Source organism: Alnus glutinosa, chromosome 12 (genome assembly GCF_958979055.1).
Source record: "Alnus glutinosa chromosome 12, dhAlnGlut1.1, whole genome shotgun sequence".
NCBI lineage: Eukaryota > Viridiplantae > Streptophyta > Magnoliopsida > Fagales > Betulaceae > Alnus > Alnus glutinosa.
The window spans coordinates 12,377,758-12,449,846 of record NC_084897.1 but is presented as its reverse complement, the minus strand read 5'-3'; the positions used below and the strand labels follow the sequence as shown (position 1 = coordinate 12,449,846).

Below are 72,089 nucleotides of genomic sequence, written 5' to 3'. Positions count from 1 at the left end.
ATTCTGTACAAAACACTAGCCTAGAGCCCCCTATTTATAGGCTTAAAGAGACCTCAAAAACTGTTGAGATTCAGACTCTGGCTGGCGAGCGTCCGGACGGTTTTCTGTGATATCCTTTCAGAAACAACGTAATTCTATCTTTATCAGGTGATAAGTCTTGAATTATTCGATTCAAAACCCCTTAATTTGCATTTGTTAGACCTAGTTCGTATTGTATATATAACGTTTTGTTGTAGTTTTGTTTTATGTCTTATTTGCAGGTCTTAGTTGAAATCTAATTCAAAACTCTTGAATTAGACCTGAAAATACATCAAGGGTATTTTAGTCATTTCGAGAATGCGAGATTGTTCCTATTAGTTGAAGAATTGGCTAAGGCAATTCGATCGATCGACTTTATAATCAATCGATCTAAGTTCATCAGTCGAATAAAAATCGATCGTGCCAGATGCGATCGATCGAACCAGGACAAGCCCGACTGCGATCGAGCGAAATGTGATCGATCGACTTTATAATCGATCGATCGAATATTCCGTCTTCCAGAAATTCAGATATTTCCAGATCTTTTGAAATCTTTATGTAATTCAAATCATAAGTTGGATTTTGTGGACAGAAATGTTCGCTGACCAGCTCTGTTTGTGCGGCTAGAATTAACTCTTGATGGTCTTTTGTAAATCCAATTCTCTATATATATGAGATTAGGGATTTAGGTTTAGACATGCATCTTTAGGGGTTTTCGGATTTTCTCAGGTGTATCAACTTAATTTCTTGTATTTCTAGTTTACTTTGATGCTACTCTCTGGACCGAAATCCAGAGAGCTTGTTTCCTTTTTTGTTTTTCCTTTAAATTTCATGTTCTAGCTTAGGTTTATTTTCTTTCCTTGTAATCCAAATTTCTTAAGTTTTAATCTACTGTTTTAGTTCATTTTCTTCTTGTTTCTTTACTGTTTTTCATAGATTTCATGCTTAGATTAGATTCCATTATGCATAGCTAAATTAGTTCTTAGGGTTTGATCAAAATCCTTTCCAAAAACCATGAAGTGTTCTTGAGGTTCTTAGGATTTTCTTGAGATGTTTGATGATTGTTAAGGGCTAGAGGATCTCAAAACCCATGCTAAAAGGTTTTGTTTTCAAGATTCCAATCTAATTATTCATGAAAAATAGTTAAACTTGTCTATGAGTTTTCTTAGATTTCTTGAGTAAAACCAACGTTCTTGGAAACAAGAACGATGTCTTTTGCAATGGTTCTCATTTGACATGATTTATGTTTACCTATTAGAGTCACCTTATAGGGTATACTAGGGAATACCGGTCGTTTCACACCTTTGGTAGTTTAAACCGTTTTTCAATTATAGTGTAACTTTTACGTGATGCGATCGGTGTGAAACTAGATACCTTATCATTGTGGCCTAATTAGGGTTTTCATATATTGTGTATGCTTATTAGGATGTGTTGTAGAGTAGTAAGCTAGAGAGCATTAATCACTCCACACCTTTGGTAGAGTAAACGTTTTTCAATTGTAGTTTAAATCTTTACGTGGAGTTGTTTAATGTAAAACTAGGTGCTTTATGATTACGTCTTAACTAAAGTATTTTCATGTCAAGGTCATCGTAATGGTTGATGCCCATTATGCATTCATATCATGCATGTTAGGAAGATCCATATAGACTTTAAGCATTTTAATGGTTGAGGATTGGATAAGATCAACACCCTAAGTTTCCTTTAAGTTTGTTTTCAATTTCCGCTTTTCTTTACTTTACTTGTTGTAGCTTCAATTCTACAACCTTTACTTTTGTTTTCTTTTTCAAAGTTAAGTTAAATACACTCTTTAGATATCCCGTTACACAAAACAATCCCCAATCTCTATGGTTCGATAACCCTTACTATAGTATAATTGATTCGTACTATTGCGAAGTGGTTCAAACTTATAAATTTAAAATTCACGTAGTCGAGTGAGCTACCATCAGGTTTACGTTCGAACGGCTTGACCGAGTGTCCAGACGGTCTTCGCTAAAATCCTTTCCGCTTTCGAACAGAACTCTAGAATATTCTGAAATACTGGATATCGTCCGGACGGCTTGCAGAGACTTCCCAATAATGTCGACTTCTGAAATCCAACTCCTTGTTGAATACTGATTGACCTAGCGTTTGGATGGTGTTGCTCTGACGTCCGGACATCTTCATTGTTATCTGCTGAACACTGAGGAGCGTCCCACCGCCTTCAAAGGCCCGTCCGGACGGTTACACAGGAACCGGTTGTTTTTGTCTTGGATTTTGCAAGGACTCTTCATGGACATCTTTAAGAAGCTTGTGATCAGTTATTGTCTTTGATTTAATCATTTTCTGAATACATGAACATTCTGAATTGAAAACCGACCATCCTGTTAACACGCAACCATTACATAAAGTGTTTTTGTTTTATCCAGAATGTAGCCAATATAAAATACTAACAAACTCCCCATTTAGCCATTCTCGGACAAAAACACTTGACCGGTTTGGAAACACATTCCCGATCTAAAAACCAAAAAATACTCCCCCTTTTTGTCACACAATGACAAAGGGTAAATAGAGTATTAATTAAAACCATAAGTGTTTAAACAAATTGTCAACACAATTTTAAAAATTGTTTACATACAAGCAAACAACAAAAAGAACAATAAAAAGAAAAAAAATCAGTCCTCATCATCAGCCTGGGGGTGATGGTACTGCAGGCACTCTCGGATGTCAATCTGACATTGTTCCACACGCTCTCCAATAAGATTAACTTCATGCTGGAGAGCTCCCATGGATGACATCAGCTGAGAAAATGCAGCCTCTATATCGAAAGAAGGGGGCACAGCCTGGGATGATGATGATGCAGCTGCTGGTGGTGGAATTGGTGGAGGCTAAAGAACACCGCCTTGAGCCTCATGCCACAACTGGAATCCGTGAGAGGGGACCTGGAATCCGTGAGCGGGGCTCCGAGTATGAAATATCTGGCATGACCTGAAGGTAGATTTGAGTGATCAGACACCTAAAAGACAGACTCGTGTTCTTCTCATCTCGAACCTCGAGCATAGTGTGCAAGATGTGCTTGCATAGGCAAAAAGGAGTCTGCATCACGATGGCATATAGAAGGGTGGCCTTCCTGAGAGTAAGCTCACTCCGTCGAGCTCAAGGCCAAAGGTTTGTGACAACAACCTCTGCTAAGAATCAGTGCATAGGAGCAAAGGCACCGATGTTGATCTGGGAGTGTGACTTGTCCTCTCGCTGTGGTCTCATCCCAAAGAAGTCATGTAAAAACTCAATACTGGGAGCCTCATCAGGAAAAGGAACTCCAGAGACTGGTAGAACAAGGACCCCAATCACAGAACTGATAAGCTGGGGGTCAATCAGAATTGTCTAGCCTCTGACCATAGTCTACAGGATTAGTCCTTTGTCATCATCCTAAATAATGATCATATGGCCATAAAATTCCCGCACCAGTCTGGGAAAGGCTTGGCAGGCACAATTATATAGGTACTCCCAGTTGTTCTCCAGTAACATCTGAGAGATGGGAAGCAGAACTGGGTCTCTCAGATCTGCGCGGAGAAGATTCCACTCAGATAGGACCTGTCGTGATTGCATACGATGCAACCGGTCAGCAACTGATTCTTCAATTCTTTGTCTAACTCGGGGAGGTGAGTCGTCTGAAGACATAATTTCTAGACTGGGGTGGAGATAAATTGAAAGGATGACACGTGCACTTGAGAATTTCACATAAAAAGCACAAGACGACAAAAACGAACCAAAAGAGGCGAAAAAGTGGGTTGCGGCGCGGGAAGAAAGTGATTTAACCCTACAGGATTCACCGTCCGAACGTAACTTAAGTGACGTCAGGACATAGTACCACGTAGAGATCTCAAAAACACGCTCGTCCGGACAAGAAGAATTAACATCCTGACGAATCAAGCGTATCGTCCAGACAACCAGAATAACTGTCCGGACATACAAGAACACTGTTCGGACGCTTCACACAAAAGAATCTGAAAAAGAGAGGAAAAAGAGCAGAAAAATATTTCCTAAATAATTTCCAGAGCACACATGTATATAACACTGATATCTTAGTTCAATTAGCATTTAAAAAAATCCCAAGATATAATTGAGAGTTATGTTTTAATCACCACAAGAATTTCCCTACAGAAGGACATTTTTCAATAGAAAACTTAACTCATGCAATGCGTGTGTGTGAAGGCTTTCTCAATAAGGTATGAAGTATACTGATCTGACTTAAATCACCCGAATTTTTCAAAGAAGAGAGAAAATCAATGATAGATCAGTCAAAAGTCAAACCTTATAATGCTAAGGCCTAGTTACCTTCATCTGATACACTCCCCTAAGCTGCAATACTTTTCTTTTACTATGTCCTTTAGTGACCGTCTATTTCCACAATTATGTGGTCACTGACTGTTTCTTTAGGGACAAGATCAAGAACAGATTTAGCATACGCAGTGTATCTTTTTATCTATCCATTTTTATTTAGTTTTGAATGCCTTTTATCACTTGGTGCTGCAACCTAGAGAGAATGCCAGAATTTATGGGTTCTAGGTTCAACTAGCGAGTTGGTCAATTTGACCATCTTGGCAAAAAAAAAAATCTCTCTTATAAAAAAAATCCAGAAGCTAAAAAGTCAAAGGAGAGACAACCATACCTTAGGGGAGCCTTGGATAGTGCACATTTTTCATCGCAAGAGAAAAGTAACTATCTAGTATGGATGCCACTGGGAAACTTCGCAAATATCAAGGAAAAAAACTCTCAGTTATATAAAGGCAAATGAATAAATGCATCTGACACTGAGACATCAATTAAACACACATAAAATATCTGGAAACTTATATAATGGACAACAAAGCTCTGCATCCTTTATTCCATCCCCTTTTTTCTTTTTCTTTTTTTTAAAAAAACATGATTCACAATTAAAAAGGATAGAAATGATCAATTATGTAAGGTAGAAACAAGCCTGACCTCTGGGAGAGAGGTTTGATAGTACTGAGATAGAAAAGCAGCCGCTTGACTTGCTTTTACTATCATCCTTATTTCATACCTGCAGAATTTCCTCAAGACACCTCAAGAGAGAATATAGGGATAGAAAAGATGGTTCCAAACTAACATGCAAAGTTTTTGTAAGATGATAAAAATAAATTATTCAAGTGTACCTGTCATGCTCTAGGATTTAGGAACCAAAATCCTAGGCATGTGTGACCTTACCTACTGAGTAGATTTGCTCCCCCTCTGGGAGTGGGTGTCCTTGTCGTTGTCCTGTCCTTCTTTCTTAAGCTGTAGTGTCAGAAATCTGACCAGATCTTGCATGAAAGAACTGGCGGAAGATGTTCTTTCACAGGAGATTTCTCTTCCTGCAGTCTTCTTGGGGACCCAACTCTTTTTCGCTTGAGTAGGCTTCTGCAGCTACTGAAGCTTTGGAACATGATTTCTAGGCAGAGATCTATGATGCTTGGGAGGCTTAGGTGGAGGACACCTTGGTCTGATATGACTGCTAACTCCACATTAGTGACACATGGGAGTTTTAGGAGCCAGCCATTTTTTCTTCTGCTGAACTTGCCAATGTGGGCAATTTGGTCTGATGTGCCCTAGCTCGCCACAGTGATGGCATGTGGGAGGCTTTCTCCTGATAGGGAGCTTAACCAAAGGCTGAGGGTTGAAAGGAACTTCTCCTTCCATAACCGTTTTTCCCTTATCCATTCTTGGAGGTGGAGATTCGGGAATAACTGGCCTCACGAAAATGGTCTTGGAGGTGGACGGAGTATTAGAAATAGAAGTAGGAACATACCCGAGTCTGGTCTTTGTCAGTTGGGCACTTCTGAATGGAGAGCATGTGAGTGAGCTTATCGTCTAAAACTCTCTCTAGCTGTAACTGTGTCTCCAGTGGCCTATCTTCTAAATCATTGATCTTTATGAGCATAGAGGTCTTCTTTGTCCTGAGGCTATTAAGCTCTAGTACTTGTTGTTTGTATTTCTCCCTCAGCTTTAGAAATTCAACATATTGAAGTTTATAGGCTGACTGCATATCTTCTTCTTCACTATTCTCAGAGTAGTAGGACTGAGAATCCTCCTTATCTTCAAGTGGGGCTACGAAAGCCAGGAATTTTTCTTCCTTAGGAGTTTCTTCTTCCTTCTCAGAATCATTGCTGAGGATTGCATTAAAGGCTTTCCCTTTTTGTGTTTTCAGATTTGCACATTCAGTCCTGATGTGCCCAAAGCCTGAACATTCGAAGCACTGGGGACCCCTCGGATCTTTCTTCTCTGCTTCTTTTATATCTGTTGTGTGGGGAGCCTTTCTTAGTCTGTCATAGAACTTCTTCTTGAGTTTATTATTCTTCATAAAATGCTCGAAGTTCTTAGCTAACATTGCCACTGCATCTTCATCAATATCGGAGTCTTCGTCAGATGAGACTCTTGATTTCTTTTTAGATGCCTTAGATGCCTTGAGGGCAATTGTCTTTACCTTTCTGATTGGAGGTAAGGAGTATTCATATGTCTGAAAAGATCCTACCAGCTCTTCAATCTTCATCTCCTCCAAATCTTTGCTTTCTTCTATTGTTGTCACCTTAATCCTGAAACGTTCAGGCAAAGATCTTAGTATCTTTCGGATGAGTTTTACATCCGAGATTTGCTTCCCAAGACTCACCATCGAGTTTCTTAGGTCGCTAATCTTAGTGTAGAACTCTCCGAATGTCTCTTCTTCTAGCATCTTAATTTCTTTAAATTTAGAAATCAACATTTAAAGTTTGGCAGATTTTACTAGTTTTGTGCCTTCATATGTTGTTTCTAGAATTTGTCATGCATGTTTAGGGATTTTACAATTTGAAATTCTTGCGAATTCAGATGGTGAAAGTGCTTGACATAGTGCATGGAGGGCTTTATCATTGGAAAGCCTTGCACTTGTTTGAATAACAGTAATTTCGTCTGTTTCTTCTGGTTTAATCCAACCAGTTTCAACAATTTTCCAGACGTCAATAGATTTTAAAAAGAAGCGCATTCGTGCTTTCCAATAGCCATAGTTCGTCCCATCAAAGGGTGGAACAGAGTTAAGATTTTGAGACATAATAAAAAAACAGAAGTCAAAAGGATACACTCAAGAAATAAATCTAAAACAGAGTGTACCAAGCTCTGATACCAATTGAAAATAATTATTGACTTCTAATTTAACCAAGTGTGTGTGTTTGTGTGCAAACAAATATCTTAAATGCGGAATTTAAATAAGACAAGATATTTGTTACGAAGTGGAAACTCTGTGAAGAGAAAAACCACTCCGAGGCAGCCAAACCCAGGAAATCCACTATCCAAAAACAAAGCTAGTTACAAGACACTCGTACTTACATACCCTTATGCAGTAGTCATACCTCTAACTCTGACATATAACCCAACATGAACGTTTCCCAACCAGATCTTCCACCTGAAAGGGTTTTTGATGAATTCCTTTACTTTAGGGCTGACCCCCAAGATAGACTTCACACGAACAACTAAGCACACACCGGCAACGGTTTGAGAGCTAGCAGATCTTCGATTCTCCCTAAACACCCTCTCAAAGCACTATGGAATTCATTGTCGAATTCTGTACAAAACACTAGCCGAGAGCCCCCTATTTATAGGCTTAAAGAGACCTCAAAAACTGCTGAGATTCGGACTCTGGTTGGCGAGCGTCCGAACGGAAGTTAGCCATGTCCGAACGGTTTTTTACGATATCCTTTCAGAAACAGCGTAATTCTATGTTTATCAGGTTTACGTCCGGACGGCTTGACCGAGCGTCCGGACTGTCTTCGCTAAAATCCTTTCCACGTTCGAACGAAACTTTGGAATATTTTGAAATACTTGACATCGTCCAGACATGTTGCCACGTCGTCCGAACGGCTTGCAGAGAGTTCACAACAATGTCGACTTCTGAAATCCAACTCCTTGTTGAATACTGATTGACCTAGCGTCTGGACAGTGTTGCTCTGACTTCCGGAAGGCTTCATCGTCATCTGCTGGACACTGAGGAGCGTCCGGACGCCTTCAAAGGCCCGTTCGGACGGTTGCACAGGAACCGAATGTTTTTGTCTTGGATTTTGCAAGGACTCTTCATGGATATCTTTAAGAAGCTTGTGATCAGTTATTATCTTTGATTTGATCATTGTCTGAATACATGAAGATTCTGAATTGAAAACCGACCATCCTGTTAAAACGCAATCATTACATAAAGTGTTTTTGTTTTATCCAAAATGTAGCCAATATAAAATACTAACAGATTGCATTGCATTGTTTTCTCCTTGACATTTTTTTGTTTGCCTTGCAATCTAGGAACCATTATTGTTTTATTCCCATTGTTTTCTCATGTTGTCTTAAGAAACTTCTGCAGGTACTATTTGGGGATGACAGAAAAAGCATATCGGTGGCTGCTTTTCTGTCTTGGTAATTCTGAACCTCTCTCCTTGAGGACATGTTTGATCTTACCACACATGCTAGGTTTAGTTTCTGTTTCTTTACTGTCAAAGCATGTTTTTATTGTTTTTACAAACAAAAAAAAAAAATTAGGGGAGAAGATGCAGAATTTTTTTTTTTTTTTTTCTTTTGATAGCTTTACAGATATTGTATGTATTTTTGCCTAATATCTCAGTTCATTATTCATTGAGTGACTATGCTTATTTATGATTGAGAGTTTATGACTGATATCTACTAAGTTTTCCTGTGCATCTTAATGCTAGATAGTTACTTTTCTCATGCGATGAAAAATTGTACACTATCCAAAGCTCCCTTGAAGTACTTTTTTTTTTTCTCTGATTTTTAGTTTCTAGAAATTCTGATGAGAGTGATTTTTTTTTTTGCTAAGATGGTCAAATTGACTAATTCGCTAGTTGAACCTAGAACCCATAAATTCTTGCATTCTCTCTAGGTTGCAGCACCAAGTGATAAAAAACATTCATTCTCAATACATATGGATAATTAAAAAGATCCACTACTTATTGTGTTATAAATCTGTTCTTAAACTTGTCCCTATTGAAACAGTTAATGATCAAATCATTGCAGAAATAGACGGTCACTAAAGGACTAAGTAAAAGAAAAGTGATGCATCTTAGGGGGAGTGTATCAGATGAGAGTGGCTAGGTCCTAGTAAAATAAGGTTTGACTTTTAACTGATTTATCTTTGATTTTCTCTCTTGCTTAGAAAATTCAGTTGCTTTAAGTCATATCAGGGAACATCATACCGTATTAAGAAAGCTTTCACACACACACGCATTGCATGAGTTGAGTAATCTATTTAAAATTTCTATCTGCAGGGAAATTTGTGAGTATTGAATACTTAACTCTCAATTATATCTTTGCATATTTTTGAAATGCTATTTGACTGGACGGTACCCTACAGGTTAAGACTCGCATTCTTTTCTCCTAGCCGCTGCACATCCTCTTGTTTTCACTTTTTTCTCTTTTTTTTTTTTTTTTTTTGAGTTTTTGTGCTTTTTTCTCGTGCTTTCTCATGAGTTCTCGTCCTCTTTTGTCATTTTCTCTCCATTCCAGGCATTTTGCTCTATCTTTTGTATTCTTTTCAGTTTATTTTAACTGTTAGAATATTAGGATTATTTTGGAATATTTTTGTTGAGATAAATAATGCATGAAATTGTCTTTATTTTATGCTGCTGAGATTGGGTTATATGTTCTATCAGTTATTTAAACTGTTTTGGGCTATTTGATGTTCTTGTGTAATTTTTGGAAAGACCATTTTTCTGCCGTTATAATGCCGACTTTTTTTTAAAACTAATAAAGTTTTAACTTTTGTTGCATTTTTGGGCATATATTTCTTTGTATTTCTTTTTAGAAATATGTCTTCAGGCAGCTCTCAGCGCAGGGTCATGCAAAGGACAAATGAGGGCATAGCAGCCACCAGGGCTAGGGTGGAAACCAGACCCGTGATCATTGAGAGAAACGTCCTCAGAGCCGACGTTATGGTTCCTCCTTTTGACTTCATTGATCAGTTGATCTGGGAGAACCATTGGGATTATTTGTTCCACTGCTCCAGTATTGTCTATCCCAGACTGGTCCGGGATTTCTATGGATATTTAGAGGTCATTCAGGATGAGCAGAGTTGCCTCACTTTGCAAACCACAGTCAGGGGAGTGACTTTCAGAGTTGATGCTGCACTTATTGGGACTATTATCAGGACTGATCCAATTCCATTTGAGGGCAGTCCTTTCCCAAATTCCGTGGTTTCCCCTACAATGGAGGAGCTGCTTATGTTTTTTGATCCTCAACATCGAGCTCAAGACAGAGTCTTTCACTCCATCAAGATTGGCTTATTTTCCTCATTGCATCGTCTTCTTGCAAAAATTGTGCAGCACAATTTATGGCCCATGGCTCGATGGAGTGAGCTAGTCTACAAAAGAGCAAGATTTCTATATGCTTTGATCCAGCGGATTCCCTTTTGTCTCTGCAAGCACATTGTGCTTACTATGCTTGAGATGTGTGATGAGCATCAAACAGGTCTCCCCTTTGCATGCCTTGTCACGAGGATTTGCATGTAGGTTGTACCTGACATTTCAGCTACGGAGCCAAAGGAGAAGACCAAGGATACTCTTGGGAAGCATACAGTGATAAAATCTAATGCTCAGCTGCCCATTGAGGATCAATAGGAAGTAGCTTCTCCTCTAGCTCAGGATGATCCTGTTGTAGCTTCATCTTCCCAAACTGCTCCACCACCTCCAGCCACTAATGCTATACTCTCTCGTATTCTTGATACTATGCTTTCCATTCAGCGGGAGGTCACTACTATGAGTATTCGTGTTGAGCAGAATCATATCAACATCAGACGCTGCCTCAAGAAATTGGATCCTGAGGATGATGATAAGGATGACTGAGTGATTTGCTCACTTTTTTTTTTTTTTTTTTTTGGTTGGTTCTTATTTTGAGACAATTTACTTTTATTTTTGGTTTGTAAAATGTTAGTAATTTTCCTACTATGGGATTTTATATACTCTATTTACCTTTGTCCTGTTGAAACATTCAGGGGGAATATTTCTTTAAATGTGGTTTTTCTACTCTCTTTACCCTTTGTCCTTTTGAGACAAAAACGGGGAGTATTTTTTCTTTTGGACCGGGAATGTATTTCAAACTAGTCAAGTGATTTTTGTCCCAGAATGACCAAATGGGGAGTTTGTTAGTTTTGTTAGCTGCATCCTGTTGACAAAATCATTATTATGTAAAGTTGCTATTTTAATAGGGATGCCGTATATTTCAGAATCTTCAAAGTAGTTCAGAAAAGCTATTTCAAGTGTTCAAGGAAGATTTTGTGCAGATTCCAACTCAGAAAAAGTAGGATCCCATGTTTCCGTTTGGACGGCCCAATCATGCGTCCAGGTGCCCATCAGTGTCGAGAAGCTTTGAACAGTTCAAGGTTGCATCCGTCCGGACGTCATGGCAACACGTTTGGACTCTCTTCAGAGTTCGAGAAGATTCCAACTCTCCTTTCCAGACACGGATTGGGAAGACAGCTTGCACCCGTCCAGACGCCAAGGCAACACCGTCCGGACATTGAGATCCTTCATAAGGAAATTGCGTGCATACATTATGCATCCGTCCAGATGACAGGGCAACACCATCTGGACATGGTCCTTGTTATGATAATTACGTGCATACAGAGTGCAACCGTCCAGACTCTAGGGCAACACCGTCCGGACGTGGCCTTAATATGGAAACATGTGAAGCACATTATGGAAAGCTAGTTGCATAGAAGACCGTCCGGACACTCAATGCTTCGGTCCAGACGCCGCCTAGAGAATTTAGGTCTTGTTAACCTATCAATAAAGGCCTCTAGGCATGTATTTCTACACAGAATTCGGTATTGAATTCTTTATAGCTTCGAGAGGGTGTTTAGGGAGATATTGTGAAGATCTGCTAGCTCTCAAGCTGTTGCCAATGTGCTATTGATGTGCTCGTGTGAAGTCTATCTTAGGGAGGAGCCCTAAGGTAAAGGAATCCATTGAAGACCCCTTCAAGTATGTGACTTGGTTGGGAGGCGTTCACGTTGGGTTACGTGTCGGAGTGGAAGATACGATTACTGCATATGGGTATGTGAGTATTACTGTCTTTGTACTAGCTTTGTCTTCTGAATAGTGGATTTCTTGGGTTTAGCTGGCCCAGAGTAGTTTTTCTTTTAATTGAGTTTCCACTTCGTTAACAAAATATCTGTCTCATTTAAATTCTGCACTTTTGATATTTTGTTACACGTGACACACACACATATGGTTAAATTAGAAGTCTATTTATTTTTCAGTTATCACCATGATCGTGTAGATGTTGATGCTTTGGCTACAGGTACCACATACGTCAATGAGAACCATGTGACGTTGTATTTGGAATATTACGACTGAAGCTTTTCGCGACGGTTATATGTGTCGGACTTGAGGATAGTCCATATTTTGTATATGGCTTGTGTCGCATGTGACACCTATTTTGTATAGCTATTCTTTGATGTATTTAATATTTTAACTAAGCTTTAAACAGATAGACAAATGTGTGGCTCTGATGTTATAATTACTCTTTTTAGTTAATGAATTGAGTTTTCATTGCATAGTCAATTATCTTTGATGTGTCAAGTACATATTATGGGATATGTACGTTAAGTTCTCTTAATGACTAATTGTCATGCCACTGTGGTGATTCCATTTTGTATGAAAAAAAGGGGTTGTCACAGCTATGCGCATATACATACATTCTACAACTTCGGGGAAATACAAGCATACTGATATGTCTAAGCATGCAAACAAATGACTTCAAAACTTGGATATACTCGTACACAAATATTCCACAACTTCGGGGAATACAAGCACACTAGCATATCTATGCATAAAACCATACATCACCATATAAATATCACAACACTCAGCCATACACATACAAGTATACAACTTCGGGGAACACAAGCATATGAGTACATCTATGCAATAAACACATATAAATCATCATATGCAATCCAACCGTATCGACATACATATGTTTTGTCTTATTCAAACTCATATGCATTTTGATACGTCTAACATGAAATACCACATAAATCATTATCATCATTTCCTCATAAACTTATGTCATGCATGGCGTCATACTAGGAGGCAACTTCGGCTCCTATTATTTACTATAGAGGCAACTTCGGCTCCTATACTTTCATTATGACAACTTCGGCTTCTTATACTTTTCGTTATACTTGTTCATGATCATGCATCATTCAACATCTCTCCTTCATAGCTCATTCAGGCAATCCTTTTCACTTCATAAAACTTCACAACACATGTATCAATTTCTTAATTTAATAAAACCATCATCAAATTATATATCAGCATAATTTAAAGTATCGAAAGAATTCATAAAGTATATTATCACAAAATATCATCGGCTCGAATTAAACCACTATAGCATATCAACATAAAACCATCAAAATTTCTTATATTTTCTCAGTGAGTTAAATACTAACTAGGCTACTTGATTGTTGGCTTATGAAGGAATCTCCAACCTAAGCCATGCAATGTACCACTGCATATTAATTGCAATGACACACTAAAACTAACCCACAACATTTCTAATCATGAAATCCCACTTAGGTTCTTGATTTGCCTCAAGAGCCACAACCCATGGAAATCCATAAAATTTATATGGTTCCATTTGACATCCCAATAACTACTAATACCAACCCACAAGAAAATCTTAAGGTTAGGTACCAAAATCACCAATTTACCACATTTAAACAAAAAATCTAGGTTTTGGGTCTTACCTTGATTTCCAACCAAAGTGAACCCTTTGCTTGAATGTTGTTTAGAACTCTTGTATACACCAAATACCTAAAGAAATTTGAGAGATTAAGCTCAAACTTTAAGGGTTTTACCAACATGCAAGAAAAGTTAGGGTTTGTGGATTTACTTTAAATCAATCGATGGAAACAATGATGCTGTGACAAGAAACATGTTTCTGGTGTCGAATTTGAGTTTGGCAGATTCAAAATACTAGATTCTCAGGTTTGTGTTCAAACCTTAGGAGAGAGAAGAAAGAAAAACAGTTTGAAAGGGGAGAAAAGTGAGCTGAAAACGTGTTCAAGCAATTTAAATCCCGACCTAATCTGACAGGTTAATGAGTCGTCCGGACACGCCAGATTGAAACGAGCATTATGGCTCTCGAGTTGCATCGTCCAGACACGTTGAAGTCCCATCTGGATGCGCATGAAGAAGCAAACTTTCTATCTAAACTGTCAGGACACACGTTGAACCTGAGACTCTCTGCCCAGTCTGTCTGCAAGCCATTTGGACACGGAAGCAAATAAGACCCTACTGCATGACCCTTTCGGACGTGAAATTGCCTTGTCTGAACACCAAACCCAGAATTTTAGACTCAAGCAATTTTCTAAGTGTTTTTTGCATTCTTTACCTAACTACTCACTTAATTAGTCTAAATTTTGTTTTAAACAATTAATTAAAAATCTTGGATGTTACACAAATAGGTAGGGTTGCTGACCCTCCAAGTATAGTGTGGGATGGGTGATCTACGAGGGCCCAAAATAGGTTGGGTCATCGACCATCCTAGGTAAAGTATAGGATAGTTGATCGACCGAGGCCCAAATAGGTTGGGTCATCAACCCTTCAAATAGTATAGGATGAGTGAATGACTAGAGCCCAAAGAGGCTGAGTTCTCAACCCTCCCAAGTAAAGCATAAGTTTGGCTGTGAGCCTTCAGCAGTAGAATGTTGGCTCTCCTTTGGCCAACTTGTTGACAAAAATATTTTGGCTTCTTCTTGTTGACAATTCGGGCCAGAATTGTAACACCATTCATGTTGGCCCTCTTGACTTGATAGGCTTTTTGATGCAGACAGAGTCGTGTCCTACATCACCAGTAGTATTTCAGTTCAACAGTCAACAAGGAGTCTTGTTTAAGCAAGAATCCGAATTCAATAAGAAGACACGTGTTAGTTAAAATTCGAATTAGTATGATGTCGTACGAAGACTGTTGGGTATAGGATTCTTGTGTTTTAATTTTACGATTAATTTTTAGCTTTGTTGTGGGTCTGTTTGGTAACCAATCCATCCCATTTCAATTTCCATTTCACTTCTCCCAAAAAAATCAAATCAAAAACATTCCAACTTTTTTACACTTTTTACATCACATCAATAATTTTTTATTACTATTCAAATAAAAAAACTCACTACAAAACAAAACTTTTTCACTTTTCTATAAAACATTCTCAAATTCTATATCACATCAATCATTTATTACTACTATTCAAATAAAACATCCCATTTTCCACAACTTACCAAACAGGTCCTGTGTTTACGAGTACTTTGTTATTGTCCTATGTCTAGTATGTTTTGTATAATAAGTTGGCCTAATAAGGTGATGTACATTGTAGTTATGAATAAAAAGTATTCAAGTTTTATGCTAATTATCTTGAGATTTCTCTTCCCTTCGATGGTAACTGTCAGCCCTATGGCGTCAATCCAATTATGTTGCAAATATTTTGATGATAACAAATTATATCTTGTTGCTCTAATGTATTTACTTCAAGTATGATAGTTGTAAGAAATATTTGAGCACACATTCTCAAAGGACTAAAAAGAATCGAAGGCATTTGGAATTCAAAGCAAGAAGCTCTTAAGCACCGAAGAACTCAAGATTGATGAATCTTTATTTTATTAGGGTATTTTTGTAAAGCTCCTATATGATTGAACTCCTGAGGCTCCTTATTCTAGAATGACCTTAGGACCCTTCATACATTGCATACATGAGTTTTTAAAATACGAAAATGCATTGGACTTAGGTTTCTTTGAAAAATTGGCTAACAATAATTCTTATATTTGAAAATCTGATTTCAACTTTGAAAAATTAGCTAGCAATAATTCTTGTCTTTGAAAATCTAATTTCAAATTTGAAAAATTAGCTAGCAACAATTTCTGACTTTGAAAATCTGGTTGCAAATTTGAAAAATTAGCTAACAACAATTTTTGACTTTGAAAATGTGATTACAAATTTGAAAAATTAGCTAGCAACAATTTCTGACTTTGAAAATGTGATTGCAAATTTGAAAAATTAGCTAGCAAAATTCAAATTCCCTCCAACGGTTATATTTTTGCTAGAGCTATAAATACATGACCTTAGTTCTCATTTTTTACATATCAATCAAGTGAGAAGCAAACAAGCTTAGAACTCAAAGCATTCTTTCTTTTCATATATTCAAGTTCAATTCATACAAGAGTTCTAGTAAGAGATATTATTGTAAAAACTTTATTTTTATATCATTTTCAAAATGAAGAATTGTCATTGTGAGAGAAATCTCAAATCATATCCACAATCAATTGTGTCAAGAGGGTTTGTGTGACACTTGTGAAGTGTGAAGGAGATTTTCCACTTTGTGAAGAAGAGTAGTGTACTCTTGGTGTATAAAGGTTTGAACTCCACCTGCAAGGAGTTTGTGATGGGCCCCATGGTAGGCCGAATCTTAAAGATCCCTTACAAGTTCCAGATGGGCCAATCACAAAGTCAAGGGCGAAGAAGATCAAGGAGGCAATGCAAGGATTGGTGCAATCCACTTGGCCCGAGTTTGCAAATTTATCGAGCAAGACTCCAACATTCAAGATGGGCTTGAAAGAAGAAGAACCAACTTTAATTCATGTGATACAAGCAACAGATAGGGGCGGCATAGCCTAGTGGTTTCTTGCAAACTCTTTATTTCACTAAGTATAGGCATGTGAGCCTATTTTTATGTTTCTATGGTTGTAGGACTTTAGGCCTATTTGTTTTATTAAGTGGACTTCTTTTATTAACTATAGAAGTGTAGTTTAGGATATTTTGGGCTTGAAGATGTTCAGCCCATGTCTTTTAATTGATGTAGGCCTTAGTAGGATTAGGGTTTCATGGAGAGGTTTTAAAAAGACTTGTAGCCGCATATGCTAGACAAGTTGATTGTGAATGAAGTTTTGTTCTTCATAGAAAACTTTTTAGTTTTCTCTACTTGTTCTTGATTGAACTAAGAACTTATCAAAGGCAAACCCTTTGTGGCGTTCTCACCAAATTTAGGTTCTTGAAACAAGATTTCAACGGGTCTAGATTCTTTGGACTTGATTCTTGGCTTTCTTGGGTAGATTTCAATTTGTTTGTGAGTTCAAAAGGGGATTTCATCCTGCGGGTTCACATCAGTTTGGTTTAGTGGATTGAAATCTCAAGTGGTGTGCTTGGGGAGTGTACGTAGGTCAGGTAGACCAAACCACGATAAATCACCGAGTTTGAATCTCTCTCTCTCTCTCTCTCTCTCCCTATCTCTTTATTATTGTTCTCATATTTATATTCTTTGTATTATACTGCATCTTATATTGTTCTAAATTCTTAATTTAGTATAACTTTTTTTTTAAAAGAAAAGTTTGCCATCAACCCTATTCACCCCCCTCTAGGGTTGATTATTTGGGCAACAGTAACTCTACCAAACTTTATTGTTGGCCTGTGAGATTTATTGGAAATAATTTGATGGTGCAAACATTTTTTGTTGAAATAAAATAATATTAATAAGAAAATTAACAATTAAATAAATAAAATACAAGAGATGAAAAGTTGAGTATGGAAATATCTCACAATGCTTTAGAATCATGCAAGAGCGCTGTCCTTAAAGGTTGATTCGTGCCTCTTGGAGTTTATAACTCAGTGTGATCGGATCCCTTGACACGCAACCTTCCAGGATTAAACTATAGTGTCTACTTTCGTTAATGACACACTTCCAAGAACGAAGGCTAATAAAATAACTCTTTGTATGGTTTCCCAACGAAATGCAGAATTGAGAGACATCAATTTAAAAGAAGATTAATTTCTTCTTTTTGTTGCTCAAGAGAAAGTATGGGATAAAGCCTTCATAAAAAGGTAGTTTTGATTTCTAAAAACAAAAAGATGCTTTTTGTCTTTTTGAGACATATATAACTACGTAGGAATTGGAAAAGAATTTCTTTTATATATGTGGTAAGCACATGAACTGATGAACATGCATGTAATAAATATAAACGGTTATAAAAGTATCATGATTTTTAAAGCCCATGATCATGTGTTAAAGACAAAGTGACAAAAACATATGAAACAAAATTGTCTTAAAGAAACTGTCATAAACGGTAAAAAAAAATTAAAAAAAAAAAAAATCAATGGGTTTAATGACTCATGGTAAAAAAAACGTATAGAAAACACAATTGTCTTTAACGACTAACGGTCATAAGTGTTGTAACTGAATTTTTTTCATAAAAACTCTTGATCAAGTCAATATCAAACAATAAAAACTTTTAAAGCAATTCAAGTTTGATTGTAACATTACAACAAGATTCTGTTCAACATGGATTTATACATCTTTTATTTTATTCTTCTTTTGTCTTGTGTCAATTTGGTATCAGAGCTACTGCAATTGTTTTTTTACAACAATTACGTGATCCACTTTTTCATCCACAGAACAACCCATCTGTAAGACTCTGTTGTGGTTTATAGTAGGGAGATTTCGAGATTGTGAGACTTAGTTTGAATTGAAATCCCCTTTCCCCTTCCCTTCCCTTTGGAATTTTTTTTTAATGATTGGAAAATAAGATTGATGTGATATAAAGTTGAAATAATTTATATGAAAAAGTGAGAAAAATTTGTATTGTAGTGAGTTTTTTATTTAAAAAGTAATAAAAAGTGTTGATGTGATATAAAAAGTGAAAAAAATTAAGAATGTTTTGAAATTGATGTTTATGGAAGAAGTGAAAAGAAGGGGAGGGGAGGGGAAATAAGATTTCAAACGGGGCCTTAATCTATCTGTTGTGTTCGTGAGTTTTCTTTAGTTTGAAAAAAAAAAAAAAAAATCTCAGCTTCCAAAACTAGAAGTAGAGCTTTTTTCGAAGAAGAGGAAAATGATGCAGACAAGATCGTATCGCACATCACCAGTAGTATTTTAGTTCAACACCCAACAAGGAGTTTTGTCTCAGCAAGAATTCAAATTTAACAAGAAGGCATGTGTCAATTAAAATTTGAATTAGTATGGTGCCATATTGGGGATAGGAATCTTGTATTTTAGTTTTATTTTTATCTTTTAGTTTTTGTTGTGTTTACGATTACTTTGTTATTGTCCTACGTCTAGTCTATTTTGTACGATAAGTTGGCTATATAAGGTGATGTACGTTGGAGTTATAAATAAAAAGTATACAAGTATTCAAGCTTTATGCTAATTATTTTGAGATGAGATTTTTTATTTTAAGGTGTGATTCCTCTTTTTCGGAGCGGTGAGACTCTACCAAATTTAATTATTGTCCCGTGAGACTCAACTCAACATGGATTTATCTATCTTTTATTTTGTTCTTTTTTTTTTTTTTTTTTTTTGAAGGAAAGTTGAACTTTCATTAATACAAACAACATTACAACATTCGACCATTACAGCAATCAGCCACCTTGAAGGTGAACATACAACTTGAGTCAAAGATTCAAATAAATACAGACAGTAGCAACTAATAAAATCCAGCCAACAACATGGTGCCTCTGCGTTGACATACACCTTTACTTGATCAGGGAGTCGGTCACACATACTGGGCAAAAGCCAATGACTGAATTAATACACGCACATAGCACACTGTCAGATTAAATCCCAATCAAAACAACACAGGATAAGCACTTTGAAATGGAGACTGTCTTCCGGGAGGGCCGCCATCAGTGACGGCGCGTGTAGCACACGCGCCGCCACCAAAAAAACCCTACACCACTAAACACCGTAAGACCTCTGAATACCATCAGCCCCACCAAACACGGCAGAAACAACCAGATTGTAGCCTTCACGCGCAGCCCAAAGTAGAAATAACGCACAGGCGCGTGATGACCACGCTCCGACCACCGACAGACCACAAGGCCGAGAGGAGTGGCTGAAGCACCAGAAGCTGACGGAGAATGAGGCTAGAGGGCGCGTGTCTTACAGAAGACGGCAGAAACTCGTAGATCTAACCTCATAAAACTGACAGAAAGAAACTCGGCCACAAATTCCGCCGGCAACACGCCATGGACGACCAAACCCCTCCGACATCTCCACCAGAGAACTCACCTGCCACCACAAACTAAACAACTAAAAAAACAACAACAAACTCCACTGGATCCACCGAGGAGACAAAACTACCACAACCCAAAGGGTTGGGAGACTAACCAACACCCAAACAATAAAAAAAACCTAGGAGGAGGGATCCCTCTCCCAAAAAACAAAGCCAAACGACTCTTTCTCTCTCTAGAAACACCAGGAGCTTCTCTTTCTAGAAACACGGAGAATGAGCTTCTCTATACTTGTACTATGTTGGCTTATAGTGAAAAAACTAGCTCTCAACACCCTGGAAAAGGTAAGCGCATGCTTTGTAAAAATATTTTTAAAAGAAATTTTGAAAAGTTTTATAAAATGTATTTGAGTTATTTGTTAATATATTTAACAAAAATGAAAAATTCAAATTGAAAACAGAAAACAAAAAGAAAGTGGGTTAGCAAACATATCCTTTAGTTTTTTCAAAAAATTCAGCATACAAGCACATTTTTCATCGTAAGAGTAAGAGTAATGTTTTTTGCACAATTCTTATACAATTTTAGTACAATTCTAAATATTTTTTTTTTTAATTTTTTAATTTTTATCATCAACTATTGAATTTGTTTTTATGGATCCTAAATATTCAATTGTTGATCTTAAAAAAAAGTTTTTAGATTTGTATTAGAGTTATGCAAGAATTGTGAAAAAAAACATTACTCTAAGAGCAATTCATATACACCACCACATGTACACGAAAACAACGAATTTAACTCTGATACCAATGTTAGAAATATATTCATAGCAGACAAATTATGAGTTTTGGTATACCTCTGTTGATCCAAAAAAAAAAAAAAATTGTTTCACTTGCTCTTAACTCTTTCAATCATTCTTTAAGATAAAAGCAGTCTAAATTTGATCCCAATTAAGATCATTGGAAAGGCCGATTGAAAAAGCAGTCTGTTTTTTTTTTTTTTTTTTTTTTTTTTTTTTTTTTAATTTTTAAATTTATATATATAAAGAAAGCAGTCTGTTGAGTCTTGACCACCATGGCTCCTATGCTTGGAGAAACAAAAAGGAAAAAAACAGGCGTGGCTCTTCTCACGAGCGGGCAACCTTTAAGCTGTCGGCAATCACAACAAAGCAGAAAGCGTGTAGGCATTTTGCTGCCTTTTCAAGCTCTCAACTCTAACAAACTTGTGAATGGGCAACTTATATTCTAATTTTATTTTTCTATGTAAAAATGAATCAATCATATGCGAGATTGACGTATAAAATTCACCTAAATCTTACATTTTTTTAATAACCATATAATAATAACTAAGTAAATTCCCTAACATATAGTTATTTTATGCAAGACTAATGATTTAAACCTCCTTTAAGTACACTCTAGGCTTTGTTACAAAGTTTGCATTTTATGTACACGTAACTCATGTACAACATTCATTATGTGAAGGAAATTTTGTTTATGCGTAACATTCATCTAAGGCTTATGTATTACGATTCTCATACAATAAAATAGAGATAACATGAAAGTGAGATTAATTTTTTGATTTTTTTTTTTTTTTTTAGTGCGGATCTAATTATCGTTTTTTACTGTTACATTATCAAGTTGTATATTAGTTCTATAATAGTTTAGTAAATAACATTACTTAGAGCATTCTTAATAGCTTCACTAAATTTTATTAGCCAAAATAGCTAAAAATCATTTTTTTTTTCGATTTTAGCCATTTACTATTTTGATTTTTTTTAATGCAGACCTAATTATCGGCTTTTACTTTCACATTATCAAGTTGTATGCCAGTTCTATAACAGTTTGGTAAATAACGTTACTTAGATCGTTCATAATAGCCTCACCAAATTTTACTGGACAAAATAACTAAAAGCTATTTTTCTCGATTTTAGCCATTTACTTTTTTAAAGCACATCTAACAGTCTTACCATTTTAACTATCCATAATCTCTATTCCAGTTAAATAATATCTTTCAAAATGGAAGTTGAGTGGCATTAGAGAGAAAAAAAAAAGAGGACAAACTTTAGTAGTTTTTTTATCGTTTTAGTGAGTAAATAATACTCATTATTGTTGATGTGTATTATTCACTAATCAAATTGGTAAAGGGAAGACACATTTTAGATGATTTTATCAAATTAGCTCATCAAAATAGTCAAAAAGTTATTTTGATGAGTATTTTAAAAATGCTCCAAAACATTAATAATCTAAAATTATGTTTGGTATGCATTATTATTGATTAGAAAAAATGAATGATTTTTATTAAAAGTAGAAGAAGGTAAAATATTAAATGGTCATTTGGCGTATTTATAAGAGGATAAGAATAATTTTGTAGAAATATGCTCCAATTAACTTGACGATCCCACGTGTAAATATATATATTTTTTAATCTTTTAACTCTCTCTCTCTCTCTCTCTCTCTCTCTCTCGGTATAGAAATAAATATCTTTCCAAACGCAATAGCGATACTCTCTCCTCTCTCTCTCTAATCGCAAGAACCCCAAGCGCAGAGAGACTCAGACGCACATCTTTCTCCTCCGATCCCTCTTCGTCTTGGTTTATGAGGTTTTTTCTCTCTCCCTCTCACTCACTCACTCTGATTGTTGATCTCTCTCTCTCTCTCTCGCTGTCTAACTTTGCTATCTGATTTGTTTTAATGTTTCTTGGTTTTTTCACAGATCTGTTTCTCTATGTATAGAATTCGAACTCTAGGGGCTGTGTTCTGGCCCAAAGTTTTCTTCTTTTCTTGTTGATCTAAAAGATCGCGCGCTTTCTTTTTGTAGAAAGTTCTTCATATTTTGGTTTATGATGATATTCTTGGTGGGTTTGGTTGCTTTGGGTCCTTCTTGAATTGTTCGATCTTATAGGTTTTTAGTCTTTTTGTGGAATATATATTTAAATATTTTTAATTTTTCAAAAATTTCTTTCTATTTTTTATTTTTAATTTTTTTTGGGGTTTTCTTGATTTTTCCACTTCTGATCCATCTTCTAATAAAGAAAACAACTTTGGATGTGAATTACAGTTGAAAGGAGGTTTTTATTAACGGGAATATTGCTTTTCAGAATTTGCAGGCGTGGGTTTTTTATCCTTTCGATTTTTGGTTTCCTGGGGAATATTTTTCATTATCTTAATTCTTTTGAACTGGATTTGTTTGCTTTAGCTGAAAATTCCTCTCTTTGCTATATCCGTTATGGCCCATTATTTGCTACAAAAAGCGATTCTTTTTTTTTATTTTTTTTTATTTTTTTTATTTTTTATTTTTTTTTATCTCAAGATTATAGCTGACAATCACTGATGGACTCTTTTAATTTCATTTCTGCAGCTCGAAGGAGAAGCCCACTCTTGGGTAAGACTAAGTCATTTGTTTTATATTTCGCAATATCTGATTATCTTTGTAATTTTGGAACTTGTGTCAATCTAATTAATGAAATATAGTAAGTTTCTGTTTTCCTTTTGGTAATTGGTGATGAAATTAATGACAAGAAAGGAAAATGATATTCCAAACCCTAATTGTATGCTGTATTGGTTTGCGAAAATAAAAAAGATTTTGGTTTATTTGGTCCTACATGAAGAATTTGTTTTACATTTTTTACAATTTTGTTCCGGTTTTTAGTAGATTTCCTTAATGATCCAAGAGAGCATTTGTTGGATGATTCATTGTTTGTTACATAGCTTAGGAATTATATGCATGCAATATGTATGGTGGACATATTATATATATTTTTTTGGCTATTCCTGCCTTCTATAACATTAATTATAATTATGATTATTACAGTTATTATTACTACTACTATTACTATAGAGTTTTCAGTCCCAAACTTGTTCTTATATGTTTTTGTTGATTCATATGTCCAGTGGTACGCGGATTAAGACCCGCAAACGGAATATTGCAGCGCCTCTGGACCCTGCAGCGTTTTCGGATGCAGTGGTCCAGATTTATCTGGATAATGCTGGTGATTTGGTAATTGTCACCTTTGCAATTATAATCTTATCATCTATGTATGTGTATTGTGTTACTTTCTATTCTTGCTGTACCTAACCATAACTGCTACGTACAGGAACTTATCGCTAAGAGTATTGAATCTTCAGACCTTAACTTCTCAAGATACGGTGACACCTTTTTCGAGGCAAGCTTCTTGACCCTCTACAAATTTTTGCTAGCTTCTGTTATAGGAAAAAATCAATCCTTTATCAGTTTTTCTGGATATTTAGTATGATTTATAAAGGATGGGTGATCCTAGGCAAAACTAGATTTAGGAAATGACATCCATAGCATCCATGGATAGGTGGTTTATGGCATGATGATTGAATGATGGTGAATGATTAATCTAATGATAAAATTTACATTTGGATTTGGAGGCAGTCTTGACAAAAAAATTTGGAACCTAGTTCTTTTTTGTGATATCAATCTTAAGCAATGTAATCTTTGCAAGTGTAGAGGGCATCAGGTGCTTATTTGTTAAAATTTCAGGACTCATTTTATTGTATTATATTTGCTTTTCTGGTCAGGATGCTGAAATCTTGTTTGGTGTTTGTTACTTTGTCCAACAGAATTCCTCATTCACTCCTGATTCTACCAATTTCATTCAGGATAGAATAAAATTACTTTGCCTTTGTTGATTGTATGTTTAAAATTCACTCTTTAACTCTTAATCTTGGTCCGTATATCCATTACAGAGTACTTGTTTCTGTGATCGAGGCCAAAGTATATTGCATTTGGTGTTCTTCCCTTGCATATATATTCGTTGTGACTTTCAAGTTATTTTTAGTTTTTTTGTAACTTGTCTTGATTACTTCTCCATTTTGAACAATTAAGTAGCAGAATAATCTAATTTGTCACATAACTGCAGGTTGTTTTCACAGGGGGTCGTACACAACCTGGAACTACCAAACCTGATGAGGGGGAGCGCCACTCTTACTCTATAATAGACTGTGAGCCTAAACGTGAAGCCATCTTACCATCTGTAATCTACATACAGAAAATTTTACGGCGGAGGCCGTTTCTCATAAAAAATCTTGAAAATGTCATGCGAAGATTCTTGCAGTCCTTGGAGCTTTTCGAGGAAAATGAGAGGAAGAAGCTGGGAATTTTCACAGCACTTGCTTTCTCTCAGAAGTTATCAGGTCTTCCACCAGAGACTGTGTTCCAGCCACTGCTCAAGGATAATCTTGTGGCCAAAGGGCTAGTTCTTTCATTCATAACCGACTTCTTTAAGGAGTATCTGATTGATAATAGCCTTGATGATTTGATTTCTATCCTAAAGCGGGGTAAAGTGGAGGACAATCTTCTGGACTTTTTCCCATCTGCAAGGCGATCTCCTGAGAGTTTCTCAGAGCATTTCACGTGAGTTTTTACTGTTAGGTTAAGGGAATGTTGTTGTGGATATATATTTTTTTAAGACACCTCTTTCTCCTAATTTCAGAAATGTCCATTTTATTGTTGCTTGTGTGAGCCTTGTCAGCATGAGTAGCTGTATTTTCTTAATGCTTATGTGATATCGGAAAAATATTTTAGTTGCTAGAAGGAATAATTTTATTTTTTTTTGAGTTCTTTTTCTTTGTTTTTCCCTTTTAAATTTTTACACTTAATTGTCTCCTTAACACATAATTTGAAACTAATTGGGGGTGCCCATGTTATTTCCAATTTTTCAGCAAGGAAGGGCTGGTAGCCTTGGTTGAATACAATGATAAAAAAATATTTGAGGTGAAACTTAGGGAAATGAAATCTGCTTTAACAGCCCAGTTAACGGAGGAGGCTGCGATAGCTGATGTCATAGAGACTGTGAAGCAGCGTGTTAAAGATGCTAAATTGCCAGACGTTGAGGTTGTTAGGATTTTGTGGGATGTTATAATGGATGCTGTTCAGTGGTCTGGAAAGAACCAGCAACAAAATGCTAATGCAGCTCTACGCCAGGTATATTTAGACTTCGCCCATTTCACTGCATGAGTAAAACACGCATGCTGAATGTTTTATGTACCACTGCTATATAACATTACATCTTGATACTAGCATATGGATCATGAAATGGGGCCTTCCCCATGTCCTATAAATAGTAGATAAATCTGGCCAACATGCACTTAGCATCTTACACCTAGTCATTATATAAAATAATACCATCAAAACATGGGTAAGCTATACTGCTCACTGTTTGTTAATGTTTCACCTGTTGCTTACAATTTTGATATGTACTGCATTTTTTAGCCAGCATATTGTTTCTTTTTGCTTTCATTTGGCTTGATAATTTTAAGTGGTGTTGATATTAGTCGTGTGTGCGCAGAGGTGTTGGACACATCTAATCTCAGATCTGGGATAAGATTGGAACATGCATTAGTTGTCTAAGTGCCCCAGTAGGTAGCAATATCACAGTTCCATGGAACCTGGCTCTAGTGTATGGTATAAATAAATTGAGTGCGTTTGGTAGGGAGGGAAAGTGGGATGATGCAAGAGGGTGGAAGGAAAATGGAAGAATGGTCTTTTTCCTTTGTTAGGTAGGATAGAGAAGTTGGAAAAAGGAGAAGAGAGATGGACATCCTCCATCCTGGCCCAACCATTACAATTCTCTGAAAAGGGAAACGAATAGAAAAATATGCATAGGTTTGATAATTTTACCCCTCTAGTTTATTAAAAACACTTTTTAAACAAGGAGATAAAAGCATTTTTTTTTTTGATAGGTAAGTAGATTAATTTATAAACAGCGTAAAGGCACCCTTAAGCATATATGAAGTATACAAAAGGACACCAAAACATGAAAAAGAAAAAAAAAAAAAAACTCCCGCAAAACCAAAAACAGGAGACCCAAACACCCCAACAGAAATCAGCCTACAAAACTTAGAGACCGTTACATCACAGCAAGGCACTCTTGCCTTTGCCTTGGCTAGAACAAAAACCCCTAGCATCATAATTAATCAAGGACTCTAAGTTTTTCACCTCTAGTCCATTTAAACTTAGGAGTGGAGACTGAAACCGCTTGATGCTGGGCCACATGAATTTGAGCTAGTAAATCCAAAAAGCCCTTCACATTCCCCTCTTGGGAGACCCCCAGAGTATGGAAACAGAAACCAACATCTATCGCGACCCCGAGAGAGCCACCAACCCCTTAAAAAGCTTCTCCTCTAGAAGATCCACCCATCTTTAAGGAAGACGACAACAGAGGAGGGCCCCCAAGCCTTGGTGGGAAACCAACGCCCCTCATCTCCACACCCATAGACTGAGCCGAAGAGAGAGGAGACCCACCCACTCCGCTCGGGAGAAGGAAGCCACGTTGAAGAAGGCTAGTCGAGGGAGACTTATTGACCGTTCCCCCACCAGGCTTTGATGAGGGCTGGGCACCAAAAGGCGGCTCCATCGGAGCACTGATTGCCGTCAAAGCCTCGTCAATCAGAGAAGCGTCCAACAGAGCTCCTTTGCCTACCTTCGATCTTCGGTAGTATCTCAGCACCGATTTGGACTTTGATGGGTGGTTAGAAGCCCCACACTACGACATCATCGGAAGAGAAAAGCGGAGCCTTTCACCCAAAGCAGCCGCCCTCGAAGAAGTGGCGCCAAAGGAGACTCCTGGAAGAGAACCCTCATTAGCCAAGTCTACCTTAACAGTTGAGTCAACCCCCCCAAAAAGAAGGCTTGCGTAATGGGTTGTCTAGAGGAAGCTTGATCAAAAGGGAGAGGCTTGCACAGAAGATTTCGATCCAAAAGACTCTAGAACAAGACCAGAGGAAGTCGGGATAGGACCAAATGCAGCCATTGACGATGCTGAACCTGAAGTCGTAGAACCCGTAACCACAAGCATCAGATTCGAAGGCTTGCAAAAATATCCTTGCCTAGAATATGCTGAAACACGACCAAGGGAACTCGGAACCGGACTATTGATAGTCGCCAGCGATAACAGACTAGGTATCGTACGAGTAACCAAGACTTGCCCATTAGCCGCTCCAAAACTCGACAAAGACACCAAGCTGGAATCCACAACAGCATCAGAACCCACCAAAACAGCCTTCTTGGTAATGGACTTGGAACCCAAGCTACTTGACCGTACTCAAAATCGGGCCCCCCTTAAAACCACCTTAGCCCTTTTGAGCAGCTGGCCCGTCGCTAAGCGGCCTGCCTTGAGGCCCAATATCGGTGTAAGCCTATGAGCCCAATCGATCCACTCCCCAAATAGATCGAGAACCTTCCTGATAAGTCTATCCTTTTCCTGCGCTGAGGGGTCAACATCACCCTCTGTGACCTTGCAACTCGTCGAACTGCACTTTGAGCCATCAGAAACACGAAGGGTATTATTACCTAGGAGACAAAACGATTGCTTCTCCAGAGCAAAACAATCCACCGGCTGTCGAACCACCGTGGAGCAATTCAGACAATCGAAAAATTCTCCTCCAAAATGCCCCAAGCCACCACCTCCCGGGTTTCCATCTCAGGCACATTGTATGCACCAACGCGCTTCTTCCCGCAGCCCTTGACAGAGACGGGAGCCGCTACATGCACAACCTCCGTGAACGACATAGACCCAGCTGCCTTACCCATCTTCCCATCATCTTCAAGAAATGCCAAGACTTCAGATAGCTTGCCTGAAACACGGCTCCAGCCATGCCCATCACGTCCTTCGAAAAATAGAAACAGACCTCTCCGGCCACCCATGGCGTCGACTGCCACCTCCAAGAAACGGCCAGACCTATTTTCACCTCTCTTCACGATGGTCACCTTAGATCCCTCCCTAAAAGACTAGACGAAATCTTCAACCCCAGGATTTTGCAAAACCTCTTCCACCATCGACAGCAGCCACACAATACAGCGTGAACCCAAAAGACCTACCCCTGTGAAAGCTTTTCGCTTCTCCGCTACCATGAGCTCTGGAGATCCTTGCCCTACCAAGAACATAAAAGATTTACTCCACATAGAACCAGCTCTACATACCCAACCATAGGTGTCGACCCCCTAAAGGGATCAAAACAAACGTGCCACCACACATCGCTCACATGACCGCTCCCCAAAGTGTCGCCAACAAAAACCGGTGGAGAACCACTTTGACAAAGAATTAGTGAAGGAATTTAACACGATACCTTTTCCATCCTTTTTACTCATAGTGAAAATGACAATCTTCTCCTTTCTTTTTTGCGTTCTTCATACCTTTTATTTTTTCTCAGTTTTTTCCTTTCCAATCGAAGCCTCAAGGTAATGGACTCATGATTTTTTTTATTTGGTGGGGGAGGAGGGAATGTAAGTCCTTTATTCACTGAACTTTATGTACCGGAATAATTGAGAAAGAGGGGATCACAGCTGCAAGAGAAGCTAGTAGAATACCTCAAGTGTGGCATGCAAGCCAATGTTCAATGGATTTTTGAGCCTCAGTTCTCTTAATCACTGACCAGTGTAGAATGTAACTAAAAAAAAAAAAAAACCGTGTTTGATTCATATGGCTATAGCTCATCTGATGAAAAGCTTACTTTTGCACATATTTGCTTCTTTGGCTAATAAAAAGATGATGGGTATTAGGGGCCCCTTTGTAGAAAATGTCTCGTCTAAAGCCAAAAAAAATAAAAAAAGTGCTCGCAAAGTTCCCCAAGGAACAGATTTATGAAATGTTGTGGGTTGTCTTCTAATTGTGGGGCAGATAAGTTTTTCACTTGTAAATTTAAGTCGCAGGGGCTCAAAATCCTGTTTGAAAATTTTCAAATTTTTCTCTGCCCCATTAGGTCTGGCAACATTGAGTTATTTGCTTTAGATTGCAGTGACCAAAAGATGGTTCTGAGGGTTAACTGTGAGCCTTGTATGATCCCATAATATGGCTTGTGTGTGACTTGCTTTACGCATCTGGTCTGACAATCTGACTGCTCTACTCACTGCATGTTACTAGTGGAGACAAGAAAAAGCCTTGCTTTATGGAAGTGGTTGGACAGATGCTTCCATTCTAATGTTTTAGCATGCCATCTTAATATGATTTTTGGACTATTTTTGAAAGCTGGATGTCTTGTCTATACCTCCATTGAGTATTGAATACCAAGCAATTGATCACTTAGGAGCTGGTTAGTTGAATAGATCCTTTGTAAGATGGTTAAAATGTGATAAATGAATTAAAGAAATGGGAGTAGAGGCGTGTGATTGTAATTATTAGGGCTGTGGGAGTATCCCACTTGAGTGTTGTATGATTGTGATTATTACTGCCATGGGAGTATCCCACTTTCTTGTTCTGATATAGCAATGCACAACTTTGATAACAGAGGATAAAAAAATCTATAAGAATATGAAGGATGAGGATTTTCGTTTATGCTGTAGGCCGATGAGTGAAGATAGTGAGAAGAAAATGTGTCAGATCCTCTATTGCAATCATATAGGCTTAGTAAATAGTAAAAACGGATCTATGTAGCTGACTAAGTATGGTTTATGTTTCCGTTTGTTTTGACTTAAAGTGTTTTCTAAAGGAAAATACTGTTGGTAAAAGATATTTCTAGAGATAATCACTAATTGCGCATTATTTGGTTGAGACTCTAGAAATAATATCATTTATGGAGTTTGTTTTGTACGAAAATTGCTGGACAACAATAAATACCACTACTAACAATTAAAAAAAAAACCCCACAAAAACCCACAATGGGGCAGGGTGGTGCCAAGCGAGGGGGGTGGTGGGGTTCCTATGTGGGGGTGGGAGTCGCCATTGTGTTCCTCTTGCAGTGGCAAATTTGTTGTCTGGATGGAAATCATTTTCCATTGACCATTATTTTCCGTCCGCACCAGACACTTAGAAAATAGTGAAAACGTTCTACGCCAAAACTAAAGTAACCTTAAGGCTTTTTGAGTTTGGCCAAGGACTGAAAGTCTCAATTCTGTTGTTCTGTGAACGGGTTTAGAAGTGTTTCCTATCCGGTGGATAACTTTTTGACAATTTGTTTCAGGTTTGTATTTTTAGGTTGCCCTTTGCAGTGAATGGGGTCACTTAAGGTTTTCTTTCCTGACAGAGAGTGTGTGAGTGTCTAAAGAGGAAAAGTTATCTTGTGTAACATGTAGGCAGGGGTTCAATAAGCATGGGTCCGCACGTATGTTGTATATGCTGTGACATACACCTGGTACACGAGATAATCTTGCCACTAAGAGATTGAGAGTTCTTGGTTGTATTGGTTTTTGGGGCAAGTATGAGAAACCATTGTAATCTTCATCTTTACTGAAATTGCTCACCCCACAGATGTGGGCTTCAGGCCGATCCACATGGTCATTGTTTGTATTCTGTATTCTTTATCTTGCCTTCATTACTTTGTACCATTTGAATCCTAGATTGTAAATCCTGTCACAACACTGTTATGCTCATGCGCATGGTGAGTTTGGAAACTTTTGGCTTATGGATCATGCTAGACCTGACCTACCAAAAGGATCAGGCCAAACCTCTTTACTGAAGTCGATTCTTCAATTCATATCATATCACAACCATGTGATCTACATCCTCTAAATTTAGCTGTCGTCTGCCATATCATTTAAATGCATTGTTGTTGGGAATTTTTGGTACTCTGTGCTTATGTCATATTCCACTAGTTGCATCTGCAGTAAAATTGGTTTGTATGGATATTGCATAAGCTGGGTGAATGTATTTTTTAAAGAAAACTTCAAGAATTCTCGTATATGCATGAAAACTACAGATTGGGCAGTTCCTCATCTGATTTAAGGAAAATGATGGCTATAAATTCATGGTAGAAGTGTGCCTTTCATGATACAGGTGAAAGCGTGGGCAAAACTGTTGAGTGCTTTCTGCACCAGTGGGAAACTTGAGCTTGAACTCATGTACAAAGTTCAGATGCAATGTTACGAGGATGCCAAGCTGATGAAGCTGTTCCCTGAGATTGTGAGGTCTCTCTATGACCAGGATGTGCTTGCAGAAGACACCATTCTTCACTGGTTCCGCAAAGGAGCAAACCCCAAGGGCAGGTATGTAATTCGCTGGATCCCTGATGTGTTTTTTGACACTTTCTGCACTCAATAGTTTAGTTTGAATTCTGTACCATTTTTAAGTTGTAACTCAAATTTATGTGTTGTAAAATGCAACAGGCAAACCTTTGTTAAAGCCTTGGAGCCCTTTGTGAATTGGCTGGAGGAGGCCGAAGAAGAGGACTAGGTGCTGTGAATTGGCTGGAGGCTGAGGAAGAGGACTAAGTTGCAAACGTCAGCAGCTTTTATCCTAGTATCAAATTTCTATCTATTCTCTGAGATATGGATTCAATAAATTTCCAAAATCGTGTTCCTTGTTTTTTTTTTTTTTGGATTCTATTTTAATTTGGTGTGCTGGTTGATGATTTGATAAAACCATTGATGGTTAATACTTGTAATAATGAAGTCCACTTTCTACTCTCTGTGCCTGATAGTTCAGTTGTTGTACTACATAGATTCATTTCCTGAATCTATTAAGAAATTTTTGAATGATCAGAATGTGTGTTTTGTGGGAGTTGGCCGCAGATGTGTGGTTGTAAGACAGTTGTAGAACTGGGTCATTTGGCTGCTAGGGTTCTTCAGAAGCCCAACCTTGATGGGTGTGATTTAGTTGAGTTAGCAAGTGAAGTTGGGGAACCAAAAAGTATTGCTTTCTCCGACTAGACTGATCGGGTCATCTCAGATGAACAGGTAAAAGCACGCCACCTATGATGCTTATGCTTCTTAAAGGATTACAGACAGTCTCTTGAGTTTTGTAGTGAGATCGTCCTTGGATGTTGCTGTGGCCTTATTTTTTGGGCTTTGTATGTATTTGTCGTTTCTGATTTGGGCTTGGTGTTTTCTAGATTAGCTTTTCCTTAAAATTCTATGCTGGACTTGGTGGGTAATCTTTAAGATTACTAGTCCTTTAGATTATTTTGAGAGGGGAGAAAAGAATCTGCAATGCTAGCTTTAGGTTAATTCTCTCTGATCGTAATCATGCGGAAAATTTGAAATGAGTTTTTGAGTGCTTGAATTCGTTCTGTGCACACAGCATATGTAGGAATTACCAGATAAGATTATCTCTGTACAGTTGTAACTTTGGCTTAAATTACGAACTTTCAAATATGTTTATCTTCTGTTGGAGCATGATATTCGGTTACTTGAGGGAGATTCCGACAACTGGGACTCTTGAGAGTGTCGCGAAGGGCTAAAAATCAACTGTGAACAGTGGTTTGGTTATGACATCTGCCTTTCGGTCTTTACTTGAGAGAAATTGAATCAGCCACCCGATTACGTACGAAATGAAAATTTATTTCGATATATTATCACACCAAAGAATAGGACGTGAGAGAATACACGAGCTCTCCAAGGAGGGACTAAAAATATTGAACTTCAGCTGTTGCATTTGCCAAAGGATTTATGTTCGGCTTATGTACTAAAACGGGCAACAATAAGGTGTTTATGTGAACTCCGTGAAACAAGATTGGTGGCAAGAAAGATATAATAGGCATTAGTTGATCGACGATCATCTTGATCACCCACCCAGTCAGAGTTGGAATAAGCAGAAAGATTCATGGAAAAGTACCGAGCGAATAAAAGTCCATGAGAAATAGTATTCTTCAAATAATGAAGGATTCTTTTGACAACTTGCCAATGAGGGAGTAATGGCTGATGCATAAATTGACGAACTTTATTTATAGAGAAAGCAATATTAGGACGGGTGAAGGACAAATACTGCAAACCAACAATACTCTGATATATTGTGTTAGGGATAGTGCCCTAAAATACAATTATCTTGTATGACAATTTTAGTTTTAATGAACAAAGTTTATTCAATGATTTATTTAATGAACAATGAGCATATTTTGACATAATATTTGATATTTATTCAACCTAATAGGGAAATAACCTAGAGAGAAACCTCTAGGAACAAACAAGAGCCTAAATCTCTAAAAAACAAGAGCAGATTGCTCTAAAATAACAATATCACGGATACCCTAAAGAATTTCCTCAATTCAAACTCTATCTATGCTTTGTTTTATCGCTACCTTAGCAAGGCAATAAGCCGCAGAATTTGCCACTCTTCGGATATGCCTAATTTGCTAACTTCGCTGACTAGAAAGAACAACTTGTACCTTTAAAGTCCCATGCAATTATGTCAATACCCATATGTCTATTCTTGGAATCAATGGACACATCCCAATTAATTTTGTACATACAAGGAGGGGGGAGCTTTCCAAATTTCAGTGGCAAGAACCCCAGTGATGATCGGAGGCGGCCTCTCCTAAGCCACATCTGTAAACTCGTTTAGGGAGAGCACCGCTTCAATGATTAGCTGGTTTGGATGACCCCATGCACTACTGTGTTTCAACGAAACTAGATTTTGCGGGTTATCACTGCAAAAATATCCAACTCTTCTTTCGTGCATCTGCCTATCATATACGTAAATACCTCTTCAAAAGTATTATCGTTCACTACGCTCTTTTGTATTGTAGTACCACAAGCACCCCACACATCCGTCGATGAAGAGCACAACACATCCGAATTTTCCAAGCAATTCCACATGAATTTTGCCATTCCTCACTTATTGACCTACAAAACATAAAAACACAAAAACTAACCAAAGCATAAGAAAATAACAAGGCTAAAGGTCTAATTAATGTAAATCAAGGGGTCCAAATACACAATATTTGGCACTCATCAAATACCCCCAAACTTACATTTTGCTAGTCCCTTAGCAAAACAAAATGAAAAATTAAATTACAGCATGAAACATAAATCCTCTTTCGTGGGAGAAATGATTGCATTTAGCATATGCAACAAGCCTTTTAAACCCCTACGACTCCCTAGTGGACGAGTGAAGTCTCGTGAGGGTTTGCCAGAAATGATACCCACAAACATTGAAGTACTGAATTATCAATTGAGCAAAAATCATCATTCAAACACATGGTTCACACATCATGAGTATATTTAACAAAATGAATATCATATTATCATGTTATAAAAAATCGATCAACTCATAGATGGAAAATTGAGACAACATATGTTCAAAAGTGTAAGGTGTGAATAACATAGAGTCATGGGGTTTCGATTTTCCTCAAAGCACATATATCTAAAAATTTGCAGGACTTCCATAAAAATAACCAAGGCTTAACTTACATTTATTATTTATTTATTATTTTTGTGTCGGCTGTGCAATGCTTGACTCCATTAAGTTTTCTAATTGACCCATGTAACGAGTTTTGGGCCAGTAACTCCCAAACCAGATGGTTTTAGGGCACTAGATGTAAAAACGTCCTTAAGGGCTTAATTACTCAAGTCAAAAAGGCTACGAAGTCAAACTAGCCAAACAAACATCCAAGCTGAAATTCTCATCTTTTTACGCGAATACCCAATGCTTAATGAGGCAAGGGGCCCAGTTACTTAATGAGAAGTCAAATTGGTGATATTATTCCAAGCAGATTTTTTTTTTTTTTTTTTTTTTTAATATATATATAACAATAAGCCAAGGTTTCATCAACAAGTCATCCTACAAATCTCAAGACACATAATTTTTAATTCAAATCTCATACCCCATAGAAACAATGCTAATGTGCTTGTGATAAACAATTTAAACATGTCAAGTCTCTCTAATCCAAAGATGAGTCAAAAGATCTCAGATTTTAATGATATGCAAAATTCAACATGTTAAACAAACCAATGAGATGCAAACATGCTTTACTAACAATAAGGTATATATATATATATATATATATATATATATATATATATATATATATATATATATATATATTATTTTTTAAAAATGAAAGCAAGTATTAACAAAGCAAACATTAAATGAAAACAGGCAGAAATGTCTACATCCCACCCCCAAACTAGAATGACACATTGTCCTCAATGTGGCTAGAGATACAAAACCGAAATGGTGATGCAAGTTGGGCACACGGCAAGAGAAGCGCTCCCCCAAACTTGAATGGCAGACACTGTCCTGAAAATCACAACTAAAACACAAGAAATAAAATCAAATGATAAGGAAAAATGATGAGGGTTGCCTCCCACAAGCGCTAAGTTTTCAGTCTTCAGCCAGACTTTCCATCCTGACGACAATCACTCCGAGTAACTCGGATCCTCTAAAAGGGTCGTCTCAACCTCCGAGCTCTGTGACTCCAAAATGGCTTCAGTCGTTGCCCATTCACCTTGAACGTGCTGCCATTTTTTGGATCCTCAATCTCAATGGCCCCATAAGAAGACACTGATCGAACTATGAAAGGGCTTGTCCATCGAGATCGGAGCTTCCTTGGAAACAGATGCAGACGTGAATTGTAAAGAAGGACTTTCTGACCGGGCTCAAAAAATCGCCTCAATATGTTCTGGTCGTGAACCTTCTTCATCCGTGCTTTGTACATCCTAGCACAATCATAAGCATCGTTCCTCAGCTCTTCCAATTGATTGAGTTGGAGCTTCCTCTGTGAGCCAGCCTTTGTGAGATCGAAATTCAACTGCTTAATGGCCCAGAAGGCTCTGTGCTCCAACTCCACAGGCAGATGGCATGCTTTCCCGTACACTATACGATAAGGTGACATGCCAATCGGTGTCTTGAAAGCTGTCTGGTACGCCCATAATGCATCGTTCAACCGGAGAGACCAATCTTTCCTTGACGGGTTCACCGTCTTCTCTAAAATCCTCTTGATCTCTCTGTTTGAAACCTCCACTTGTCCACTCGTTTGAGGGTGATAGGGAGTGGCAACCTTGTGCGTGATGCAATATTTCTTCATCAGCTGCTCGAAGACCCGATTGCAGAAATGCTTACCACCATCACTAATAATTGCTCGAGGTGTGATGTCCTAGAAAATATTTAATGGGTTTATTGGATAAAAATAAAAATAGGTCTACTTGGTGTGGTAAAACAAAACAAAATGTTTCATTTTGATCCTATAGACTAGTAATTATAGCCAAGAAAATAAAATGCAGAAAACATTTTTAAAGGTCTAAAGAAAATTAAGAATTTCAAAAGAAATAAGAAATAAAAAGAAAAATAAAAGGAATAAAATAAAATAAATGAATAAAGATATATATATATAGATATATATAAATATATATATATATATATATATATATATATATATATATATATATATATATATATATATATATATATATATATATATATATATATATATATATATATATATATATATATATATATATATATATAAAAAAAACTAAAACTGGGCTACGGCCGAATCTGAAATGGCCATTCGGCCATTTTAGGACTGAAGGGCTGATGCCCTTCAGTTATAAAAAAAAAGAAAAAAAGAAAAAAAAAGAAAAGGTAGAACGTGAGGCGCATGCGCCTCACTTAAGGGAGAAATAAGAGAGGCAAGTAGTGTCTCGGTAGAGGAAGAAAAAGGGAGAAAAGGGAAGAAAAAAAAAGAAGAAAAGGGAGGGAAAGAAGTGGAAGTTCTAAACAAGAAAATTACGATCTACGAAGATCCAACGGTCGGATCTTCAATCCGTTTTCGGAAACGTGATCCTTGCACTCGGATCTACGTTCTTACCGATTGTTTTAAGGTAAAACACTAAACTCATGATTTTGTGATTTTGGGTAAAATCCTAAAATATGAGTTTAATCCTCTATATTCTTTAGGTATTTGAACTTATTGGAGTTTACTTGAGGCTACCCAAACTTTGGGTTGAAGTTTGGAGAATTTGGGTAAGTTTTTCCTCAAGCCCTAATTTTTGAGTATTTGATATTTGTGGAATTTTAGGGGATTAACATTTAGTAAATGCCATTGTGTCCATAAATATTGTTATTGGGGTTGAGTTTGGGTAAACCCTAATTTAATGGATGAAATTAATTTGAGGTTTTTAATTATTTACAAATTAGGTTATTAATTTATGGGCTAATTGTGGTGATAGTGATGATTAACCCTAAATTAACCATGAGTTTTATAAAATAAATAAATAAATAAATATTTGTAGGGTTAGGTTTTAATGTTAGTAATTTGTATAAATTGAGGATTTTATTGATAAGCCTAGAACTATTATTAGGTATGAGCTTAGGCAATTGATGGGTAGAATAGTCATTGAGCGATTCAAAGTGAAAATTAATGTAATTATTGGATGAAAACTAAATTGATGCAATATGTTATGTACAGCGGCACTTTGTGGATTGAGCCTAGGACTTATTAGTGTTGGTGTGCAAGCAGTCAGGTGATATTTTACTCACTGAGAAACTATTATTTTATGATTATTAGAATTGCAAAAAATATGTGTTTTATGAATCCGAACCAACTGTATGTTGAATATATCTGTTTGGTTGATTTGAGTAGTTTCAACTATGTTCAAATAATATCAATGATGTTATGAAATGATGAATGGATGAAATGTGTAGAATTATTTTTAAAGTGTTTGAATGTGAGCTGCGGTTGGGATTTAAATTATGCATAGTAGAATGATAAAGTTTCATGTTAATTGGTTTATTGTATTTGAAGAAAGCATGATTTGTAAAGAATAGGGAATAGAGTTTGAATTGTAAAGCATAAAGCATGAGCATAAAAGGAATGAAAGGACAAAGTACAAAGAATGAAAGGAATGAAAGGACAAAGCACAAGGAAGGAAAGGATTGACATAAGGAATGGAAGGACAATCATGAGCATGCATATCATTGTTAAATTGTATAATGTTTTCATGATATAGAATATTGTAGTTTTTTGTACTAGACGTATTAGTATGCCTAAGAGTTTTAATGGCAAAAGAGCTTATGTATACTGCTATCGTCTAGTTGCATAATTTCAGAACATTGAGCTTGGACGAACAAGAATATTGTCATGGTTCGGTATGAGTAATACAGCGTCCTAGGAGTAGGTAGATGAATTGTCGTGGCACGTCAGTAAGAAGTGCTTGGATACTCGAGTTTTACTCTAGTAACCGCATGGACAACTACGTGCTCGACATGAAGTTGTAATGCCCTAGGATTCTGTGTTAACCATGTTCGGAAAATGATAGTAAGCTTGTACTAATGAGCGAGATGGCATGTTTTAAGCTTAGTGTGCTTGGTTTTGATGTTATTGGTTGCGATATCGGTGTGGCTTGGGAGTAGGTAGATGGATTGTCGTTGTACATCAGTAAGAAGTGCCTGGATATCAGAGTCCTACTCTAATAACCGCATGGACAACTATGTGCTTTGACATGAAGTTGTAATGCCCTGAGGCACAGTGTTATCACAGTTAATAACGTTAGACTTATGTGCATTTGAGCTACCAACATAAAAGTATTATTGTAGGTGGGTTTATACGTGGTTGCTTCCATGCCAATGGAACTCCTACGTATGGGTCCAACTACATAGTATGTTTTAAATGTTTTCTGATAGTCGGTGTTCGCTAAATTAGCTACGGGAGTTTTCAAACAAAATTTTATAAATTGGTAGCTGTTATAGTGTACGCGAGACTAAAAGGAAAAGTTGGTTCTTTGCGAAAACTCAGTAAGTTTAATATCACTAAGGCGGTGAACTCATCATTTCACCTATACGGATGTGGCAAACCCCCACAACCGTATAGATGATGTCCATTTGACTGCAGGTACACCTGACTTAGAGGAGGACCCCGTAGCTGCGTATTTGGGATATTACGATTGAAGCACACCGCGACAGTCGTATTGAGTTGGACTATGGAGTTCACTCTTTTGGGGTATTTTGTATATGGCTAGTAACGTAGGTGTCACATATTCTTTTGTGTAGCCATTCTTTTGTATTAGTGGAATTGTAGCCTTAAACAGTTAGACAGATATATGGCTCTTTTGTAAGGACCACATGTATATTTAGATGTGCTTTCCGTTATGAGATGTAACGTTATGATTATTCCGCTGTTAGATATTACTCTGAATATCAGGTACATGATATGGAGCATGTATGTATGTTGGCTGAGCGACACGTAGTCGTGCCACTGTGATGACCCTTTTTGTGTTTAATAAATATTTTATCCAAAAAAAAAAAAAAAAAATGGGTCGTCACACAAGGCGTACCAAAACAAGCAAATATAGTGTCCTTTAAAAACTGGACCACAACTTTGTGGTCGTTGGTCTTGCAGGTAGCAACCTCTACCCATTTGGACACGTAGTCCACCGCAACTAGTATGTACAGATAGCTGAAGGAGGTCGGGAAAGGTCCCATGAAATCGATGCCCCATACATCAAAGATTTCAACAATAAGAATGGGGTTGAGGGGCATCATATTTCGGCGTGAAATACTCCCTAGCTTCTGACAGCGCTCGCATGAAACACAATAAGTGTGAGCGTCTTGAAAGATGGTGGGCCAGTAAAAACCGCACTGCAAAATCTTTGCAGCGGTCTTCTTTGCACTGAAGTGGCCTCCACAGGCATGATCATGATAGAAGGAAATGACACTGGATTGGTTAGGATCGGGAATGCATCTCCTAATGATCTGATCGGGACAATACTTGAACAAGTAAGGATCGTCCCAGAAAAAATTCTTCACCACATACATGAATTTGGACTTATCTTGCCGCTCCCAATGCAAAGGCACTTGACCGGTAACAAGATAGTTCACTATGTTAGCAAACCATGGTGAGTGAGCATGAGCAATATGCATCAATTGCTCATCGGGGAAGGTCTCAGAGATGGGGACGGCTTCTTCCGTGAAATCCACGGTAATCCTCGAAAGATGATCGGCCACCACATTTTCGGAACCCTTCTTATCCCGAATCTCAATGTCGAACTCTTGTAAGAGCAAAAACCACCGAATGAGGCGAGATTTAGCATCCTTTTTGGAGAAAAGATACTTCAATGCCGCGTGATCCGAGTAGATGATGACTTTCGATCCTAGTAGGTAGGATCGAAACTTATCCAGAGCAAATACGACTGCCAGCAGCTCCTTCTCAGTGGTCGAAGAATTCAGCTGGGCGTCGTTCAGAGTTCGACTTGCATAATAAATGACGTGGGGGAGTTTGTCAATGCCCTGCCCCAACACAGCTCCAACGGCGTAATCGGATGCGTCACACATGATCTTGAAAGGTGTACCCCAGCTCGGGGGCCGAATGATGGGTGTGGACGTGAGAATTGCCTTCAAGGCCCCAAATGCCTTCTTGCAGTCCTTGTCAAAAATGAAAGGGGCTTCCTTCACCAACAATTTGCACAAGGGCCGAGCTATCTTGCTGAAGTCCTGGATGAATCGCCGATAAAATCCTGCATGGCCCAGAAAAGAGCGAACCTCTTTCACCGTTCGTGGGGGCGGAAGGTTGGATATCAGATCTACCTTCGCCTTGTCTACCTCAATCTCCCGATGAGAGATGATGTGCTCGAGCACAATTCCTTGTTGTACCATAAAATGACACTTCTCCCAATTGAGCACCAGGTTCTTCTCTTTGCACCTCACTAAGACTAACGTGAGGTGATGCAAACACTCCTCAAAAGATGAACCGAAGACTGAGAAGTCGTCCATAAATGCCTCCAGGAACCGCTCCACCATGTCAGAAAAAATGCTGATCATGCACCGCTGAAAAGTAGCGGGTGCATTGCATAGCCCAAAGGGCATGCGTCGGTAGGCGAATGTCTCGAACGGACAAGTGAAGGTCGTCTTCTCTTGGTCTTCAGGGTCCACAGGGACCTGGTTATATCCAGAATAACCATCCAAAAAGCAGTAATACTCGTGCCTGGCCAACCGCTCCACCATTTGATCAATGAACGGAAGAGGAAAGTGATCTTTCCTGGTGGCGGTGTTCAGCTTGCGGTAGTCGATGCAGACTCTCCATCCAGACTGTACTCGAGTTGGTACCAACTCGCCCTCCTTGTTCTGCACGACCGTTACTCCAGCTCGCTTGGGCACGACATGAATAGGGCTCACCCATTTGCTGTCAGAGATTGGGTAGATGATTCCTGCATCCAATAACTTGATTACTTCTCCTCTGATGACTTCCTGCATGGTCGGGTTGAGCCTTCTCTGTGGCTCCCTCGATGGTTTGGTGTCTTCCTCCAGATGTATCTTGTGCATAACCACCGAGGGGCTGATTCCTTTAATATCTTCTATGGTCCAGCCTATAGCTTCCTTATGCTCTCTCAAAACGTCTAACAATTTCTCCTCCTGAGCAGCATGTATATCTGAAGCTATGATTACAGGCAAAGTCTCGGCTGGACCTAGGAACTTATACTTAAGATTGTCCGGCAGGGGCTTAAGTTCCTTCTTAGGAGGCTCAGGTACTGTTGCCTCCTCTTCTTCCTTGCTCTCCAGAGGAGCAAACTCTAAAACAGCATTTGCTTGCTCAAGTAACGCATCCAAGTCCAGATCCTCTCCGAACTGAGCAAAGCATGCCTCCAGGGGGTCTTTAGTGCTTGATTCTTCCTCTATGATCTACTCAATCAAGCAAGCACTTCCGATCTCATAGCATTCCCTTGGCCTCTTGCTGATGTCAAAGATGTTCAGCTCCACTGTCATATTGCCGAAAGAGATCTTCATTACCCCCATCCTACAGTTGATCAGGGCGTTAGCCGTAGCTAAGAATGGTCACCCGAGGATCACCAGTATTTGAACTCCAACGTTCTGTACAGGCTCAATATCTAGCACTATAAAATCCACGGGGAAATAAAACTTGTCCACCTTAATCAAAACATCCTCCACTATTCCCCGTGGTATCTTAACTGACCGGTCAGCCAACTGCAGTGTCATGGAGGTGGGCTTCAATTCTCCTAACCCCAATTGCAGGTAAACTGAATAGGGTAGGAGATTGACACTGGCTCCAAGGTCTAGCAGTGCCTTCTCAATGTGGCTGATGCCTATTGTGTAGGAAATAGTAGGACATCCGGGGTCCTTATACTTGATAGGCAGCCTACACTAGAGGATTGAGCTGACTTGCTCGGTCAAGCAAACTTTTTTTCGGGACATTGGTTTTCCGCTTTACAGTTACCAAATCCTTCAAGAATTTGGCATAAGACGGAACCTGCTGGATGGCATCAAGAAACGGGATGTTAATCTGTACTTGCTTGAACACCTCCAGAATGTCCTCAAAATTTCCTCCCTTCTTTGGCGCGAGAAGTCTATCAGGGAATGGCGCCTTAGGTATGAACGACCTAGGAGGAGTCTCTATGGTTGGAGCTAATGTAGATGGCTCGGCATCTCTCTTCTCTACGCTCCTGCTTCCTTGTCCTTCTTGTGCAGCAGGGTTCTCCTCAGGGTGAACCACTTGGTTGTCTACTTGTTTCCCTGACCTAAGTGTGACAACGGCTTGCACATGCTCCAACCCATGCACTGCATTTGATGAACTTCCCTCATGGAACTGCAACTTTGGATTTGGCACAGGTTGACTAGGGAGCTTTCCCTTCTCTCTCTCCCCCAGGTGACTAGCGATTTGCCCGATCTGGGTCTCCATCTTGGCAATAACTTGAGTGTTCACCATGGTAGCATTCTTCACATCATTGATGGATTGCCCTGTAAGCTAAATGAATGCCTTAAGAGTGTCTTCCAAAGAAGACTGTGAAGAAGAGGCAGAGGATTTAGCAGGGGCTTGGTATGTCGGTGCTGGCTGGGAGGGACGGCTTTGATGGTGAACCGGCTGATGAAATCCCGGGGGGTATTGAGTATGGCTTTGGTGTGGAGCTCCCCCTTGGGTCATCGGCTGATTCTGCTTCCATGAGAAATTAGGGTGATTCCGCCACCCTGGATTGTATGATTCGGAGAAAGGTCCACTGGATTGTTTTCGATAATCGTTGAAAGCGTTCACTTGCTCCATTGGTGACTCGACAAAAGTCGGCAATGATGGGCAAGTCTGTGCTAAGTGCATGGGACTAGCACAGATGGAACAGCAGTCAACATGGAATGGATGGGCATCATTTATGGACTTGCTAACAACTAGGGCTTCGACCTTTTTGGTAAGGGCATCTATCTTCATTTTTAATTCTACATCCTCCTTAACCTCGTAGATGCCTCCCTTCTTCTAAATGTGAGCAACTTTATCTCGACAGCTTGAAAAATCCCACTGTTGGGAATTGTCGGATAATTGATCTAAGGTCCTATACGCCTCCTCTCCCGTCAAACTCAGAAATGCGCCTCTGTTCATCGACTCGATCATGCTACGGTTGGATTGAGTTAATCCTTGATAGAAAAATTGCACGAGTCTCCACTTCTCGTATCCATGTGGAGGGCACTTAATCAGCATATCTTGAAATCTCTCCCAACTCTCAGAAAATTTCTCATCTTCTTCTTGAGTAAATGAGCTTATCTCCTTCCTACACTCATTGACTTTGGACATGGGGAAGAATTTGTTGTAGAACTTGTTTAGCAAGTTCTCCCAAGAAGTGATGGAGCCAGGCATGTTTGAATCCAACCATGCCTTGGCTCTATCATGGAGTGAGAAAGGAAATAGTCTAAGATGCACAGACTCTTCAGAAAAATTTTGAAATTTGAAGGTGGCATAGATGTCTTTGAATTTCTTCACATGGCTATAAGGATTTTCGAGGTCCAAGCCATGGAATGCGGGTAGGAGTTGGATGACATGAGGCTTGAGGTCAAAGTGAGTGGCATTGGTTGGGGGTAACACTATACATGAAGGAGAATTTGTTGCAACGGGTGCAAACAAATCCCTAAGTGTCCTAGTATGATCAACGTTTTCTCCCCGATTCCTCTCATTCTCATCCACATGCATGTTATCTCTCATCTCAACAGAATTTCTAAGCCTTCTCCTAAGAGTTCTTTCAATTTCTGGATCTAAAGATGTCAAGTCTAGGTTCAATGATCTTCTACCAAGCATACACCAAACATACACAAATGTTTAACCAAAAGACAAACAAAAATAAAGAAAAGAATTTGCTAATGGGGAGCAAAGTTCTCCAAAGTACAATCTAGGCTAGTTCCCAGGTAGGTGAAGGGGGTCACACTGGACACACTTAAATCCCAAGACCTTTCCTTGCCAGAATTCACATTGTCATTGCCCTTAGATAGCTAAGTAGACCCACACTAGCAAAAAAAAATGTTTTTTTTTTTTTTTTTGAATTAAAAGAAAAATAACACTACTAAGATAAAAGGTAAAGACTAACAAAAATGCATACAATTTACACAAAGATATCAGCAAAAGTAAAAATAAGAATACTTATAAATTGGGACCAAAAAGAATTTTTGGTAAAAATTTCTGCTACTGATCTTATCCAGGAGTTGCCTTCTGAGTTGAGGTCGATTGATCGAATATAAAGTTGATCGATCGAAAATCGATCGATCGAATCTTTGAAATGTTGCAGGAACAGAAACAGAACAGAAACTCTTTTTTTTTTTTTTTTTTTGTTAGAACAAAACAAAACAAATTGAGGGTAATATGAAACACAAACTACACAGAATTTGAACTAAATTATAATGAACTAAAAGAAAGATAAAACAAACAGCAAAATATTATCAAGCAGAAACAAATTATGAACAAAAATGAACAAAATGGACTAAAAGAAGTACTGGACCAGAGATACTCACCTTGTTCCGAGCTGCTGCTGTGCAGGAAATTCGTTCGATCGAAGTCTATTTCGATCGATCAAAACTCAATCGATCGAATATCTTTTCGATCGATCGACTTTATATTAGGCAGATGCTAACTTGATCAATTGAAACTCGATCGATCGAATTTATTTTCGATCGATCGATTCTTCAGGGCACCCAGTAAGTTGCAGAAGCTGCAGAACAGATCCAGGAGAAACAAAGAAAGAACTTAGAATACAGAACAAAAGCTAAACAACAGAAAAATGAAACAAAAATCTATCTAACTAGTAGAAAAAAAAAATCAATCAAACAAAAACCAATTTTTTGAACCGATTTCCCCGGCAACGGCGCCAATGTGATTGGTCGTTTCACTCGCCATCTTACAGAAAATACAGAAGGGATCTAGATTAATACCTCACTTTTGCAGATTTGCTTTTATAGGAAGGATATCTTTATAGGCCCTCCATAAAAACATTTTTATAGTGTTTGGTACCTTCATACCCCATAATAGCTTCTAGAAGTTGCTCAGTTCATGGCATGTAAAAATCCCCCCTTTATGCCGTTTAATGTGTTCTTTCTCCATGCGATAAGTACTCTTGACAGTGAAATCGCTCGTGGTGGTGCCCCACCAATAAAATACATCTAGTTGATGATATGTACTTAACGAAATCTAGGAGATCATCTCGGCCTCCTCCGTCCAGAAGATACATTTTAACATCGGCACATTCCAACCCTTAGTATCTGGATCTATGAATTCGACAACTTTTGCATGTTCTGAAAAGGATTGCCACGGAGATTGAAACATAAGTCATAGGAGTTGGTAGCCATTTATCACCCCAAATGTTAACATTTGCCTCACTCCCAATTCTCCACACCCCAGCCCAAGAACTAAGAGAAAAACACGAGTAATCTTCCGTACTTAAAGGCAAAATCCAGCATTCCGCTCGAGCGCAATAATCAACTGGGATCAAGCGTAGTTGTGCGACAAAGCTGACAGCAAGACACCAAATTTACTTAGGAGTTGTTTTACAATTTCTAGTTAGATTAGATGTTCTTATATGTACAAATTCGTGAAGGATTTCATTTTTCCTCTCTATAAATACCCTAGACTCGTCCAGATTAAAAGGATCAGATAAGTTTACATTAAAGAATAAAAATCAATAGGATTAGAGGCTAGGGTTTTGGAAAAAGTGAAAAATTTCCAGCAGCGATTTGGGATGAATTTCTCTCCGACAAAGCTGATTTTCAGCATCTCAATGAGCGGTTAAAACCTTCCATAGGGTATTGATGTAGTCATTTCCAAGTCGTAATGGTGTAATTGTATTTTCTTTTGGAAATTTTATGAACATGAGTATTGGTTGTTTAATCTTGAGATTGTTTCTAATGTTTATATTCTATTTTGATAAATCTTTTATCTTGCCTTAGAAAATTATTTATCTTAATTGAACTCAATCTTCATATTTTCTATGATTATGTAAATGATGGTTTTATAACGATTTTAATGGACACAAAATCAAGAGGATTTGATAGGCCATGCCTAGGAAGAATGAATTGTTCTACACTGTAGTTTAGATAGAGCATCCATACCTTTCCGAAAGATGAACTATGCTTATTTTTTAATAAAAGAATTTTCTTGACAACATCATTGGGTGCTTGACACACACTGATTACGTTATACTTTTAATTACGTTTTACTTTAGTAATAATTACTACAAAATCAATCAACTCTTTTTCTGGATTATATTACAATTAATCATGGTAACTTAATGATACAAAACCAGCAATTCTTGAGGTTTGACACCCTCACATAGACCCTATCTTACAAGGATTCATTCTATTGTGAGTGGTTTTTATTATTAGTACACTCCACACCACATCAATTTTTGGTGCTGTTGCCGGGGATTGTTTACAGTTATGTCATTAAAGTGTTGGGATTAATTTTAATATTGATTCATAGCTTAGGATAATTGTACTATTTAATTTTTATTTCCTTTTTTAGGTTTCTGTTTCAGATTTTGCACTGACTGTCCAAAATAGCTCTAGTGCAGCATATTGGGCTCCAGCACAACATTGCTACATAGTGAGCTTGAGCGCACCTTCCTATACCAGTATTACTGTAGTTATTGCACTTACTGCAACTAGCAGAGTACTTGAAATTTCTTCTCCTTTTTAAGTTATTATTTTTTAATTTTGTTTTCTGTTGTTGTGCAATGAATGCTTGGTCGCCAATCGTTATCATTACCAACCATATCTTGCGATCCAAACATTGAGCAAACGTTGAGGAAATGTCGGGCCGAAAAGGACTCCGATCTGATTGGAGAATATAACATTGAAATCATGGCTGAGGAATAAGAACAACCTAAGTTGCTGAGGGATCACTATATCCCGTCCACCTACACTTAACCATCATGCCTTAAGTTGTTGCAAGTTGCAGCAGCTCACTATCAGATTAAATCTAGCATCATTCAAATGTTATCATCCTTTCATGGACTTAACAATAAGGATCCATCAATACAAAAAAAAAAAAAAAAAAAAAAAAAAAAAAAAGAAGAAGAAGAAGAAAAAAAGAAGACATTTTATGTCTTTTTTGTGTTGTTTCAAACAAGCATCAATAATTTGTAAGTTGATGTCGTTTATTTATAAACGATGTAAATTTGTCATCCTTTATTTATAAAGGACAAAAGTGTAAAATATAACGTCATTTAGAAATAAAATATGTGAACCGACTTTATTAAGTCGTTTTTTTAGAATAAACGACGTCAATTATTGACGTTTCTTGTCAAGGATGTGATTTCACAACTTTTTTCTAAATGACGTGAATTCACGATTTCTCTAAAGGATGTAAATAATTAACGTCACTTATTCCTATGTAAGAGCATTCCCAATGGATTATCTATTTACAACTTTAAGCTAAAGTAGCTAAACAAAATGTTAAAAACACACTCCATTGGATTATCTAAACAAAAAGCTAGAATACATTTTTCCTAATTCCGTAATTTGTGCCGCTACATGAAGCGTTGTGAACACAAATGCTACACCTTCCGAAAAGGAAGGATTTCTCTTTTTTATTTCATTTTCTCTCCTTTTCTCTCTCTCTCTCTCTCTCTCTCTCTCTCTCTCTCTCTCACACACACACACACACACACACTTTCCTCGTCTTTTCTTTCAGCTCTTCACTTCTTCTTGTTCTCCGCGTCTCTCTCTCATCTTCTTCTCCTTCTCTTTTTTTACTTTTCCCTTCTCCATGTTGAACTCGTACGCCACTGAATGCCCCACCTGCGCTTCCTTGAGAGCGAACCCCGAATTGCCGAAGACCACCAGACTGTCGTCACCCACAAATCGCCGGAGATCACCTCAACAGAGATTGCCGGCAGTCACCCAGAAACCCACCGGAAACCCGGCACCCACCGAAACTGTCGACCCTCTGCTGGTACCCACAGAAAAGCACCGAAATATTCATTGTGTTTTGAGGACCATGGGCTTGGTCTGTATTTGTGTATGAGGAAATTAACGGCAGAGTGAGGTGTGATCTTGGCCATGGAAGATGAGGATCCAACTCCCTTTTTTTTCCTGCTGTGCTTGGAAACCAGGGGGTGATGGTTGTGTAGAAGTTTATGTGGGCTGGGTTGGGTGTGGTGCGGTGTGTGTATAATTTTCTGGTGTTTTATTTAGTGTTTTTGGTGAAGATGTGATTTTAATTAAAATGAATAAAATTAAAAATTGATTATTTTAATAAAATAGAGAAGAAATTTAGATAAGCTGATGGAAGAAGGTGTTAAAAAGTGGTTATCTAAACTAACAAAAGTGAGTTTTCGTTAGCTATTCTAGATAAAAACTTACATAAACCACTGGAGTGCTCTAAGCAACCTGAATAAAGCAGTGATTGTATTCACATCATTTAAACAGTTAAAAGAGACATGAATTATTGACATACCTACCGTCTTTTTTTTAAAAAATGACAGAAACCAAAAATTTCGTAACTCGCAGGGGTTCGTAATATTATTCAATATTCGAACCGGGTTTTTATTCAAAAACCCATACAATCCAATCATTTCCAATCACTTTATACTATTATAAAACACTTTTTTTCAATCTTTCAAATTCAACACCCAAACACATATTCAAAAGAATCTAAAATTATATTCAACATCCAAACACATTTTCATTGCCTTGAAATCCATGATCAGATTCAGAATATTATTCATATTCGAAATATTCAATACCCAAACGCACCATTTTGAAATTTGTTTTTAGGGTCTTTATTATGAAATTTTTGAAACTCTCTCTTTCTTTCTCACGTACGGCGCACAAGGGTCTCTCTTTATTTTTGAAATTTGTATCCTAATCTTGATGGCCAATACGTGAGCCTCACTGCTGTGAAATCTGTTCGCAATCTTCTCACTGCCGTCGTTTCCATTAGCCACAATATTCCCCAATTCAATTGCAACCTTGCTCCTATCCCGTCATCTTCGTAGCTCTTCTCGGCGACAGACTCGTCCCTGCTCGAATCTCTGACTCTTCCCGGTGTGAGGCATCGTGGTGGTGGTGCTTGTTGATCTCCAGCCACTCATGTCGTCACTCTAGTGGATATATTTTACAGGTAAGATTTTTAGTTGTGGGTTTCTTTGAATGTGTGGGTTTGGGTGGAAACTTCTTTGTCCATAAATTTCATTGTTTTTTATTTGAATTTGTATAATGCCCATGTGAACGTGTTGCTCCATTGTATTCTTAGAGCGTGGATATGTACGAAAAATTAGATAAATTTGTCAAATTGTCTTGTGAAAACCCTTTAGAAAAATTTGCCTATCATATTTTGATGAAATGTTTAAGTGAGAAATTTTTTTTTTTTTTCATTGGGTTCTGCTTTGGAGGAAATTATCTATTTATATTAAATAGATAATATAATAGAAAGTTCCATCCTGCTTGGTTTGTTGGGTATAAGAGGACACAACAATGTGATTATTTCTTGAAATTCATAATGTCCTTGAAAAAGGGATAGTTTAAGTGTTGGGACACTTGCAATTTCTTATGTCGTGATGGTTACTAAACTAGTTTACTGACAAGTTTGAAGAAAATAACTTGGTTGATCGAAATATTACTTGTGTTTACATAGAAAATGTCATAAAACTTCAACGTCCTTTATACATTAGGCATCACAAAATAATGACGTTTAATACATAAGCGTCATATAAAATTTTTACATCTTTTATACCGTAAGTGTGACAAAATAATGACGTTTGATACATAAGCATCATAAAATTTTAACGTCTTTTATACAGTAGCCGTCACAAAAATAATGATATTTACTATGTCAGCATCACACAAAAAATGCATCCTTTACAAAATAAATCTATGACGCTTACAAAAGAAGCGTTGTTAAAAAAAAAATAAAAATAAAAATAGAAACTTGTGGTATCACGACCAAAAGCAAGCGTTGCGGAATAAATGACACCAACTGATTCGTGACCTTTTTTTAGTGAAAGTGTCGTTTAAAAAACGTCATAAAATGTCGGTTTTTTTTGTAGTGCATACAAGCATCTCTATGAGTTCCTAAAAATTTGTTCTACCATCAAGCTGCAGAGTTTTTTAGAGGATGCTGCCTTACAGATGCGTCTCTTCCCCTTCTCTCTAAAGGAGAAGGCTAAGCATTGGTTCCCCATTCCTTGGAAGCGAAAAACAATCATTCCTCAAGAAGTACTTTCCCATCGGAAAGACCAATCAAATACAGAGAGCTATTATTAGTTTCTCCTAAGCTGAAGGAGAGTTGTTCTATGAGATATGGGAGATGATGAAAGACCAACTCTGGAAGTGCCCACACCATGTTGTCCCTAAATTGCAACTTGTTCAGTGTTTCTATGACGGGTTGACCGAACCTCATCGACAGATGGTAAATTCTTTTTGCAGCAGTACATTCATGTTGAAAAGTGAAAATGAAGCATGGACCCTCTTTGAGAACCTCGGCAAGAACTCCATACAGCATGCCTCATCCAGTCGTTAGACACATGCCACAAAAGTTCCAACGGCTGAAGATATTTGTGTAGTGAGCAACCCCTTGGAGGTAACTATTAAGGTGGATGCACTATCATGAAAGCTAGACCAATCGATGGCAGCTGGCTTTTCTGCTACCTTTGCATCTCCCACTCATATTTAGCATGAGGATTGTGCATTATGCTCTCATCCTTTGCACCATGCAAATGATTGCCCTACAGGTAACCAGTTTTCTGACACTTCTCATGAGTAGGTGACCGCAGCTTTCGCTAGACCGGGTCATGATCCATACTCCAATTCTTATAACACGGGCTGGAGGAATCATCCAAATTTCTCTTGGTGAGATCAACGTATTGAAAATTTAGCACCATCTCAAGAAAACCCTTGTAAGATAGGTGATGTGGTCGTGAGCGTATCAATAATAAAATAAACCACTTGCAATAGAACGAATCTTTGCAGGATAGGGTCTATGTGAGGGTGTCGAACCTCAATGACTGCTGGTTTGGTTGTTAAGTTACTAAGATTAACTCTAATCTAATTCAGAAAAGAAGTTTGATTTTTGGTTTTATAATTGAAACTAAATAAAAATATAAAAGTAAAGATAAGATAGTATGGAGAAGTTATAGGGGATTGACTTCAGCACTAATCTCATAATAATGATAAATTAACATGAGAATTTTACTTACATGAATGATATGATTCATGCGTGTTTGTCAAACATCCAACAATGTCGTCAAGAAATTTCTTTTATTAAGAAATAAGCATAGTTTATATTTCGGCAAGGAATAAATGCTCTACCAAAACTAGGGTATAAAACAATTCATCCTTCCTAGGCATGGGTTATCAAATCTCCTAATTAGCTACACGCAATCAAAGAATAAGCATAACTCATCTTTCGGCAAGCGTAAATTGATTTACCTAAATTAAACTAACTACTGTATAAAATAATTTATTCTTCCTAGGCATGGCTTATCAAGCCCTCTTAAATTGTGTCCATTCATACTATTATAAAACCATCATTCACATAATCATAGAAAATATGAACGTTGAGTTCAATCAAGACAAACATTTTTCTAAGACAAGATAAAAGGTTTATCAAAATTGAATATAAACATTAAGGAATAATCTCAAGGAATTAAACAACAATTATTCATATTTATAGAATTTCCAAAGAAAAACACAATTACACCATCATTACTTGGAAATGGCTACTCAATACCTTACGGATGAGTTAGCCGCTCATGGAGTTGTTGGAAATCGTCTTTGTCAGAGAGAAATCCATCCTAAGAAGCTCCTGGAACTTTGAACTATTTTTCTCCCTAAAACTAGCCACAAATCTTATTGATTTCTATTCTCTATTGTAGCATACCCTTAAAGCACGAATTAGAGGTCTATTTATAGAGTACAAGAGAAACCCTAGTCCAATTCGTGATCTTCTAGGACTTCTAATCCAAGTAGGAGAAGTAAAACTTCTTTCATTTTTCTGATTTTGCCTTACTGCCAGTTTCTACCGCGCGACTACGCTCGAGCCTATCCTGAATTGTGCTCGAGCGTTGGAACGTGGATTGAGGTTTGTGCTTGAGCTTCCTGATGTGCGCTCGAGCTTGATGTTCTGGGTAATGCGCTCGAGCTCATTAAGCTGGGTGCTGCACTTGAGCCTAGGTAAGTTGCTCTTGAGCCCTTTGCCTTGCAGAATGCTGGATTTCATTTTTGCTGCTTTTGAAGCTTAAAAACCAAAGAAGTACTTGTGTTTTTCCTTTAAGTTCTGAGAATGCTATTAACATAAAAATAAAAAATAAAAAATGCAAAGCATAATATTACAACTAAACTAAAGGCCTAACATATTCAAATTAAATGGCTTAAATGTGCAATATTCAACGTTTATCAATAGGTTCTATGAGAGGGTATTAAACCTCAAGGATTGTTGGTTTTGTATCGTTAAGTTAAACGAGATTAATTTTAATATAATCTAGAAAAAGAGTTGATTGATTTTGTAGCAATTATTACTAAAGTAAAAGGTAATTAATAGTGTAATATAATTAGGAGAAATATAGGGGATTGATCTCACCTCTAACCTCATCATAATGGTAAATTGCATTTAACATAGGAATTTCACGTACATGAATATTATGACCCGTGTGTGTGTCAAGCACCTAATGATGTCGTCAAGAAAATTCTTTTATTAAGAAATAAGCATAGTTCATCTTTGGCAATGTATGAATACTCTACCTAAACTAGGGTGTAGAACAATTCATTATTCCAAGGCATGGGCTATCAAATATTCTAATTAGCTTACACATATTCAAGCGATAAACATAACTCATCTTTTGGCAATGTGTAAATCGATTTACCTAAATTAAACAAACTAGGGTGTAAAGCAATTTATTTTTCCTAGGCATGGCCTATCAAACCCTCTTGATTTTTTTTTTCCGATTAAAACCGTTGTAAAATCATCATTCACATAATCACAGAAAATATGAACATTGAGTTCAATCAAGATAAATATTTTTCTAAGATAAGATAAAAGATTTATCAAAATAGAATATAAACATTAGAAATAATCTCAAGATTAAACAACCAATACTCATATTCATAAAATTTCCAAGAGAAAAAACAATTACACCATTACGACTTGGAATGGGCTACATCAATACCCTATATTTCTCTTGATTACGTTACACTTTTAATTATGTTTTACTTTAGTAATAATTGCTACAAAATCAATCAAATTTTGTTTTCTGGATTATATTAAAATTAATCTTGATAAACTTAACTATAAAATACCAACAATCCTTGAGGTTCGACACCCTCAAATAGACCTTATCCAAGGATTCGTTCTATTGAGAGTGGTTTTTATTATTGGTACACTCCACACCACATCAATTTTAGGCACCGTTGCCGGGGCTATTGCGAGTTGTGATGAGCATTGAATGTTGCACATTCAACCCCTTTAGCTTGCATAGTTTCATTGTGATATGATTGTTTTGCATTGTTTTTATGTTAACAACACTCTTAAGAACCAAGGGAAAAACACAAGTAATCTTTCGGATTAAAGGCAAAATCCAGCATTCACCAAGACAAGTGAGCTCAAGCTCAGCTCAGCTCAGCTACACTTGAGTATAGGACCATTCCACTCGAGTGCACATCATGAGGGCTCGAGCGCATCAGGCATCCATGAGGCTCGAGCACACTTTCAAAAAGTGCTTGACTACAGTCGCAAAGAAAGGGCATGTGACTCTTTTTATAAGAGAAATCAGGCCCATTTGTTCATTTCACTCACAAACGTTCGAGCTCTCTCTCCCTCCCAGCAGCAACTCACTCCATCTGGTCATCCCTAAACCGATCTGCTCTCTCTCTCTCTCTCTCTCTCTCTCTCTCTCTCACTTTGATTTATGTTTTTACAGGCTTGATAGATTCCCCAACCAAATTTCAGCATGCATGCTACTCGGGCCTCTACATCTCGCTCCAATGCTCGCAGCGCCTTCACTAGTGGTGAGTGGCGACACTGGAGACTCAATCTTGAGACTCAATTTATGATCAAGGATGAATTCAAAAACTTTCAAGCTAGAAGGTGGGCTATCTGGGAATTCAAGTGGCAGGGCTTGGCATCATTTTTCCACCTAGCCACCAACATGGCTTACCAACACCATGTCAATTTGTTCTACCAAAATCTGTCCTATAATTGTGAACGGTCAGGCATTATCTCCACTTCCCTTGATGGGGTTGATCTCGAGGTTACTCCAAGCGATATCGTTCTTACTCTAGGTCGCCCCTATTGGCCTCACAGTGCAAGCCATGGTTGATGATATGTGTGGTGGCCGCTACACGAATGAGCACAGCAAGTGCACAAGCAAATTCATGTTGCTACCACACCTCTGGTTTGTGGATACGGTCTTACAGAAAAATGTGTGTCCTTTGGGGCACAAAAGTCAGAGATGCGGCTCCTTCTTAGTGCTGTTGTATGCCATCCATAGCGGTTATTGGTTCTCCGCACCAGTTCTTATTTGGGATCAAATGCACATGTGTTGGGAAAGGGTTGTTCGCCAAAAGAACAAAGGCTACAGAGACTTAGTCCCTACCATTCCCCTTCCTTATTACTCAGCTCCTGCATGTAAAGGGGGTGGCTTTCCTAGATGAAGACTTCATCATAACAGACTTTCCAAAGTTCGGCCTAAAGTAATGGAACCAGAGCACTTCCCATATGTGTTAACAAACCCCCATCGTAGTTGAGGCGGAAACCGTTGAGGAGATGGATTCTCCCAAGGCCATGGATGAGGATCAATTTAGGGAAGATGCAACTTCTTCTAAGGAGGATGAAGCTCAATATAAGGACAATGATGAAGCCCTATTCCATGAGCATATCACACGAGCAAAGTATATACATCTTTGTGATGGGGACTTAGTAGGCTCACAAATACACTCAGCAGCTACTGCAGTCTCTTCTGGAGAGATTTGTACATGTCTCGAGCATATTTCCCCGTGCACCACTGCCTCCATCCCCATGATTCTGTGTTGCATCCTCTATCCCCCAGGTATGTTTTTCTTTCCACACATTGAACACCATGTGCTATTTAAGTTTGGGGGTATGGTATGCTTTATGCTTTATTTATTAGTATTTTATGTTGGCAACATTCTGGTTGACAAAAATACTTTACGTAACGGTTACATTTTAAAAAGGTTTTATTTGTTTTATTCAGAGTCTTCAAGTTAAATGGACAGTGTTCGTTTCAAGCCATGTGTCTGGTCACAAGTTTCTAGAAGATGTCCATGAAGATTCCATGCAATTTTCAAGTCAGATTAACCGGTTTCTGTGCAACCATCGAAACAGTCCTTTGAAGAGGTTCAGACGCCCCACAGTGTCTAGAAGCTTCAGCATTAAAGACGTCCAGACGACCGAGCAACACCGTCCTAACACTAGGTCAAGCTACTCCAAGTTCTACACGGAGTTGGAATTCAGTGGATACTGTTTGGGAAGTTTCTGCAAGACGTTCGAACAACGTGGCAACACGTCCGAATGCTACCCATCATTCCAGAATATTTCGAGTTTCCTTTACGAACGCAGAAAGGAGTGACAGTGAAGACCGTCCGGACGCTCAACCAAGCCATTCGAACATGGTCCTATTATGGGAAGAATCATGCTATTCTGGAAAGGCGGTTGCAGAAGACCGTCCAGACAAGGCTAACTTTCATCCAGACGCCAACTCACCAGAGTCTGATTTTGAGCAGAATTAGGTTTTTTGTAAGTGTTAGTTTGTGATTGGCCTCATTCTGTTTGGACAAAATCACTTGTATGTAAAGATGCTGTTTTTACAAGGGATTCCACTATTCAGAAGTGTTTCAGAAGATTCTACAAGTCAGAAGAATCGGTTCCCTGCCATCCCGTCCATCCCGATTGTGCCATCCGTCCAGACGCTCATCTGTCCACTGTTCCATCCGTCTGGACGACGTACCATACCATCCGGACGCCCCACAGACCTAGCATCATCTGTCCAGACGACATGTATTTCCGTTCGGACCCTTCATTGCATCAAGAAGCTTCTATTCCAGCTTGCATCCATCCGGACGTCTCAGCAGCCCTTCCGGACGCCTCTCAGTATTTGACCAAGCTTCAGATTCTTTCAATGTTCAGTTATGGAAAGATTGATGCAACCGTCCGGACGACGTGGATTCCCGTCCGGACGCGCTCATACATAAGGCAAGAATCACAATTCAAATACAACCGTCTAGACGCCAGTCTGCCATCGTCCGGACGGGCGTGCATCTGATATGGAAATTGCAGATTTAGCTTCAACCGTCCGAACGCCTGCCTTTCATGGTCCAGATGCGCGCACCACAGATATGGAAATTGCATGTTGAAGATCAACCGTCCGGACGGCCATCCCCTTGGTCTGGACGCGCGAAAGCCTTATATGGAAATTACTTGCAGCGGACATGCGACCGTCCAGACGACAGTACCTCACCGTCTGGACGCGGCTCTCAAACAGGAAAGATTTTCAGCGAAAATTCTGGTCGCACAGTTGTCCGTCCGGACTGCTCAGGTTCACCGTCCGGACGACGTTAGTACATATTACAGCAGTCACCCATTTGAACCTTTGCCTATAAATAGGCCCCTGGGCATTGAGAACTGCAAGAATTCGGTATTGAATTCCATCAAAGCTTGGAGAGTTATTTGTAAGATTATTTGAGCTGATTTGTCTCTCAAGCCATTGCAAGTGTGATGTTGCTGTGCTACAACTGAATTCTATCTTAGGGGTCGGCCCTAAGGTAAAGGATTCTATTGAAGACCCTTTCAGGTAGGAGACCTAGTTGGGAAGCGTTCGTGTTAGGTTACACGTTAGAGAGCAAGGTACAACCACTGCATCAGGGGTATGTGAGTGTTACTACTTTGTATCTAGCTTTGTCTTCTGAATAGTGGATATCCTGGGTTTGGCTGTCCCGGAGTGGTTTTTCTCATCTTGAGTTTCCACTTCGTTAACAAAAATCCTTGTGTCATTTATTTTCTGCAATGTTATTTTTGTTGACACTTTGTGCACACACTTGCTATTTTTTTTAGAAGTCAATTTCTGTTTTTCAATTGGTATTAGAGCTTGGTACACTCTGAGAAGATTAATTTCTTGAGTGTTATATTTTTTTTGACTTCTATTTTTTATCATGTCTCAAACTCTTAATTCTGTTCCTGCCTTTGATGGTACGAACTATGGCTATTGGAATGAACGTATGCGTTTCTTTCTGAAATCTATTCACTGTTGGAGTATTGTTGAAACTGGTTGGACCAAACCAGAGGATGGAACCCTCGAACTAGTCCCTCAGAAAAATGCACGTCTTTCAAATGATAAAACCCTCCATGCTCTGTACCAAGCACTTTCTCCATCAGAATTCGCAAAAATTTCAAATTGCGAATCAGCCACAGAAGCATGGCAAATTTTGGAAACAACATATAAAGGCATGAAAGTTATAAAATCTGCCAAACTTCAAATGTTGATTTCAAAATTTGAAGAAATTAAGATGTTGGAAGATGAGACATTTGGAGAGTTTTACTCCAAGATGAGTGACCTAAGAAACTCCATGGTGAGTCTTGGGAAGCCTATCTTGGATGTAAAACTCGTCCGAAAGATTCTAAGATCTTTGCCTGAGCGTTTCAGGATCAAGTTAACAACCATTGGAAAAAGCAAAGATCTAGAAGAGATGAAGATTGAAGAGTTGGTGGGATCTCTTGAAACGTATGAGCTGTCTCTGCCCCCGGTCAAGAAGTTGAAGACTATTGCCCTAAAAGCTTCCAAGAAGAAGGTAGAAGCTTCATCTGAAGATGACTCTGAGGAGGAAGAAAAAGTTGTGGCTTAACGCCAAGAATTTCAGAAGACTTATGAGAGATGATCAATTCAAAAAGAAGTTTTTTGAAAAAGTGAAGAAAGCTCCCAGAGAATCTGAACCTGAGGAAGAAGAAAATAAGGATCCCAGAGGGCCCAGATGTTTTGAATGCTCAAGGAGGCCTACAAGACACTCTATATAGAGTATCAGAAGCTGAGGGAAGGTCGTAAGCAGCACCTCTATGATCTGAACAGTCTGTAAACTGAGAAGAGCTCATTGCTGCTCAGAATACAAGAGCTCGAGGAAAAGCTACTAGAGACGCAGCTCCAGCTAGAAAGAGTCACTGATGAGAAGCTGACTCGTATGCTGTCTATACAGAAGATCCCAACTGACAAGACAGGTCTCGGGTATGTAGCTCCCTCTTCTGATGCTCCTTCTACTTCAAAGACTGTATTTGTGAAACCTACAGTCCCAGAGCCTCCTCCCACTGTTGAAGATAAAGGGAAGGACAAGGTCAATGATGATGTCCCAGACACTCAGAAGCCTTATTCCATCAGAAGACCTCCCATATGCCATCACTGCAGTCTTAATAGGCATGTTCGTCCTCAGTGCTCCCTCCTAAAAGCTTAGAAAGCCAAGGCCAAGAAAGAAGTGCCCCGACAGACTGATCATGGCACTAGACCTGCGGCCCAATTCCAGACACCATGGTATCAGGCCCCAAACCATCAAGCACCAAGATATCAAGCTCCTTGATCTCATGGACCACGATACCAAGCATCCCAGCATCAGCAGCCTCAGCAAAGATTTGTACCTGCCAATCACAGTGGCAACTCCAAGAACAAATCCAAGCAATTTAGGAGGCCTCAGAAGGTGAAAGAAGGGCAGTACCTCAATGAGCCACCTATCTGGATGCAGAGTATGATGGAGTGGATGATGCAGTCCTGCCAGCAACCACCTACTAGAAGGCAGACTTGGGTTAAGAAGGACAGTCACCCCATGAGGGGGAACAAACGCACCTAGCAGGTTTGGGTATTCATGCCTAGGATTTGGTTCCTAATCCTTTGGCATCAGGTTTGATTGCTTATCTTGCTTGTTATATTTTGTATGCAATCTAGGAATCAGTTGTGTTTTGCACCCTATTTCTCTTGAGAGAATTTTCTGGGTACTTTTTGGGAAGACAGAAAAAGCAGGTTGAGCGACTGCTTTTCTGTATTGGCATCATCAGGTTTGATCTTGCCTTGCATATGATGTTTTTCCATGTTGCATTTTTTTAAAAAAAAAAATAAAAAAAATTTGGGGAGAATTTGCAAGATATTTTTTCTCTTGGCATATCAAATAATTGCATGTGTTTTCTCCTGATATCTCAATTCTTTAGGTATTAATTTACTTTGCTTAGATATATTTTAGAGTTTCTGACTATAATGTGCCAAGTGTTTTCCTGTATATGCAAAAGTAGGATAGCTTCTTTTCTCATGCGATGAAAAATGTACCATATCCACGACTCCCCTAAAGGTACATCTTTCCTTCTCTGACTTTGTGTTTCTAGAATTTGTGGATAATGGAAGAAGTCACTGATAAGATGGCCAAATTGACCACATGCTAGTTGAACCTAGAACCTAAAAACTCTGGCATTCCCTCTAGATTGCAGCATCATAAGAATCAAGTAGTAAATCATATGAATTCCATGCCTTAATTATTCACTGCTTATGTGATGAATTTGCTTTATGCCTTGCCCTCTATGTGCAAGTAAAACATTTACTTTGTCCTTCATGGTACAAGTAAAACATTTAGGTGCTGCATCTTAGGGGGAGTGTATCAGATGAGGGTGCTTAGGCCCTAGTAAGTTATAAGGTTTGACTTTTGACTTCTCTGTCTCTGATTTTCTCCCTTGTCTAGAAAATCTGGTTGCTCTTTGTCATATCTATGATAGTCATACCTTGCGGGTTAAGTCTTCACACACACATGAGTTGAGTTGTCTATTTGAAATTTTCTATGTCCAGGAAAAATATTTGTGCTGATTAAAATCTAAACTCTCTTTTTTATCACTACTTAGTTTTGAGATGCTCTCTGATTGTGTTATCAGTAGATTATACATGCGTGTTCTGAAACTGACTTGAGAAAAATTGATTTTTTGTAAATTTTCCTCAGTTTTCTGTTTTTCAGTGTGAAGCGTCCGAACGGGTGGATTTTCGTTGTCCGGATGATATTTTTTTTGGAGTCCGGACGGGCGGAGCTTGGTCCTCCGGACGGGATCAGGTTAAGTCCGGACGCGCGCGGAAACCAACGGCCAGACGGTAAGGATAAATCGTCCAGACGCGAGCGACCTGTCCGCATGGTTCTGAGGCAGCGCACGTCCGGACGATATTAATTCACCATCCGGACGGGGACCCCACAGAGGCTATATATACCCCTGGTCGCTATTTCTCCTCCCTACCCCACCACAATCTCACGTTTTGGCTTTTAGTGAGTTATTTCTTGAGTGCTTTTGGCTTTATCTCATCCCTCTTTGTCTTTTTGTGCATTGAAAAACAGAAATTGACTTCTAAAATAAATAGCAAGTGTGTGCACAAAGTGTCAACAAAAATAACAATGCTGAAAATAAATGACACAAGAATTTTTTTTATCGAAGTGAAAACTCAATTAAGAGAAAAACCACTCCAGGGCAGTCAAACCAAGGATATCTACTATTCAGAAGACAAAGCATGATACAAGATAGTAGCACTCACATACACCCGATGCAGTGGTTGTACCTTGCTCTCTAACGTGTAACCCAACACGAATGCTTCCCAACCAGGTCACCTACCTGAAGGGGTCTTCAATGGAATCCTTTACCTTAGGGCCTTCCCCTAAGATAGACTTCAGTTGTAGCGCAGCAACAACACACTTGCAATGGCTTGAAAGAGAACAAGTCAGCTCCGATAACTTCACAAAATAACTCTCTAAGCTCTGAAGGAATTCAATACCGAATTCTTGCAGTTTTCAATGCCCAGGGGCCTCTATTTATAGGCTGAGGGTTCAAATGGGCGACTGCAGTAATATGTACGGATGTCGTCCGGACAGTGAACCTGAGCCGTTCGAACGGACAACTGTGAGACCAGAATTTTTGAGATTTTTCGCTAAAAATCTTTCCTGTTTGAGAGCCGCGTCCGGACGGTGAGACACTATCGTCCGGACGGTCGCATGTCCGTTGCAAGTAATTTCCATATAAGGCTTTCGCGCGTCCGGATCAAGGGGGATGGCCGTCCGGACAGTTGATCTTCAACACGCAATTTCCATATCTGTGGTGCGCGCGTTCGGACCATGATAGGTAAATGTCCGGACGGTTGAAGTTAAATCCGCAATTTCCATATCAGATGCACACGCGTCCGGACGATGGCAGACTGGAGTCCGGAAGGTTGAATTTGAATTGCGATTCTTGCCTTAAGGAGAAGCGTGTCCGAACAGGAATCCACGTCGTCCAGACGGTTGCATCAATCTTCCCATAAATGAACTTGGAAAGAATATGAAGCTTGGTCGAATACTGAGAGACGTCCGGACGGGCTGTTGAGACGTCCGGACGGATGCAAGCTGGAACAGAAGCTTCTCGATACAGAAGAGGGTCCGGACGAATGATGCTAGGTCTGTCTGGGCGTCCGGACGGTATGGCACGTCGTCCAGACGGATGGAACAGTGGACAGATGAGCGTTCGGACGGGATGGCATGATCGTCCGAACGGCTGACAGGGAACCGAAAATCTTCTGACTTGGAAGCAGTGCAGAATCTTTCGAAACACTTAGCGAAATCCCTTGTAAAACAGCATCTTTACATACAAGTGATTTTGTCCAAACAAAATGAGGCCAATCACAAACTAACGGACTCCCCCTTTGGCCATTCTGGGACAAAAATCACTTGACCGGTTTGGAAATACATTCCCGGTCCAAAAATAAAAATCACTCCCCCTTTTTGTTACTATGGGACAAAGGGTAAAACAGAGTAATAAAAATTACAACATTCTGCAATAAAAATTACTCCCCCTAACGATCTCAGAAGGACCAGGGTAAACAGAGTAATATAAGTCAAAATGTCTTAACAAAACATATTAAAATATAAGTCAAATGTCTCAAACAAAACGACAACAACACAAAGTACAACAAAAGGAACTCAATCATCCTCTACCATAGGTGCAGTCCTAGGCCATCCTCCTCATCATCACTACTGCCAGGATGATGATACTTGAGGCACTCCATGAGATCCAGCTGATTCTGCTCCACCCGCTTGTTGATGGAGTGCACCTCCTGCTGCATAGAGGTGATGGACTGCTGCATGGTGCTCATGCCACCCTGAATGGCAGCTAAAGCCTCCATTATCTGTGAAAAGTTGATCTCCGGCTCTGAAGGTGGGACTATCTGGGAGGATGAAGCCATGTCTGGAAAGCCGACTGGCATGGCAGGAGGGATGGGCACCTCATCATTGGAGTCATCTCTCCGCAGCTGTGCATTAGACTTCATCAAAGTTTGCTTGCTGATGGGTTACTGAATCTTCATCTTTGGTTCTCCAGTAATGTTGATGCTTGACTGAAGAATGATCTGAGTGAGCAGGCAGCCAAAGGGGAGACCAGTATTACTCTCATCACGGGTTTCCAGCATAACGCTCATAATATACTTGCACAGGCAAAAAGGCAAGCGGAGGTGGATGGCATAAACAAACTGGGCCTTCTTCAGAATCAGGTCACTGTGCCTGACAACTGGCCAGAGGTTGTGATGAGAGGGAGACAAGGCACCGATCCGGATGGTGGTAGCACGCTCTTCTCCCTGTGGAATTGAATGAAAGAACTCTCGGAGATCGTCCATAAAGGGAGGAAGCACTACCTCATTATAAGGACTGCCGAGCAGATCAAGCACTAGAACGCCTATGAAGTGACTGATGATCTGGGGATCAACAGTGATGATGTGCCCGTCAATAGTGGACTGCAGTACCATCCCACGATCATCATCCTGTACCACCTCCAAGTTGGCATAGAAGAGTCTGACCAGCCTGGTGAGAACAATGCATGCACAGGTGTAGAGGTATCCCCAGTGGTAAGTCTGGACAGTCTCATAAATACTATCCAGCGGAGGCACCATGATGTCAGATCGGACCACATTGCGCTCAGCAATGATTGTGCGATCCATGATTTTGGTTTGGAGTGCGCTCCTCTCTTCCTCAGTCCTCTGGCGGACCCTGCACTGGGAACTGATTGCAGACATGATTCTGCAAAAAGAAACCAACAAGATTTTGCCAAAGATAATCCAGAAAATATTCTTGATAGAGTACAACAAAAATTGGGCAGAATAATAGCAGTAAAAGGACTATTTCAAAAATATAGACATAAATTATCTCATTATAGTCCCAAAAATAATCCCAACATGGCAAATATATTCATCTCATAATCTCAAAAACATTCCGAAAGAAATCAACATTCTAACAGTTTAAAATAAACTGAAGAGAAAAAGAAAAAGATTGGAAAATACCTGGAATTTGAGAATAATGTGCAAAAAGACAAGAGGGATGACATAAAGCCAAAAGCAATCAAGAAATAACTCACTAAAAGCCAAAAAGTGAGATTTTGGTGGGGTAGGGAGGAGAGGCGACGACCAGGGTATATATAGCCTCTGTGGGGTCCTCGTCTGGACACGCGCTGCCTTGGAACCATACGGACAGGTCGCGCGCGTCCGGACGATTTGTCCTTACCGTCCGGCCGTTGGTTGCAGTGCGCGTCCGGACATAACCAGATCCCATCTGGACGACTAAGCTCTACCCGTCTGGACTCCAAAAAGAAAATCGTCCGGACAACGAAAATCCACCCGTCTAGACGCCAAGAGAGACCGTCCGGACGTTTCACACTGAAAAACAGAAAACTGAGGAAAATGTACAGAAATCAATTTTTCTCAAGTCAGTTTCAGAACACGCATGTATAATCCACTGATAACACACTTAGAGAGCATCTCAAAACTAAGCAAAGATGTAAAAGAGAGTTGAGATTTTAATCAGCACAAATAATTTTCCTGAACATAGAATATTTCAAATAGACAACTCAACTCATGCAATGCGCGTGTGTGTGAAGACTTAACCCGCATGGTATGACTATCACAGATATGACAAAGAGCAACTATATTTTCTAGACAAGATAGAAAATCAATGCAAGATTAGTCAAAAGTCAAACCTTATAACTTACTAGGGCCTAGCCACCCTTATCTGATACATTCCCCCTGAGATGCAGCACCTAATTGTTTTACTTGTACCATGAAGAACAAAGTAAATGTTTTACTTACACGTAGAGGGCAAAGCATAAATCAAATTCAGCACATAAGCAATGAATAATTAAAGCACAGAATTCATATGATTTACTGCTTGATTCTTATGATGCTGCAATCTAGAGAGAATGCCAGAGTTTTTAGGTTCTAGGTTCAACTAACATGTGGTCAATTTGGCCATCTTATAAAAGACCTCTTCTCTTATCCAAAATTTCTAGAAACACAAAGTCAGAGAACGAAAGATGTACCTTTTAGGGGAGTCGTGGAAAGTGCACATTTTTCATCGCAAGAGAAAAGAAGCTATCCTACTTTTGCATATACAGGAAAAACACTTGGCAAATTATGGTTAGATACTCTCAATTATATCTAAGCAAAATAAATTAATACCCAAAGAATTGAGATATCAGAAGAAAATACATGCAATTATCTGCTATGCCAAGAGAAAAGAAAAATTATGTAAATTCTCACCAATTTTTTTTTTAATTAAAACAAATGCAATATAGACAAATATCATAAGCCGGGCAAGATCAAACCTGATGATGCCAATATAGAAAAGTAGTCGCTCAACCTGTGGTAATCGACTAACCGACTACGTGGATTTTACATTTATAAGTTTACCACTTGCAATAGTACGAATCAATTGTACTATAGTAAGGGTGATCGAACCATAGAGATTATTGGTTGTTTTGCGTAATAGGATATCTAAAGGAACGTATCTAACTTAACTTAAGAGTAAAAATAAAAGTAAAGGTTGTAGAATTGAAGCTACAACAATAAGGTGAAGAAATGAAAGCGGAAAATGAAAACAAACTTAAAAGAAACTTAGGGTATCGATCTTGTCCAATCCTCAACCAATGAAATGCTTAAAGTCTATATGGATCTTCCTAACATGCATGATATGAGCGCGTAATGGGCGTCAAACATTACGACGACCTCGACACGAAAACACTTTCGTTAAGACGTAATCATAAAGCACCTAGTTTTATATTAAACAACTCCACATAAAGATTTAAACTACAATTGAAAAACGTTTACTCTACCAAAGGTGTGGAGTGATTAATTCTCCCTAGCTTACTACTCTATAAAACATCATAATAAGCATACACAATACATGAAAACCCTAATTAGGCCACAATGATAAGGTATCTAGTTTTGCACCGGTCTATTCCATGTAAAGATTAAACTACAATGGAAAGACATTTTACACTACTAAAGGTATGAAATGACTGGTGTTCCCTAGCACACCCTATAAGGTGACTCTAATAGGTAAACACACATCATGTCAAATAGAACCATTGCAAAAGACATCGTTCTTGTTTCCAAGAACGTTGGTTTTACTCAAGAAATCTAAGAAAACTCATAGACAAGTTTAACTCTTTTTCATGAATAATTAGATTGGAATCTTGAAAACAAAACTTTTTAGCATGGGTTTTGAGATCCTCTAGCCTTTAACAATCATCAAACATATCTAAAAAATCCTAAGAACTTCAAGAACACTACATGGTTTTTGGAGAGGATTTTGATCAAACCCTAAGATAGAATTTAGCTAGACATGAATTAAGCTAATCTAAGCATGAAATTAAAGGAAAACAGTAAAGAAATAAGAAAGAAATGAAGAACAACAACTATATTTAACTTCTACAATTCGGATTACAAGAAAATAAAGAAAAAGAAAAGCAAACTAAGCTAGAAAATTGAAGAACAAGGAAGAAAATACAAAGGGAACAAGCTCTCTGGATTTAGGTCCAGAGAGTTGCATCAAAGAAACTTAAAAGCAAGAAAATTAAGTTGATACACTTGAGCAAATCCGAAATTCCCAAAAAGGTGCATGTCTAAACCTAAATCCCTAATCTCATATATATAGAGAATTGGATTTACAAAAGACCATCAAGAATTAATTCTAGCCAAGTATTCAGAGCTAGTCGGTGTCCATTTCTGTCCACAAAATCCAACTTAGGATTTGAATTGCATAAAGAATTCAAAAGATCTTGAAATATCTGATCTTCTGGAAGACGAAAAATTCGATCGATCGATTATAAAGTCGATCGATCGCATTTCGCTCAATTGCAGTCGGGCTTGTCCTGGTTCGATCGATCGCATTTCGCAGGATCAATTTTTCTTCGACTGATGAACTTTGATAGATCGAATTTTATTTCGATCAATCTAATTTTATTTCAATCGATCTAAATTTCGATCGATCTCATTTAAAGTCGATCGATCTAATTGCCTTAGCTAATTCTTCAACTCGCAGGAACAATCTCGAACTCTAGAAATGACTAAAATACCCTTGATGTATTTTCAGGTCTAATTCAAGTGTTTTGAACTAGATTTCAACTAAGACCTGAAAATAAGACAAAACACAAAACTACAACAAAATATTATATTTACAACACAAACTAGGTATAACAAATGCAAATTAAGGGGTCTTGAATCAAATAATTCAAGACTTATCAACCTGCTTTTTCTGTCTTCCCCAAAAAGTACCTGCAAAATTCTCTCAAGAGAAATAGGGGGCAAAACATAACTGGTTCCTAGATTGCATACAAAATATAACAAGCAAGATAAGCAATCAAACCTGATGCCATAGGGTTAGGAACCAAATCCTAGGCATGAACACTGGAACCTGCTAGGTGCGTCTGTTCCCCCTCATGGGGTGACTGTCCTTCTTAACCCAAGCATGCCTTCCTGTAGGTGGTTGCTGGCAGGACTGCATCATCCACTCCATCATACTCTGCATCCAGATAGGTGGCTCACTAAGGTACTGCTCTTCTTTCACTTTCTGAGGCCTCCTAAATTGCTTAGATTTGTTCTTAAAGTTGCCACTGTGATTGGCAGGTACAAATCATTGCTGAGGCCGCTAATGCTGGGATGCCTGGTATCGTGGTCCATGAGACCAAGGAGCTTGATATCTTGGTTCTTGATGGCGCGTGTTTCAGACGCGCGTGTTTCAATTTCCGTTTTGGACGCGTTTTTGGGTTTCCTAAGCCTATAAATAAGAGGCTTGAGGCATGCTTTCAACATAGAATTCGGTGGTGAATTCTCCATAGCTTAGAGAGGGTGTTTAGGAAGATATTGAAGATCTGCTAGCTCTTTAGCTTTGCCAGTGTGTGATTTGATCAGCTGTGAAGTCTATCTTAGGGGTTGGCCCTAAGGTAAAGGATTACATTGAAGACCCCTTCAGGTAGGAGACCTGGTTGGGAGGCGTTTGTGTTGGGTTACACGTTAGAGAGCAAGGTAAGACCACTACATCAGGTATATGTGAGTGTTACTATCTTGTATCTAGCTTTGTCTTCTGAATAGCGGATATCCTAGGTTTGGCTGCCCTGGAGTGGTTTTTCTCTTAATTGAATTTCCACTTCGTCAACAAAATATTTGTCTCCTTTAATTTCCGCATTTAATATTTTGTTGCACACTGTTCACACACACTTGTTAAAATTAGAAGTCCATTTAATTTTTCACATATGAAGGCACAAAACTTGTAAAATCGGCCAAACTTCAAATGTTGATTTCAAAATTTGAAGAGATTAAGATGTTGGAGGATGAGACATTTGGAGAGTTTTACTCCAAGATGAGTGATCTGAGAAACTCCATGGTGAGTCTTGGGAAGCCTATCTCGGATGTAAAACTCATCTGAAAAATTCTGAGATCTTTGCCTGAGCGTTTAGGATCAAGGTGACCACCATTGAAGAAAGCAAGGATCTAAAAGAAATGAAGATTGAAGAGTGGTGGGATCTCTTCAAACGTATGAGCTATCTCTGCCCCCGGTCAAGAAGTTGAAGACCATTGCCCTGAAAGCTTCCAAGAAGAAGGTAAAAGCTTCATCTGAAGATGACTCTGAGGAGGAAGAAAAAGTTGTGGCTATGTTAGCCAAGAATTTCAGAAGACTTATGAGAGATGACCAATTCAAAAAGAAGTTTTCTGAAAATGTGAAGAAAGCTCCCAGAGAAGCTGAACCAGAGGAAGAAGAAAAGAAGGATCCTAGAGGGCCCAGATGGTTTGAATGCTCAGGTTTTGGGCATATCCAAGCCGATTGCGGGAATCTTAAGAAGGGCAAGGGGAAGGCATACAATGTGACTCTCAGTGATGAGTCAGAAGAAGAAGCTCCAGAGTCTGAAAAATTTCTGGCCTTTGTTGCCCCACATGCTGAAGAAGAAGACTTTTACTATTCGGAGCACAGTGATAATGGGGAAGAGCTCAAGGAGGCCTACAAGACACTCTATATAGAGTATGAGAAGTTAAGGGAAGGTCTTAAGCAGTACCTCTATGATCTGAACAGTCTGCAAAATAAGAAGAGCTCATTGCTGCTCAGAATACAAGAGCTCGAGGAAAAGCTACTAGAGATGCAGCTCTAGCTAGAAAGAGTCACTGATGAGAAGCTGACTCGTATGCTGTCTATCCAGAAGAGCCCAACTAACAAGACTGGTCTCAGGTATGTAGCTCCCTCTTCTGATGCTCCCTCTACTTCAAAGACTGTATTTGTGAAACCTACAGTCCCAGATCCTCCTCCCACTGTTGAAGATAGAGGGAAGGACAAGGTCAACGATGATGTTCCAGGCACTTAGAAGTCTCATTCCATCAGAAGACCTCCCATATGCCATCACTGCGGCCTAAGTGGGCATGTTCGTCCTCAGTGCTCTCTCCTGAAAGCTCAGAAAGCCAAGGCCAAGAAAGAAATGTCCCAACAGGCTGATCATGGCACTAGACCTGCGGCCCAGTTCCAGACTCCATGGTATCAGGCCCCATACCATCAAGCACCATGATATCAAGCTCCTTGGTCTCATGGACCACGATACCAGGCATCCCAGCTTCAGCGGCCTCAGCAATGATTTGTACCTGCCAATCAGAGTGGCAACTCTAAGAACAAATCCAAGCAATTTAGGAGGCCTCAGAAGGTGAAAGAAGAGCAGTACCTCAGTGAGCCACCTATCTGGATGTAGAGTATGATGGAATGGATGATGCAGTCCTGCCAGCAACCACCTACAGGAAGGCATGCTTAGGTTAAGAAGGACAGTCACCCCATGACGGGGAACAGACGCACGTAGCAAGATCGGGTGTTCATGCCTAGGATTTGGTTCCTAATCCTACGGCATCAGGTTTGACTGCTTATCTTACTTGGTATATCTTGTATGCAATCTAGGAACCAATTGTGTTTTGCCCCCAATTTCTCTTAAGAGAATTTTGCAGGTACTTTGTGGGGAAGACAGAAAAAGCAGGTCGAGCGACTACCTTTCTGTATTGGCATCATCAGGTTTGATCTTGCCTTGCATATGATGTTTTTCCATATTGCATTTTTTTTAATAATAAAAAAAAATTGGGGAGAATTTGCAGGATTTTTTTTCTTTTCTCTTGGCATAACAGATAATTGCATGTATTTTCTCCTGATATCTCAATTCTTTGGGTATTAATTTTACTTTGCTTAGATATAATTGAGAGTCTTTGACTATAATTTGCCAAGTGTTTTCCTGTATATGCAAAAGTAGGATAGCTTCTTTTCTCATGCAATGAAAAATGTGCATTATCCACGACTCCCCTAAAAGGTACATCTTTTGTTCTCTGACTTTGTGTTTCTAGAAATTTTGGATAAGAGAAGAGGTCTTTGATAAGATGGCCAAATTGACCATATGCTAGTTAAACCTAGAACCTAAAAACTCTAGCATTCTCTCTAGATTGCAGCATCATAAGAATCAAGCAGTAACTCATATGAATTATGTGCTTTAATTATTCACTGTTTATGTGCTGAATTTGATTTATGCCTTGCCCTCTACGTGAAAGTAAAACATTTACTTTGTCCTTTATGGTACAAGTAAAACAATTAGGTGCTACATCTTAGGAGGAGTGTATCAGATGAGGGTGGCTAGGCCCTAGTAAGTTATAAGGTTTGACTTTTGACTAATCTTGCATTGATTTTCTCTCTTGTCTAGAAAATCTAGTTGCTCTTTTTCATATCTATGATAGTCATACCATGCGGGTTAAGTCTTCACACACACACGCATTGCATGAGTTGAGTTGTCTATTTGAAATATTCTATGTTCAGGAAAAATATTTGTGTTGATTAAAATCTCAACTCTCTTTTATATCTCTGCTTAGTTTTGAGATGCTTTCTGATTGTGTTATCAATGGATTATACATGCGTTTTCTGAAACTAACTTGAGAAAAATTGATTTTTGTAAATTTTCCTCAGTTTTTCTATTTTCAGTGTGAAGCGTCCGAATGGTATCTCTTGGCGTCTGGATGGGTGGATTTTCGTTGTCTGGACGAGCAGAGCTTAGTCATCCGGACAGGGATCAGGTTACGTCCGGATGCGCTCGGCAACCAATGGCCGAACGGTAAGGATATATCGTCCGGATGCTCGCGACCAGTCTGCTCATTTCTGAGGCAGCGCGCGTCCGGACGTTATTAATACACCGTCCGAACGGGGACCCATAGAGGCTATATATACCCCTGGTCGCCATTTCTCCTCCCTACCCCACCACAATCTCACTTTTTGGCTTTTAGTGAGTTATTTCTTGAGTGTTTTTGGCTTTATCTCATCTTTTTTTGTCTTTTTGTGCATTATTCTCACAATCCAGGTATTCCTCTAGTCGTTTTCTCTTCAGTTCGTTTTAACTGTTAGAATGTTGATTTCTTTAGGAATGTTTTTGAGATTATGAGATGCATATATTTACCATGTTGGGATTATTTATGGTGATACTTTTTGGGACTATAACTGTGATAATTTTTGTCTATTTTTTAATAGTCCTTTGTACTGCCATTACTCTGCCCAAATTTTTATGATCTAACAAGAATCTTTTTGGACTATTTTTGGCAAAATCTTGTTGGTTTCGTTGTGCAGAATCATGTATGCAATCAGTTTCCAGCGCAGGGTCCGCCAGAGGACTGAGGAAGAGAGGAGCATACTCCAAACCAAAATCATGGATCGCACAGTCATTGCTGAGCGCAATGTGGTCCGATCTGACATTATGGTGCCTCCACTGGATAGTATTTATGAGACTATCCAAACTTACCACTGGGGATACTTCTACACCTGTGCCTGTATTGTTCTCACTAGGCTGGTCAGACTCTTCTATGCCAACCTGGAGGTGGCGCAGGATGATGATCGTGGGATGGTACTGCAGTCCACTATTGAC

At 38.7% G+C, this 72,089-nt stretch overlaps 2 protein-coding genes and 1 long non-coding RNA gene across 3 annotated transcripts; 2 read left to right on the top strand and 1 right to left on the bottom strand.

Moving 5' to 3' along the window:
* Nucleotides 1-22,466: 22,466 nt before the first annotated feature.
* Nucleotides 22,467-32,369, top strand: LOC133851107 (uncharacterized). The gene is made up of 8 exons (XM_062287419.1): nt 22,467-22,603; nt 23,362-23,385; nt 23,895-24,000; nt 24,098-24,166; nt 24,890-25,383; nt 25,692-25,953; nt 31,739-31,947; nt 32,068-32,369. Exons 1-8 carry the CDS (start codon nt 22,599-22,601, stop codon nt 32,132-32,134), a joined length of 1,236 nt encoding a protein of 411 aa, XP_062143403.1. The 5' UTR covers nt 22,467-22,598; the 3' UTR covers nt 32,135-32,369.
* Nucleotides 32,370-36,620: 4,251 nt separating this feature from the next.
* On the bottom strand, nt 36,621-63,812 carry LOC133852559 (uncharacterized; the record flags this gene model as incomplete). Its single annotated transcript, XM_062289331.1, has 9 exons — nt 63,790-63,812; nt 63,538-63,703; nt 59,373-59,501; nt 42,791-42,941; nt 42,695-42,714; nt 41,321-42,292; nt 40,331-41,221; nt 39,941-40,195; nt 36,621-36,773 (listed from the first exon to the last, which is right to left on the bottom strand). Coding segments are annotated over exons 1-9 (2,760 nt in total), but the record flags the coding sequence as incomplete, so codon positions are not given.
* Nucleotides 37,299-39,667, top strand: LOC133852363 (uncharacterized). Its single transcript, XR_009895923.1, has 4 exons — nt 37,299-37,500; nt 37,577-37,642; nt 38,088-38,142; nt 39,489-39,667. It is a non-coding gene; the product is annotated as an uncharacterized LOC133852363 (long non-coding RNA).
* Nucleotides 63,813-72,089: the final 8,277 nt, after the last annotated feature.

Bases quoted from the DNA above. Each gene is read 5' to 3' on its own strand.
- LOC133851107 (XM_062287419.1), top strand. The intron at 24,167-24,889 runs GCAAGCTTCTTG...ACATAACTGCAG, and splicing joins ACGGTGACACCTTTTTCGAG to GTTGTTTTCACAGGGGGTCG. The intron at 25,384-25,691 runs GTGAGTTTTTAC...CCAATTTTTCAG, and splicing joins AGTTTCTCAGAGCATTTCAC to CAAGGAAGGGCTGGTAGCCT.